General features: G+C 38.6%; 2 protein-coding genes across 2 annotated transcripts in view; both read right to left on the bottom strand.

The window, feature by feature from the left end:
- The window catches only part of LOC145784792 (uncharacterized), a 3,072-nt gene extending 636 nt beyond the window's left edge, over positions 1 to 2,436 (bottom strand). Inside the window, exons 1-3 of the mRNA XM_082596641.1 lie at positions 2,256 to 2,436; positions 917 to 1,111; positions 1 to 165 (exon numbers count right to left, since the gene is read on the bottom strand). The exon at positions 1 to 165 is cut by the window's left edge and continues 636 nt beyond it. Of these exons, the coding sequence (XP_082452767.1) occupies positions 98 to 165; positions 917 to 1,111; positions 2,256 to 2,391 (399 nt within the window). The 5' untranslated portion in view covers positions 2,392 to 2,436 and the 3' untranslated portion in view covers positions 1 to 97. The remainder of the gene's footprint in view (positions 166 to 916; positions 1,112 to 2,255) is intronic.
- A 64,362-nt stretch (positions 2,437 to 66,798) lies between these two features.
- On the bottom strand, positions 66,799 to 67,611 carry LOC145784648 (uncharacterized). Its single transcript, XM_082596516.1, has 2 exons — positions 67,525 to 67,611; positions 66,799 to 67,072 (listed from the first exon to the last, which is right to left on the bottom strand). The coding sequence occupies exons 1-2, from the start codon at positions 67,596 to 67,598 to the stop codon at positions 66,799 to 66,801; spliced, it is 348 nt and encodes a 115-aa protein (XP_082452642.1). The 5' UTR covers positions 67,599 to 67,611.
- Between the last annotated feature and the right edge of the window lie 4,478 nt (positions 67,612 to 72,089).

Genomic DNA, 72,089 nt, shown 5'->3' with positions numbered 1-72,089 from the left:
TACAGATTCTGCGATTTCTTTGGCGGATGCATACGTGTAGCTAAGTTTAAATGACGTAGAAATAATAAGGAACTACATTTAAAAAATATCAACAGGATCACTTGAATGGAGCGTCAACTAAGCCAAGGAGTGTCCCTTTCCGACCGATTGGAATCTTAGAAGTATCTGAAAATGTTAGTTAGAAATGGTTTTACGCCTTTAGAAATATGGAAATGTAAAATAGGCTACCGTATATATTTGTGAGTTTAGTTTGTTTTTATTTCTGATATACCACAACGAAAACAACATAGCCTACCTACCAAACATAGAATAGGTCTATAGAAAAATAAGCCTAGGCTATGTCAAAAAGATGATACAATAACCTACTGCTTTTTCTCAAGTTTTCTGGGACAATCGATGGCAGCCTGACAGGTATAGATAGACTCATTTCAACAAAAAGAAATAGTTTCATAGATGGATTAAACATATTCAGATAATTTATTATTTTGTTTGTGCCCAAATTAACATATTGATTTCAAGATTTGAACAGTTTCATGAAAGGATCAAGGAGATAGTTTATAGATTTTTATGTAACGTAGTTTTCCTAAATATTTGTACGTTTTTGCCATTATATGCGGCACTTTTTGAAAACATGGGGCAGCTGTCTCCCCTGCAAACTTAGCTCGCACCGCTATGACCTCAAATATTATTTATAGGCCAATTAGGCTACATGCCACAACCTGACACCCAAAGACAGACTTTGTTTGATAGATATACAAATGGAAAGAACTGTGCATAAATGCCTAAAGCATAAAAACGCTCCGTTATTTGAGGAACAATCGCAAAACAGCTATAGAGACCTACGCTTTAGTCCAACATTGAGAACCACGTTGAAAGCAAATTTTTTACACTGAAAGTTAAATCGTAGAAATCTTACAAGTTTTAGGCTTTTGCTCTTCAAACCAATATTTCACTCCCTGCTTGCTGTGTTGGTAGAATACAGATTTTTCCACTGGCTTCTTTGTGCTGATGTATTGTGTTTTCTTTTCTGGTTGCTTTGTCGGTTTTGGTGACACAGGTTTTTGTTTATTGACTTTTGTCTTTTTTTTCGAACTTTCCTCTTCTTTGTCTTCTGCAGAATATGTAAAAATGATCCGTTTGCTTTGTAGAAAAAAAAAACAAGAAAAACAAAACAAACTCGATCAATTTGCTGTGACTTGTATTGCAGGGCAGCCTGCTACATTAACGGACCCATGCGAGAGGATACGGTCACGCATCCTCCACAAACAAAAACAACCTGACAGAAATAAAAAAAATATAATTTTTATCCGCTTTTGTAACATTTTCTCTCTTACTTTTCTCACATTTTATTAATCAAACCGGCGGGATTAAGCACTCGTGTTTTCAGCATCAGATTGAAGGGATAGTCTTGGCCTTTATGTGCTCTTTCAAAACTAAGACAATATTATCCTACAATATTCCAGAGTAGACTAAATGCATTGCTTAGTCAACTAGTGAATTAACCTATTTCAGCGTTTAATAATGTTATGAGATAATGTGTGCCATTTGCTACAGGAGTAGGTGGAGATAAGTTACCTCAGTCTGATTTTCGAAGTTCTACTGGAAGACTATGCAACTTTGTACAAGATACTATAAAAACTTTTTTAACAATTAAATTATATTGAATTCCTTTCTAAAGTCGCAAAAAATGTATCTAACTTAACTTCAATTTTAAGCAAACCTTGTAACTCCAACCTTTACAGACATCTTGTTTTAAAATTATGAATGTGATCTTGTACAAAGTGCCTATTTTAAAATAAACTTAATGCGCTACAAAATGAACAGAAAGGAACTAAAATAGGAAGTTGTGAAAACTGTCTTGGGGCAAGTCCCCCAAAACCTCTTACCAAACTATTTTGTTATTCGGAGCTAAGTTTTTACATTGTCTACGTCTTTCTCTTAAAGTTAACTCCGATGTACCTCCACAGTTTTTGTACATCCACTTACTGGTCTGTTTTTTGTTTTCAATTTACAGTATGATCGCCTCAAAGACTAGCCTACATTATTCTTAGCTAAGCTTAATTTTCCGTGAATGTAGAACTTAAGCTACAATGTCAATATGTCGGAGTCAGTGCTTTGAGGAAAATTTTCTAAATAAAATACAACAGTTTCAAATAGGCTAGTGCAGGCGTAATCGGCTAAACATGGCAAAAACTTATTACTTACAATAAAGCACAATGGAATGTAGGTCTAGGTATAGGCTACACCTACACTACCTTGTTTGGTTTTGGTAGGTTCTTCATCACGTGGCCGACTGACTGTGTGGATCCTCTTCAAGCCAAGCCTGGCATGTTCAAGCAAGTTACTGTCCACGTCCCGAGGCGTTTCACTTTCAGCAGGAAAGGTCTTCATGTTTATTGAATTATTACAGTGGATTAATTTCAGTATGTTTTACTACACCCTATTAGGTTGATAAGTGAAGTAGGTAATTTGTATTTATAACGATATTATTATGACAACATACAATAATTAAGCTAAGTTGGTAGCCTATACCTACTATAAGTTGTAGGCTAAGCAGAACTTTTTGATCGAAACTGGAGTTTATTAGAAAATCTTAGTTGTTGAAGCCTTTGCGGCAGAGATAAATCTTTCTACCTCCTTAATTTGACGATGCTTCCACGGACGATAGATAAAGTAAGCTACTCTAAGACGAAGATGCTTAGAATATAGCCTGATGCCCGTGTATTGGCCATTGAGACGCAGTCACACCTGTCTCTTGGCAGTGATGATAAAAAAAAAAAAACCTAGTTTGGTCTATTTGGTCACCATTGCGCTTTTTATTAATGGTCCGTCCAATTAACATTTGTCAATTGTCATCATCATCATCATCAACCGATTTTGATTATACAGGCTTTGAATTAATCCTCATGTTGATGGTGTGGCCTGTCTGTCTGTCTGTCTGTCGCGGGCGAAGTCTTCCTTTCCACACCTCATGGTCCGTTGGGTTGGCAAAATCCATGTTCAGGACTAATAAGTCACGGTTAACAAGTTCTTCCCAAAAAAGTTTTGGTCTACCTTGACCCCGCTGTGCTGTAATGTTGACACACCTGACATGAGAGATCCAGTTAGTGCTGCCATCAACGTGCCCAAGTCATCTCATTCTGTTCAAGTAGAGGACTTCACCAACGTCTCTTATTTTAAGCATGGATTAAAAAGCTTCGAACTGGATGCTTTCAAGCTTGACCAGGCAGGTCCATCTTACCATCGCTCTGTCATTACATTGTAGGCGCTTGATGGTGCATGCTAGTGTTGCCCACGTTTTGGAGCCATAGAGCATGACACTTCCCACGCAGATTAAGTAAAGTTGACCTCTGATTGCAGTAAAAAGGTACTTGCTTGTAAGGATAGGGAAGAGTTCTCTGAACTTTTTCCAGGCTGACTTGATTATGACTGCAAGTTCACACCCCTCCAGAAGACATAGTATCTTCAACGTAGCAAAGTCAGCTCCCACGTCAAATGTACCACCTTTAACTTCAACCTCGCGTACTGGCCTACCGTCTATGTGTCTTGCTATGCCTTACAGAGTGGGCATACATGATGTGGGTCCGGTTTGAGTGGGCCTTTTATTTCACTACAATTCTTGTGGACCTACTGGGAGCAATTGGTACAGAAAATAGAGTATCTTCCGGTTTCACTTAGGCATGCCGAGCAAAGATTCTTTCCTGATCTTCTCAATGAGTTTATGTTGAGATCAGAAATCAGTACTTTGGTCTTTCTCATGTTTACTTTGAGGCTCTTTGCTTTCAATTCCCTTCTTCCAAGATGTGGTTCTGTCAACAAGTGTCTTTAATGAGGTGTCGATGATGGAGAGGTCGTCAGCGTACAACAGCTCCCAAGGGCAGCTCAGACAGGGCTTCCAGTACCATAATAAAGAGCAACGGACTCAATACAGAACCCTGATGTACACTCACTCCCACTCTGAAAATGTTACTGTATCTATCTCCGACACGCACACGGCTCCTAGCATTTAAGAACATGGATTGTACTATCCGTACTAGCCATTCCTCAACATTCAGCTTATGCATGGCCCACCAGATCACCTTCCTCGGCACTCGATCAAAAGCTTTTTGAATGTCTACAGAAACCATATACAGAGTTTCATTTACGGCAAGTGCTTTTTTTTAAGCTGATGGATGATGAAAATGGCATCAGTTGTACCTCGGTCTGGCACGAAGCCAAACTGCATTTCATTGAGGATACAAGCAGGTTATGATGCCTTAAAAATGGCACCTTTTATGGATATATCCTGGCTCTCTTCTGTTTAACATTTACAGTCTACACCTACGACCTGCCAAACACCAGAGATGGGCGTGATCTTGATCTTGAAGATCACTTTTTTTTTGGTGATCTTGATCTTGATCTAAGATAACTTTTTTGTGTGATCTTGATCTTGAAGAACAATAAGATCAAGATCACTTTAAAATTGAAGTTTACTTACTAGATAGAGGCATTTTTTTAACCCGCAAACCCGCAAACCTCTGAACTTTTTTGATAGCAGACAACAGTATCAAGGTTGCCGGATGGGTAAATGGTGCAATAAGCATTGACACAATACAGTGAAAGTTAAAACTACTTAGTAACACGAATAAAAACTCCCACATGAACCAGACAAAAATTTGGTAAAAAATGATGCAGTTCAAAGTTTATTTTTATTTATTTATAAATAAAAAGTATAAAACTAATTGCAAATTTTGCGACTTTTTCAGAACTACTGTAATTAACCTCGGCCTTGGGTGTGACGTTGCGATTCTACGCAAACTACGTCAACAATTGATAGGCCTAATAGCAACAGTCACTAGCTTATTACAATTCTTAAACCAGCGATCGAGTAGTTAAAAGTAAAAGTTAGCCATACCAACTATATACGTTTACCCAGGTTGCATAGCTTATAGTAATTATTTTTTGCAACATCATTGATCAAACACTTCAAGATTTAAACTTCATTTTTTTTCAAGCACACAAAAAGTGATCTTGAAAGTGATCTTGATCTTCAAGATCACGATCTTGATCTTTATTTTCAAGATCACATAGTTTGGTGATCTTGATCTTGATCTTGCCCATCTCTGCCAAGCATGATATCCAAAAATACGCTTGTGCTAATGATTTGGCCATTCTACATCTGTCGAATCATTGGGAAACATTAGAAGGGACCTTAAACCAGGACATGTCGACACTTTCGGCACACCTCTAAAGATGGAGATTGAAGCTCAGCGAAACCAAAACGGTAAAGACAGCTTTCCACTTAAACAACTGGGAAGCGAAGTGTGAGCTCAAGATCAACACCGATGGAAAAACCTTGCCTTTTTCCCTAAACTCTAAATATCTGTGGGTAGTCCTGGACAGGTCGTTCACTTACCGTCGACATTTGAAGTCACTATGAGGCCTAATGACGCCTTGCGTATCGTGACTGGATGCCTGCGACCAATGTAGGCCTATACACTATCAGACAATCTCTTTGTGCTTGCAGGCATCCAACCAGCTGAGTTTCGTCGCGGCGAAGCCATCCTGTCTTTCTCGCCACGCTACGAACCCCAACCACTTGCTCCACTCAAGTCTATACGAATCTGTAAGCGAGCGACCTCGGCGACTGAAATCGAGACACCCATTTGTACAAGCTACACAACTCTTGATGAAAACTGCGGAAGATTAATCCATCAGTGCGGCTACCTAGGCAAACCACAAATAGAGCTCGGAGTGGAAAAAGAACTCCTCAAGACTCCAAAGTTTTATCTCGGACACCGCCCCCGACACCCGATAATCCAGCACCCGACACCCACCCGGAATGCATTTGCCAAGGAAGATCTGGGTGCGGCTCAACCGTCTGCGCACTGGCATTAGACTATTCCGTTCCAACATGCTCAAATGGAGAATGGCTCCATCCGCAATCTGTGAGTGTGGCAAGAAGGAACAAACCGCATACCACACCATCTGCAACTGCGCCATTTACCATGCGCCAAATGGTGTGCGTGGTCTGCGTGAACTGGATGACGAATCTACTCAGTGGCTGCTCGACACCTGCCCAAACATCTGAACCGATTCGCCGCTATTGAGCAAGGGTGGTAAAAGGAAGAGCCCTTCGACCTCTGAATTGGCGAAGAAGGTTCACACGAAGAAGTAAAAGAAGAGCACCTTCCTAAGAAATAGCAATTTGCATAATTTCAATTTAATAAATTATGATTTGTAATTATCTCAGGATTTCATTTTTTAATTTTCAAAATCGTGTTGAATAACTTATCAGTGGCTGCTCTTTAAAGGAGGTATTTTAGCTTGTTTTGTTTAGTTTGAAGTCATTCCACTTTCTAAATCCTTTTTACTTCAGATTTGTTGGGCAAAAGAATTCCTATATGTAGAATAAATATATTTTTATTCAGCTGCCTCTGGCATTTCATTCCACTTTCGTAGTCTGATCTACTTTCACATCACATCTCAGCTAGGCATACCATCTATTTCTCCAGCAAATTTATTTTGCTACTGACAACCCTAGTTACGAAACTGACTTGGCATGGTCTGAGAGGTTTCATAACACTTCAAGGGTAGGTCTATTATTATGCTATAGCCATACAAATTTAGCCTAGGCTACATACAAAATTACAGAAGCACAAAACAATGTGGAGATTTTACTGCACGTTTGGAATGAAAAAGTCGTAGTAGGCTATAACTTAAAATCAAGTTTCAACCAAAGATTTAAAACCTTCGTAACAGCTTTTCCTTATTGCCTGACAATATAGCCATCTGTTTTTGGTGACAACAATAGCCCATCCCATTTCAGCCCTGTATCAACTTAACTAGGACAACTTTTGTTTGATTTTGTAGATACAAATGGTTTTGATTTCTTTTTGGCTATTCAGGCTGTTCATGTAGCTATTTGTTAAATAGAGCTCGACTAACCCAATCATTGTCTGCGATTTCAGCTATAACAATAATTCGTGTTTCAAGCTCGGTTGAAAACACTCGAGAGGTGCTTCAACAAAGAAAGCTTTCACGAGGGCCGAGCAATATAATGTGATTTCATTCATAGCTTGGAATTTGTTTTTGTTTTGTTCCAAGATGTGCAGAAACGACGTAACCGATTTAGACTTGAGATTGTTACCAAGACAATAGGTGGAGCAAAAAAGCATAAACTGGTCGACTAGAAATCAAGCAATCTTGATTTAATTCATGTTTTAAAGTTAAAATCTTCTTGTGATTATCATAGTTCTAGTTACAATTTAAAGAGATCGTTTTAAACGAATCTCGATGGGATAATAATAATAGCACGAATATTTATTAAACGTATATCGACTCAAAATGAAAAGTGGAAAAAGCTAATGGAAAAAGACGATCTGGTACTAAGACACTTCCTCAAATGGGCGATCTGCCTAGTATAGAAGCAATCACCAAGAAAACAAATTAATAGTTTTTTTCTCGACAGTTTAAACCTTAAAATCATTTGACCAGGCTATTCCTCACAACAGCATTTCAATAAAATTAATATTGCAGAATCGGTTTTTACCCATTTAGGCTCGTCAGTACAACAAGAGCGAAACGAAAAAATTACAATATAAAATGACATCAGTAGGCTACAGCTTGATTGAAACAAACGAAAAATTACATTTTAAAATAAATAAAACTCAATAGGCTAATTGTTTAAAACTTCTATTTTCTTTTTGTTTCTTCCTTGTTTTCTTTATTGTTTTGGTAAAATCAGTGGATGTGCCAAATACAAAAAATACAACTATCGAATATTAAATACAGTATCGAATATACCGACCACAGTTTATTTTAAACCTTATTAGAAGAAAGGATAGGCCTAGCTTTCGGTAGAAAGCGATTTTTTTGGACGCGGTAACTTGAACTTAGCCTATATAAAGTATGACGGGTAAACATCTGCCTGTTTTATTGAAATGCTGTTTTTTTCGTTGTGATAGTCAGAATTAAAAACAAACTGAACTGAACTAATGGAACCGAGACAAAAGAGACATAATAGGCCTAAGCAAAAATCGTTGTTTGCGAAAGATGATGTTGGGTTTCCGTGCAAAATATATGATTTCTTTCTTAATTTCATCTCTATTTTTTTGAGAGTAGTAACAGTCTCTATTGAAACCATTCTTTCCCATCGACGAATAAAGTGTGGTGACCTCTCAAGTAGCCTATACCACCCATTAGGGTTGGTTTGATCGTGCACGGACATTTTGCCGAAAGACATTTTGCCGAAACCCATTTTGCCGAAAGGACATTATGCCGAAGGACATTTTGCCGAATGGACAAATTGCCGAAAGGACTAATTGCTGAATGGACTAATTGACGAAAGGACTAATTGCCGAATGGACAAATTGCCGAAACGATTTGGAAAAAAATTACTTTGAAGTGACACAAGTCTCGTTACGTTGCAAGCAGTGCCTTTGAACTGGTAGCCTAATTATTTCGAAGTGACACCAAGTCGCAAGTCTCGTTACCATGCAAGCAGTGCCTTTGAACTGGTAGCCTAATTACTTCAAAGTGACACCAAGTCGCAAGTCTCGTTACCATGCAAGCAGTGCCTTTGCACTGGTATTTATTACTTTGAAGTGACACCAAGTCTCGTTACTATTCAAGCAGTGGCTTTGAAATAATAATTACTTTGCTACTGTTGTTTGCTCAAAAATTATTTTATATATAGTCTCCACAGTTTTTGGAAATCAGTAGCCTATTAGTTTGAAGTGACATCAAGTCACATCTATGAGTATTTAGTATATATGCAGTATCCACAGTTTTTGGACATCAGTATTAGACGTTAGATTATACCACTGCTTATTTCACCTGTTTTTTGAAATTCAATTGAAGCTTTTTATCAGTTTGTTTTGTGCTCAGTTTATGCCAATTATGGAATTCATTCAGAATATTAAAGGTAACCGCAGAATTCTTCATGAAGGTTTCGTATACGTTCTTGATAAACGCATAGATGACAACTCGTACTGGACAGGGTTGCATTCCTGGGGGGGGCTCGGGGGGGGCTCAGCCCCCCGAAATACGAAAAAGCTTGATGTAGGGGGGGCTCAGGGGGGGCTCGTTCAAGCTTCCATTTTTCAGCTTTTCTAGCTGAACAACAAGTTTTCGACTAAACAAGTAACACTTTAACAGCTTTCTCACAACAGAACTGCAAAAAAACCGAACATAAGTTGATAGCAATCGCCAATTATCACTTTTGTCAGAAACTCTCCAGACTGGGAATATCAACTTCGTAGTAGCTAATCGTCATGTCAAATGGACTGTTAATTCTCTACTTCAAATAAAAAAAGCTATTCAAGAAGGAAAGTATTCGTTTAATGAAGTTGTTAACTTGAGTCCCGGAAGTACAAAAAACTACTCCTTTAAAGGCACAACATTGGACCAGTTCAAAGCTCGACGTAGAGACTATACGGTACCCTTCTTTTGATCGTAATCGGTTTATTCAAGCTTTGGTTGACAACATTGGAAGCAGGATGGTGGACACCAACAATGAAAATTCTGTGAAGAGCTTGGAAATTATTGTACTAGAATTGTGGCCTGCTGCAGTCGAAGTTCCATGGCAAGAAGGGGAGCACAGATTACGAAAAATAGAGGAGAGATTTCATGTCATCACTCCTATTTCCGATTGTATGTTAACAATCCTTGTCATATACCAGATACGATAAAGTTGCTCAAGAACGTAATACTAAACATGATTGCTATAAGTTCTGCTGAAGCCAAACGTGGATTTTCACAAATGAACTTGGTCATCACACCGCTACGATCACGGCTGACCATACCACTTGTTTCAGCATTGTTGTTCATCAGCATCAATGGACCACCTCCTCATTTATGGAATGGCACTGCGGCAACTCAGAAGTGGTTGCAGACTCATCGGTCGGCTGTGGATATTCAAGTTAAGCATTCTAAGCTGCCCACATTGAATGAACTCCAATCTGTGCAAAAACTGTTTGCTGGCTAAAATCAAGGACTGTCGTGGTGCTTATAACTTAGCTCATAAAACCAAAGACCTGGCAGACAGGCTATTTGTTTTGTGTAATCTCGTTTGCACCAACTTGAAATATGCTTTTGCTGTAATTGGAGTTTTTTAAACTGTTCGTTAATAACTAAATGAGATTTTAGTGTAACTGTCACATTGGCAGCTTATTGGTTCTTATATAGCAAATCTGCAACCACAAGCGCTCATTTCAAGAATTGCATTTCCTTACTTTCCTATTGCAGGCGATGTTTTTGCAAGTGTGCTTAGGATTGGCTCATACAAATAAGTTTACAATTGAGTTAAAAGATTGGAATTAGCTCATGCAAATCGAGTTTCAAGTGTAGGCCTACGCCAGGGGTTCTCAAACTTTTTTTTGTTGCGACGCCTCTGGAAAAGTTTTCTGGACTTGCGACGCACCAGCAAATAAAAGTTAATGAGGAAACTTATTATTAAAGTTTTGTTTGTTGATACAACAACAAAAAGCAATGCATATTATTTAATGTGACGTGTGGGCTTGTTTGTTTTTACAAAGTTCATTAAATCTTGGGAGAATTTTTGAAATTGCCACCCGCATTTTTCTTTCAGTGTTTATTGGTGATCGAAATTTGCTTTTTATCACCGCCAAGGCAGAAAATCCTGCTTCACATAAATATGACGTGACAAATGGGATAATAATTCGTAGTGCTTTCTTCACCAAAGCTGGATAATCGCCATTCATTGAAATCCAGAAATTTGCCGGATATCCTGAATTAAACATCCTTTTCAGTAAATTGTCACAAGGAAGGTCAATGTAGGCTTCTTTTTCTTGTGCAGTAAAAGACAGTGGAGTAGGTTGGACGAAAGGATCACGAATCCATTCGTAGTTTGATAAATTTCTCGGGAAGTATTTTGCAAATTTCGACTCGAGCTTGGACAAATGTTGCCCAAATATGCTTCACAAATTTGAAGGCAGCGTCATACTTTTCTTTTCAAGCAAATTGAACAAGAAAGTGAAGTATCGAGAGCTTCCAGACAGGTTTGCTATATCTTCCTTCCACAATAGCAGCTTTTTAACGAATGCTGCAATTTTATCTGAAATGTCATTTTTATTCGGCCCTTGCATAGAAATGTTCAGTTTGGCGAAGATATCACACAAGTAGGCCTAAAGTAAGCCAATTTCAATAAAAAATTGTTCTGAATTATAAACACTCTGCAAGTGGATTATTTTCTTGCTGCAAAAAAGCCTGAAGTTCATCCACCAATTCGTAGAAGCTTTCAAAGAATTTTCTAAGCGAAAGCCACCTGGATGAAAATTAAAAGAGCAAACTCCGATGCGCTGCATTCATTTCTCCACAAAGTTTTTTGAAAACTCTTGACTTCAATGGGCGTGTTTTAATGAATTTAACAACTTTGCTGACAACTGAAACTGCTAATCAAAGGGTTAACCTCATCTTTATAAGATAAACTGAATTCAGCTACGAAACAAAACTCTTCTGCGACGCCCTTGGAAAATTGAAACGACGCACCAGGGCGTCGCGACGCACAGTTTGAGAACTACTGGCCTACGCAGTAAAAAAAAAAGCAAAGGAGATTGCAGTGTAGCAATCAAGCCAAATTTCAAACTTATAATTTTATATCGGATTCAACCACGTTTTCACGTTTTATTGCTTCTACCTTTTTCTGTACTTCAAACTATGTTTTAGCATGGGTTGTTTTTCGACATGATGTTCAGAAGTAAAAACATACTGAACAGTGTTTCCTTTTAAAAAAGGTAAACATTGTTGGCAAACCTACACCGATTACTTATACTGTACATACTTTGTCTATAACAACACAGCTAAGTGATAGAGCCCCCCCCAAAAAAAACTTTAGGAATGCACCCCTGGTACTGGAGATGTGAAAAACGCAAAGAGTGTTCAAGTAGGATGAAAACAGTTTGCGACGTTCTTCAAGGTCATTGTTCACCTCATTCTCACGCTCCTGATCCATCACGTACGGTTGTTGTGAAGACTATTTCAGCAATTCAACACCGCGCCGTTAATTCCGAAGAATCTACCAGCAACGTTATCCAGAACTGCACACAAGATTTTCCCCTGGCAGCATCTGGTAGTCTACCCAACGTCGATACATTAGCGAAAATGGTCAGAAGAAAACGCAAAGCCCCCGATGGTGACGACATTCCCGACGAGCTGCGCCGTACAACACGTGGAGAGGAGTTTCTGGCCCTTTTTGACGAGGAATTAGATTTCTACATTTTCGCAACCGAACGAAACCTGGAACGTTTAGCTGCCGAACACCACTGGTTTTGTGACGGAACATTTGACAGTGCTCCTAATGGCTACCGGCTTTACACCATCCACATGATCGCAGCCGGCACAAGAACAATACCGGTTGTGTACTGTCTTGCAAAGAACAAGAACAGAACTACGTACGACCGTATTTTTACCTACTTGAAGGATTGTCGAAATGACCTGGCTCCTGTTTCGGTGATGGTGGATTTTGAAATGGCCGCAATCCAATCGCTAAGGGCCGCTTTCCCGGCTGCTGAAGTTAAGGGTTGTCTGTTTCACTTCGTCCAATGCCTGTGGAGGAAGGTACAGGAACTTGGTCTTCAGCAGTGGTACAGAGAATCCCCAGACAACGCGCTTCTCATCAAAACGTTCCAATCGCTAGCATTCATTCCAACTGACCGTGTAACGGAGGCGTTCGACGAGCTACTGGCATCGCTTGACGACGACATTGATGACGTACTTCATGACTTTGTTGTATATTTTGAAACTACTTGGATTGGTATCTTGCAGCGTGGTCGTCGACGTCGTCCTGCCTTCGTTCCATCGCTTTGGAACATACACAATCGAGTTGTTGATGATCTTCCTCGTACTAACAATTCCATCGAAAGATGGCACCATGCTTTCGACCAACGAGTCTCCATCACACACCCCACGATACGTCGACTGACAGTAAAGTTGATAAAGGAACAATCGCACAACGAACTAATCCTGGAGCAGTTATCAGCTGGCGTTCAACTGGCACCACCAAATAAAAAATATAAGGTTGTGAACGATAGACTAAAACACATTGTGGAGAATATCGATACATATAACACTTCTGTCGGATACTTACACGCTGTCGCACATAATTTGTGAGTGAAGTCTGTTTGTGAATGACATTTATGTGTTATTAGGTTACGATAATACATATAATACATTTGTATGATTTCGGCAATTTGTCCATTCGGCATTTAGTCCTTTCGGCAATTAGTCCTTTCGGCAAAACGAGTTTCGGAAAAATGTCCATTCGGCAAAATGTCTTTCGGCAAAATGGGTTTCGGCAAAATGTCTTTCGGCAAAATGTCTTTCGGCAAAATGTCTTTCGGCAAAATGTCTTTCGGCAAAATGTCCGGGTACCGGTTTGATGGCACTTGCTATATCCCCAGTCGTCTTTGTACTGCTGTGCGCAGTCATCTGCAGGGCCTCTGAGAGAAATTTTCACTAGGGGTACGAAGAGTTACTCCGGGCCCCCCTCTCACTCCGGGCCCCCTTTGTCTTGAGAAAAACGATTGACTTTTGCTTAGGCGTACTACACATACAACATTTTACTGTTGATATATGTGTGCAATAATAGTAGCCTATCAGGCTGTAATAAAACTATTATTTTGTGTTGTGCATATCATGTGATCTGTCCCTCACCAGTTTGTGTATCCTGCATTGAATTCGTGGTACCAGGACATTTTGTCGAAAGACATTTTGTCCAAACCCATTTTGCCGAAAGACATTTTGCCGAAAGACATTTTGCCGAAACCCATTTTGCCGAAAGACATTTTGCCGAATGGACATTTTGCCGAAACTCATTTTGCCGAAAGGACTAATTGCCGAAAGGACTTAATGCCGATTGGACAAATTGCCGAAATTATACAAATGTAGGCTATTATATGTATTATCATAACCTAATAACACATAAATATCATTCACGAACAGATTTTACTCACAAATTATGTGTGACAGCGCGTAAATATCCGACAGAAGTGTTATATGTATTGATATTCTCCACAATGTGTTTTAGTCTATCGTTCACAACCTTATATTTTTTATTTGGTGGTGCCAGTTGAACGCCAGCTGATAACTGCTCCAGGATTAGTTCGTTGTGCGATTGTTCCTTTATCAACTTTACTGTCAGTCGACGTATCGTGGGGTGTGTGATGGAGACTCGTTGGTCGAAAGCATGGTGCCATCCTTCGATGGAATTGTTAGTACGAGGAAGATCATCAACAACTCGATCGTGCATATTCCAAAGCGATGGAACGAAGGCAAACAATAGTAGCAAAGTAATTCTATTTCAAAGGCACTGCTTGCATAGTAACGAGATTTTGTGTCACTTTAAAGTATTTTTTTTTTCCAAATTGTTTCGGCAATTTGTCCATTCGGCAATTAGTCCTTTCGGCAATTAGTCCATTCGGCAATTAGTCGTTTCGGCAATTTGTCCATTCGGCAAAATGTCCTTCGGCATAACGTCCTTTCGGCAAAATGTTTTTCGGCAAAATGGGTTTCGGCAAAATGTCTTTCGGCAAAATGTCCGTGCACGGAATTCGTGTGTCAGTTGTTGATGGTGCTGTTGAAAGGTGTCGCTTGTACCGTGCGCGGACATTTTGCCGAAAGACATTTTTGACGGCGTCAACCAAAAATTTTTGCGCGTAAACTATATCATCATCCATGATACAAAACTATATGCAAGTTTAGGGGTTTTGTGATTTACAAACTTCGGGATATCTGCAGGGATGGAGGCAGGCCCGGATTTAGGGGGGGGGGGGCAGAGGGGGCAGTTGCCCCGGCCCCCCCGACTTTTGAAGGGCCCCCTATGTGGAAAAAAATGTGATTTTTTTTCCTTTTGGCCTTTAAAGTTTCTGCAAAATGCTGTGCAGTACTGGACTGATGCTACTGTAGACGTAGAGACGGTTTTTGCACGGGGGCCCCCCGATCTAAAAGTGCCCCGAGCTCCCAATGAGCTAAATCCGGCCCTGGATGGAGGAACCACGTGGGCTTCGTGGGCCTGGGTCCACTTAATTTATTTTATGGGTAGGCCGGTGGCCCACCCACTTTTGAAAGCCAGATTTCTTTGAAAAGGTAGTGAAAACGACAAATTAGAGAGGGAGTTCCAAAAAAAGGTCTTTACTCATTTGATACACAGTAGCCTAGTTTGATTTTATCTTTGATAGCTCAATGATGAAATCCAATCTTCAAACTTTTTTGTTGAGTCCATTATTGATGTGCAGCACGTGTGGGTGTGGTTGCGTGTGACTGGTGGAGCAATCTATCAACCAATATAATTATTCTCTATGCTCTCTATGGTAAGAACAGTGATATCATTACATTATGCACGTACTGTATGATGCTGCATATTATTACTCTCAGGCAGTGTTGTACGTTGACACCGTCAATTTGACGGCGTCAAATGACGGCGTCAACTTTTTGTTGACGCTGAGGCTAGCGCCGTCAGTTTACTTTTTAGTTGACGGAAGTGATAGCGCCGTCAACTATTTTGCCGATTTTAAGCGTCAAGCGCTATGCGTCATTTTTCGTTTGCATGGAAAATCTCGTTTCACAATGAGAGTTAAATTTTGTTTGACGTTTTGACTTTCAGGCTGATAACAATGAACAATCTTTTTGTGTGTCAGCTGTTCGTCTATCCAATTGTACAGTTTCAAGTTTGTTTATCTTATCCTAGGTTAATCTGAGTCGAGAAAAGACAAAATCATCTTTTGCAGTTCGAGACAGTCTTAAACACCAAACTCGTTAGAAGTCGAATACTTCCGTTTTGTGAAACCCTGGCTAAAATAGCGCTAGAAATTAGCGCTGACGCCGTCAATTTCTTTAAGAGCTTACGCAGTACTTTACGCAGTAAAGTTTTTAGGCAATTCGCGCTGACGCTGACGCCGTCATTTTATTTCATTGACGCGTACAACACTGCTCTCAAGTGGTATTAACTGTGTGTGTACTGTTGTCTTTTTATTTGTGTGTAGTCTACATCGCCACATTTTGTGCAGCGCTATGAGCAATTCAACAATTTTGTAAAATTTTTGACCAAATCCGGCCCAAAAATGGAGAATTTGCCTGTTGGCACGAAAGGCAATTATGAAAACGCAATGTGTAAACCAGGGGTCGGCAACCTTTTTTTAACAACGGGCCAAACTTTACTTTTTTTAACAGCGGGCCAAACAAACAAGCCAAACTTTACATGGTGTTGGCGGGCCGTAACCTATTACTACCAGTTTTGATAGATTCAGAGGCATGATTTCAAGGCGTTGACGTAGCCTAATGCCTTCAGAATATCGGATAGTAATATCCTTGACGCAAGCGCGGATCTATGGGGGGCCCAAGGGGCCCGGCCCCCCCCGAAATTTTGTGAGAAATTGTTGAATGGTTTGATATGCTTCTAAACAGCTGATATTAGTCCCACAGCGGACTTACAACCCCCCCTTTGGCACGCGTGTGACATCACAATATTGAGAATGATGCTTTCAGTCTCTATGTAGTGTAGGCATATTTGTAATTTCGTGTTTTTTTTTTGTTAAAAGTTAAAACTCACTTGTTTTTGAAAGAAAACATGATAAGCTTACAAAAAAATTAGGGTGGCATTTTTTCTGAACATTTTTGGGGCATGAAATCCAAGATGGCGTCCAAAATGGGGCACAACAATAATTATGCAATATTTTTGCAAGTATATAGGCTACAATTACAAATAAAATATCTGAATATATGTTTTCTGAGACAGGAAATCTAATAGAATCATCAAATTTAGGTTACATATATGACATACATGTGCCAAATTTAAAAATGTTATTCAAAATACCCCCCGCGCACCCGAAACGTATGCTAACCTACCTACGTAATTTTACACCAAGAACTGTACAAACTTAAATGCATGCATTTTTCACAAAGAATATGCAACTAGAAAGCCAATGAACTGATCTAAATACAATGAAACTTGAATTAATGTACGATCCTTTAAGTCGTATTACACGCGAAAGATGTAAGAAGTCTTAGGCCTTCTAATTAAATGGCAGTTATCGATAACAACCGACATCTACGGAATTTATAATATTTATTGAATGTCAAAGAAAGCAATTCATCTTCAAATTGTCAGTCTTCAGTTATCACTGGTTGGATAGTTTTGTTTTTACAGCTGAGACCACAGCCACAGACTTCTGTACATGGAATATTGTTCTTGTGGCAGCTGCACCTTCCTTCGCATCCACGTTTACACCCGCACTTTATGAGTTGCAATACTGCTTTAGGAGCTGGTGGATTTAAACAACGATCTGGCGTGAAGTGACTTGAACCTGCATCAAACGTCCAACCAAATGCAGTTGGTGCTGGAAGGCAGGGGTGGGCTTTGCTAGCTTTTCTTCAAATCATGCAAAGATAATGAGCCCGGCGAATGTGCAAATCTAGTGAACCAGAAGTTGGTGGGAGGTTTTCTCCTTCGGCTGCACGATTGGAGAAGAGGAACCAACGGAGGTCATTCACTTTCGTGTAGATTTTGGATCGATACAAAATACAGACAAAGCGTTCCAACTGCGAGCATACATCAACAGGAAGATCAGTGTCATTCCCGAGCATTGCAAGTGCATCCAAGATCTTATCATCACAAGACATAAATGCCTTGAAGCATAAGTCTTTGGTTCTGCCAGCAAATCTCTCAGTCATATCGGAACCAGTCAGAGCATGAAAACCTAGAAGTGCAGAAGCACGCTTTGGTCCCAAGTTGTTGTATATGTTTCGCACACAAATGCCCCTCTTCAATCTGCCCTTTCCGGTAAGGAAAGTTGTAGACCCGGGTAAGTGTGGATACATGTAGATGAGTAACAACAAGACGTCTGTGTCTGGGGAACTGACAACCAGTTCTGTTTCATTGGGAACAGTTAGAGCGTGCAGGACAATCAAAGTGTCTGCCTCTTCTTGGCTGTGAGTCAGGAGCGAGTCTGGAATATTAACATTGCCCTTGGTTTGTGTTTCCGATGTCACCAGTAGTTTTTTCAGTCTGTTGTTGGAGCTCTTGCTGTGATGTACAACCTTTTCAGTTAAATACTCGGTCAGTTCTCCTTTGGTGCGGATATCTGAGAGAAAGTCCTTCAGGGAAATATTCTGGATTAGAGTGTTGTCTTTGACGTGGTAATATGTTGACTTTCCCTTGGTCCTATTTGTCCGCATCTGTTGCTTGAGTGATGTTTCGATGTACCGGTCAAACACCAATCTGATCTCATCATAGGGTGTACCCATGTTACAAATTATCTGAAGAAAGGCTTCGGCAAAGTCTTGGCATGTTTTCATTTGTTCCGTTTTGATAACTGCGTTTACCATAGCCATCCCATCAATGATGATCACTCGGTGAGTTGTCAGTTCATCTGGTGGGTCCACAGTGGTATATTCAACTGCTGTGTCTGTTATCTTTAAGGGTACTTGGAATGAATGGCTATCGGACAGCTGAGTAACAGTTACCTCATTCCTGTCAACTTGTAGCCGTTGTCTATTACTACCGGTATCCAGCTTCTCAAGATGACGGAGTATTGATGCCTTATCATATGCCAGCAGGAGGGATCCATCTGAAGCAAACAGTGATCGAGGCACCACACCAAACTCATACGTTCCGATGCATTCCTTGAGGTCCAGCTCCGGTCGACTTCTTGATATTACAATGAACCGCTGCAACAGTCCTCGCTCTTCTTTAATTTTGATTACCTTGTCTCCCATGCTGATTTTTGCAATTGCATTGGCACTTTTGAATGTAGACAGTTTCTTCCTGGTCATTTTGTCCCACACGGAAAGTTTTCCTTCTACAAGACGTTCAGTGACGAAACTTTCGAAAATCTGTTGCCCAATCTCATCACGCCGAAGGATGTCGTTGGTAGCAGTTTCATTCATAACTGCTTTGGTGAGCAAATTATAAATTTCATCTTCGTCAGAGGATTCAAATGGGTTTCCATGCTCGTGAAATACTACGCTGAGTTTAATAGCATTTTGCGTTATTCGGGAGAGTTTTCCTCCTGTAAGCTCATGGTGTTGCGTTCTCTTTGCCTTACTACCAGAGTAATACTTTTTCTCAAAGTCATGCTGCAAATTTGAGAGTTCGGGTGCAATGAGAAAGTATTTGTCCAGTGACTTTTGATTCTGTGTAATTCCGACTATACCTCCAATAACCTTGAGTTCACGATTTTCTTGTTCAATCCCATGGTCTGCACCTATTGATGTGAATCCAGCAACACCTTTGGTTACGCAGAAATTCCCTAACATGAATTCTGCCCAGATCTCTGGGTGCTCCTTTTCTGCTTGCTGCATTGTAGAAATGTAAAGTGGTAAAAGGCGTGCATAATTTAAATGATCATGGGCAAAGAAGTACTTTATGAGTGATTCCACACTCTGCATGTGCAGCGATATGTCTCGTTGTCTGGTGGCTCGAACAAATTGGAGGATAGTCTCGAACTGTTTCATATAGTTTCCTATGAAGCGCTGAATCTTGTTTGCAGTGTTTTGCGATTGTTTAATCTTTTGGAAGATGTCCCTGGCTTCGAACATCTCGATTGTTTTTGTAACGGCATCACTGAGCATGTGTCTGCTTTCTGAGTCTTTATTGATGTCTTGCTGATAAGCTGCTCCCAAAAGACTGGAAGTTTCTTTCAAGAAAGCTACTTCACTGGGCTGAAGTTGCAAGAACTTACGAAAGTACAAACTGTACAAAGCAAGCAAGGTAACTGTGTGAGCTTCCAGTGCTCGATACATATGTTTTCCGCTAAGAATTTGTGTTACAGTTGTAGGTGAATACAGTCCAGCTTCAACCCAAGCTTGGTCAATACCACTCCCTTCTATATATTTACCAACGGCAGCCAGTGCCCAGAAGACGATGTGCAGCTCTCCAGGTCGAAACAAAAACTGCTTTTGTATGTCCTCACGCTCCATCCATAACTTCATGGCCATGTCGTACAATTGAAGATCAAGAGTTATTACTGTGATAGACTCTGGTCCCATTGCATGAGTGGCGATAGCACGTGCTCTCATCAGACCTGTAAATAAGGTGTCATACTCTGTTGGTGGAAAGCGTATTAGTGGTGGTACAAGGGAAATGTTTGTCTTAGAACCAGATGGAGACAACATGGAGTTGAAGGCTCCCCATGTTCCTGGAGTAGAAGAGCTTGATTTTACTTGTACTTCACTTTCTTTGAAGTCCAAACAGCCTATAATCCATGCCATATCCTTCTCTTTGTTTGGCTCTGGGCTGGACCTGCAGGAATTCAGTGTGCAAAGACACTTTCTCTTTGTTGGTGTGGGTTTGTCACATGATAAAATTTCACAAGAAACAGCCTCTTCTAATGTTTGAGACCTTGTTGACCGATCGATAACAAGAGGTGTTGCTGGAAATTTGTCGGATGCAGTCTGATATACTGCAGTGACAGTACCGTGCAGAGTATTCATGCCAGAAGGTGTGGATTCGAGAAAATCTATGTTGTCCAGTGCAAACCAAACAAACGTATCGTTAGCTAGCCAAGGTGGTCGATAAATACCTCCCATGGATTTCATTTTTTCAAGAACAGCATTGGCGAGAGCTGCCTCTATTTCGAGTACCTTGTTGTACGGGATGGTAAGGTCTAATTTGTTTAACTTCTCCACAAGGGCCTTGGACCTGGTGTTTTTGTGCACATCCAGCCCTAAGCTGACGTTAAAGGGAGTTTCAATGCGCTGTTTGAAAGCGACATCATCATGTTTGGTTTCATAGATGACTTGCCGATCAGACTTATACTAGGGTTGGGCAAACAACATCACTTTTTTTACAAGGAGTGTTTTTTATGGCCATTTTTCACGCTGATCACGAATCCGTTGAAATTATTGACTTAGGATGATGTCTTAGGTTGGTAAAATGCAAAAATTCAAAATGGCCGCCAAATTCACGCATTTTTTACATAAAATTTGATAATTATGTCTTATTAGGTCATGTAATATGTCATTTTTTATGTTTTCAGGGTCACTGATATCGAATATAAGGTCAAAACAGTGATACATAATGGCTTTATACAGTTATAGCTAAAACTGTGTATTTTTTATTGAAAAATACTTACTTTTTAATTTCAGAACCATTTTTGAGTTGATTAATTTACTATATCCTTTGTTTTTGATGTTGTACGTTTTTCGTGTCGTTACAGATAATCAACAGTGATGTCTGAAACTAGTTATATACTTAATACACGAAGTGACTTTGTAAAAAAAACGTTGTATGGGATAGTTTACCATGAGGAACCTGAAATAAAGACGTTGAGTAAATTACCCGATGGAAGATACATCCTCGGTCGCATGTTAAATGTATGCAAAACAAAGAAAGGACAGAAACAACTGACACTAGTAGATAGCAGCAAAATAGTTGCAACTGAACTTTGCAAAGATTGGGTGGAAAAGAATGTATATCCAGAGCATGAAAGCGTAGTATCCAAAAAAATCAAACATGACTATGAACTTCTGAGAAATTTGTGCAAACAAGCTAACAATACAAGGTACAAGAAAACGGATGCGTGGATTAGTAAAGTAATGAGTTTTAATGAGAGAATGATTAAAAATGCATACAATGTTCGAACAAAAAACAGCGACTATCAAGCGAAATTAGAGAAGCAGTTTGGAGTAAAAATGACTCCAGAAGATGAAGAATTCTACTGTGATAACTGCTTTGGAAGTTATAAAGCTATTTGTCTATCTACTGTTTCAAGTTCCTGGCGAAAACAAAAGCACCGACAAAATACACGCCAATTATCAGCTGAGAAGAATAGAGAAGAAATGAAATCTTCTACAATGCGAGAAATGGAGGGTAGAAAGTTGCAGTATGAGGAATCATTGTCTCTGGCTGATGGCGATAATCAATCAATCATGATCAGCGGTGAGCAGAAACAAGATGTGGGTTTTTCAATGGATAATCTGAACTTTCGTACGTCTTCATCTTCTTCCATCACTACCCGTAGTAAGAATTCGTCCAGTTTACCTGATACTCTGGACAGTGTCAATGACTTCTACAGTGATCGTTTCCCAAAAGTCAAGGTCAGAGAAAGTCGCAATAAACTCAACGAAAAAATAGTGCGATGTACAGTGCAATGTTTCTCGGATTATAAAGTGAGTGCTGCGGATTTAGCCGGTATAATAGTACAAACTGCTAACTTGATATTTGATCAAAACTGGGAGTTGAGCACTGAAGGAAATGAAGAAGATGATGACGAATCGGATTCTGAAAGCCAAGAACTAATCTCTTCGCTTCCAAGCGGAAGCTCCGAAGCCGAGACACTTGCACAAAAACGACGAAAATGTACCAAAGATTTGACCTTCGTTTTCCCAAGTAGGAGAACTCTCAACAGATATTTGGAGGATGCCTCACATATGAATTTGGAGATGGTCGCTAATATACTTCTAGAGAAAGGAGACAGTGTTGTAACTCTCGGCCTCGATGACACTACTAAAGCGGCCGGCCATCGGTTGTATGATGTAAAGGCCGACCACATTACAATATCGGGACCCAGTCGAGACAGACGTACCATGACTACTGGTTACACAGAGAATCTAAGTCACGCAGGAGCAGATGGCGCTGCAGCATACGAGTACAAGCTTAAATGCTTGGCAGCATTGTCAAATTCAACCGTTGATGAAATCAAGGGTGCCATTGATTTTTGGATGTCCGACAGAGCAGGTGACTGTACCACGCTCTTGCAACATCTAGGTATTGAAGCGGAGAAGATGATAAAATGCTGTGCCCATGTAATTTTGGGAATTGACCATGCTTGCGATAAGGTTTTTCGTAATATAGAGCAAAAGATTGGTGTTCAGAAGTTGCTACACGTATCTGCTGGTGAGAAAGTATTCACATCTCCCAGCACCAGCGTCCATACTTTGGCACAGATAGCAATCGCCAAATTGTTGTAGCCTAGCCACGCTGCACATTCAATATCACTTTATAATGATTATAAAAATTGGATGGATGCTCAGGGGATTAAACACGACGGTTTCAAAGGCTTTACTGGAAATCGTTTTGGGCGTATCGCGGAAATAGCCAGGGAATACTTGAGTCGCCGTCAGTCAATATTAGATTTCTTCGACGCTATTGTTGATCCTAATGCCAACAAACTAGTACTCGCAGTTTCCACGTACATCCAAAACGATTGGTTCTTGTGTTGTGCTGAAGTTTACCGAATGCTTGGTGATGAGCTGATTATGCCTCTGATGGGACTGCTTGGTATTGATAAACGTGAAGATGAACGGGTAGTGAGAGAACTTGGGAAGGTGTCAGGTCGTTTTTCGATAAGAAAATACCAGAAATTAGAGCCAAGCAAGAGGAGTACATAAACGCGGAGAGGGGTCAAGTCCGATTGTATGGTGCTGTACTGAATGAAGTTCTAGATGCAATGGACAGACAGTTGTCCGAGATGAACTTTTTTGCAGGTCAAAGTAGTGACGACGTCAAATTGAAACATGCACCAGCACCATTGACAAATTTAGGATGCGAATCCGAATTCGCCAAACTTGATAACCGTATAACCTTCAGTGGTGGATCGACGACAGTGAGAACTCATTCAAGGAAGAATGTAGTTTCAACGGATAAATTTCTCATAGATTCGTCGTTTACAGATCTCAGTGAAGATGAGAAGTTGAAGAAGTGGAAATGGGCAAGGTGCTCAGAAGAAGTTACCCAGGCGAAAAAGCTTGAACTAGACTTTATTGTTAAGTTAAAAACAAGTCAACAACTTGCGCTTCTGAAGAAGCAAGAAGCGAAGAAGAAGAAAATGTCCAAAGTGCTACTGGTACTTGAAGAGTGTAAGAAGCATGGAGGTCCGGCGACTCCAAATACCCTTGACTCTCTTAATAGACTTAATGAATCCCAACTGCTCAAGGAAATTGGTTACCTTAGATCGACAGTGGCGCCCGATATACGCCAAAAGCGTAGAGTTAAATGTGCCGACGGTATAAAAACATTCACGTTTGAGAAGTTCAGTGTAGACGAACTGAAAACATCCATCAGAAATGCTATCAAGCCAGAAGACAATGTTTCTGTTGATGTCGATATCCTGATGAAAAACATCCTTTGAAATGCAAAGGACTCTTGTACAAACAAAGTTGTTGACATGCTGGTATCCAGATGTTGAAGTGAAAATTAAAGTAGCTTATGGAAATTTATATCGTAATTTTTTCCTTTGAAATTATGGTTCTGCTCACATTTTTGTGCAGATTTTATCGCAATATGTATCTGGAGCGATCCAGTTGACCTGTACGAGTTTAAAAACATGATTATCGATATCAGTGACCCTGAAAACAGAACAAATGACATTTTACATGACCTAGTAAGACATAATTATCAAATTTTAGCTGAAAAATGTGTAAATTTGGCGGCCATTTTGAATTTTTGCATTTTACCAACCTAAAACATCATCATAGATCAAAAACTTCAACGGATTCGTGATCAGCGTCAAAAATGGCCATAAAAAACACTCCTTTTAATGGGACAACAGAGAAAAAGTCTATGTGTGCCCAACCCTACTTATACGCACACACAAAATGCTGTGCCAGCACAGATGCACTTTGGTTAATAAATTCGGCCTTGCTGATTGTTTTAACCTGCTGTAAACCTTGGACAGCATGTTTGCAGAAGAGTTGGAGCAAAGCAGGCGTTTCATAATTACCAAAAGTTCCTTCGAATTTCCACGGCTTTGCGCTTGCAATGTCTCTTCTTATTACTTTAGCTGCTTTCAGAAGGATTTTCACATCTTCTCTTGTAGCAGTGGCTAACGCATCAGCTAGCAGGCTGTCCTTGGCTTTTGTAGAAAGTACTTGCTCGGGTTTGGTTTTGTCTGGAGGCCTGGAGAAGTGCACATCACTGATGTTGTCCAAAATCAGTTGCTTCAAGTATGGTTTGTATCGTGGGTTGTGGGGTAAAAGAAACCTATTGGCTTTTAGCAAACCAACATATGATCGTTCAATGTCGTTCATATTCAAAGCCGAACAGTTGGATGGGTCATTGATTTCGGTTTCTACCATGTCAAGCATCTCCAGGTCAGACACTAACTGTGCGAATTGAACATCCTGTTTTGGGGGTCTGCTATGTAATATTGGAAACATGGTGTCAGATGGATTCGACGCAAGCAACGAAGAATGAAATGAACTTTCAACGAGGAAACGTCGCTGATAATTTTAAAAAATGGAGGCAGATGATCGAGTTGACGTTTAGTGGGCCTCTATCTGCGAAGTCAAATGTCGAAAAATGCAGCTACTTGCTACTGTACATTGGACAGGAGGGCCGTGACATATATAACACATGGACACTGACAGAAGACGAAAAGAAAAATCCTAAATCAATTCTGGACAAATTTGAGCAGTTCTGCGAGCCTAGAAAGAACATTACCGTTGAACGTCACAAGTTATTCACTCGAAGTCAAGGACTGGATGAACCATTCAATTCGTTTGTTACCGATCTCCGTTTGATGGCGGGTCGTTGTGAGCTTGGCAATCTACGTGATAGCCTGATACGTGATAATGTGGTGAGAGGCGTACGGTCTGACGATGTACGCAAAAGATTGTTACAAGAACTGAATCCAACGCTGGAACGTTGCATCGAAATTGTGCAAGGCGAGGAGATTTCCCAACAACAAATCACTCACGTGCTCCCTGAATCCTCACACGTCAATTACGCGAAGTTCTCCAGCCATCGTCGTCACTTCAAGTTAGAAGATCGAAGACAACAAAGAAGTGGACCGAACTGTTCCAAATGCGGGTATAAGCAGGGGAAGAAATGTCCAGCAGAAGGAAAGAAATGCCACAACTGTGGACGGCCGAACCACTTTTCTTTCGTTTGCAGAAATCGACCAATTCATCAGCTAACAATCGAAGACAACAATGGTGAGTCATCATATTTTATTGGCTGCATAGACAAAAATGACTCCAACCCTGATGAAATGTTTGTAAATATCTTAATGGCTGACTACAATTTCAATGTGAAGTTTAAATTGGACTCTGGAGCTCAAGGTAACGTAATTCCAAAAAACGTGTATGAAAAGTTTTCTCACTTAAGTGAACTATCTCCTACCAACGCTACGCTAACTGCTTATGGAGGAACCATCATTCACCCACTTGGAAAAATATCCTTAAATTGCAAGTATAGAGACATCGTTCAAAACCACACATTTTACGTTGTAGATAGTCATTCACCGCCACTTTTTTGTCTAAAATCAAGTACTTCAATGGGTCTGATGAAAATTGTTTTACAAGTTGAACATCGCATGCCGAAAGTCGCTGATAGATATCAAGATTTGCTTAGAGAATATAACGATGTATTTGATGGCATTGGTTGTTTTCCTGAACCTTATAAAATCGTAATTGAGGAAAATGCCACTCCCGTTAGAATTCCACCTCGACGAATACCAATTGCCCTACAAGACAAAGTTAAAGCTGAATTAGATTCATTAGTTTCTCAAAAAATTGTTGAACCTGTGAACGAACACTCTGATTGGGTAAATTCTATTGCTATTACATGTAAAAAGAATGGCAAGTTGCGTTTATGCTTGGACCCGAGACCGTTAAACAAAGTTGTAAAGCGTCAGCACCACCAGTTACCTACGTTTGAAGACGTTGCTTGTAACATTTCTGGAGCTAAATATTTTTCAATTTTGGATGCCAGATCAGGCTACTGGCAAATACCTTTAGACGAAGAAAGTTCTAAACTTACAACATTTTCAACAAGCTTTGGAAATTACCGATTTTTACGACTACCGTTCGGTTTAAAGGTTTCACAAGATGTGTTTCAGAAGCGTATGGAAGAATCCCTGCAAGGAATTCCGAAGCAAGGCGTTATTATTGACGACATTTTGCTGTGGGCTGATACCGAAAAAGAAGCAGTCGAGAACTTGAAAACAACACTTGATCGATGCAGAAAAGTAGGTATAAAGCTAAACCTGGATAAATGCAAATTTGGTTTGTCCGAAGTATCTTACTATGGACATATTATTGGCGAAAATGGTATTAAACCAGACCCAAACAAAATCAATGCTATTACAAACATGAAGCCACCGAATTCAAAGAAAGAACTCCAAACTTTTTTGGGATTAATTAATTTTTTGAGAAAATTTGCACCACAGTTATCAGAGATTACAGCGCCATTGCGAAATCTCCTGAAGCAAGACACGTGGAGGTGGAATTCAGAAAACGACGAGCAGTATCAACACGTGAAAGACTACATCACAAGGCAACCAGGTACAGTCTTACAATACTTTGAACCGAAAAAACCTGTGTGTATTCAAGTTGATGCCTCTAAAGATGGACTTGGTGCAGTGCTATTGCAACACAAAGGACCAATCGCTTATGCATCCCGCGCGCTCACACCTACTGAACAAAACTACTCTCAAATCGAAAAAGAAATGTTAGCCATCGTTTATGGTTGTGTTAAATTCCACCAGTATGTTTATGGCCGACATTTTACCATTCATTCTGATCACAAGCCTCTACAGTCCATTTTCAAGAAACCACTTTCAAGTGCGCCACCAAGGCTACAACGCATGATGATCAAAATTCAGCCGTATGACCTCAACGTCGAATTTCGACCTGGAAAATCTATATCGGTTGCAGACACGTTGTCTAGAAATCACCCTGAAGACGTTGGTGAGCCCCAATTTGATACAGACAGCCAAGTTTTAATGATAGCAGAATCGTTTCCTGTTCAGACTGACTGTTTAGAAAACATTAGAAGTGCAACAAAAGATGACAGAACATCACAAATCTTAACAAAGTATCTATTGAACAATTGGCCCAAACATAAAAAGAGCCTTGATATCCATGCTTGTCCTTATTGGAAACTCAGATCCGAGTTATCTTTGCATAATGGTTTAATTTTGAGAGGTGAACGTATCGTTGTGCCATTTGCACTTCGTAAAGAAATGCTTGAAATGTTGCATGCTTGTCATTTAGGAATTGTGAAATGTACCCAAAAAGCTCGAGATCTGTTTTATTGGCCTGGTATGTCCTCTGATATTAATGATTTGATCTCTGTTTGTGACATTTGTAAACAATTGCAGTACAACAATCCCAAAGAGCCTTTAATTCCTCACGAACCACCCAGTAACCCATGGGAAATTGTTGGAGCAGATTTGTTTCACTGGAACAATGCGAACTATTTAATTGTCGTCGACTATTACAGTAGATTTTTTGAAACCGCTTTGTTAAATAGGACCACTAGTCAAAACGTAATTCATCACATGAAATCCTTCTTTTGCAGACATGGTATTCCAAAAACCCTCCGATCAGATAATGGCCCTCCATTTCACTCAAAAGAGTTTGCAAATTTTTGTGATAGTTGGAAAATTAATCATAAAACTTCCAGCCTATTATACCCACAGTCAAATGGGCTTGTAGAAAAGTTTGTTCAAACTGCTAAACGTTTATTAGACAAAGCCTTAAGCACCAACCGTGACCCTTATCTCAGTATTTTAGAATACAGGAACACATCCATTGGACCTGAAGGATCACCTGCTCAGTTGTTGATGGGGAGAAGATTGCGAGAACTAATACCAATGACAGAAGACCAATTACAGCCCGTCTCAGTTGACCCCGCTTTTGTGAAGAAACAATTTGTAAAACGTCGTACTCGCAACAAAAGGTATTATGATCGCTCAAGTAGACCCATGAGACCTCTTGTTAATGGCCAAAATGTTCGCCACAGAGTTGGAAAAAAATGGGAGCCAGCTGTCGTAACCGGTCGTCACAATTCACCGCGATCCTATAATGTGCGTGATTCTTATGGCAACACCTACCGGAGAAACCGGAGATATTTAATTAATGTGGAGCCGACATTCAAATTTAATCCTTTGGTTCCTGATGCACATGTATTTGATCAATCTAACGACGAGCCCAATGCGCCACGCCAAAATAATATGCCAGCACCGTATATGACCCGTTCTGGCCGGGTAGTAAAGCCTCCTGAGAGATATGGTGTCTGTGCAACCTAAGTAGTAGTGCACATAGTGTGATAGTATCGTGGTACGTTTAGATTTCGTGTTGTGCAACGTGCTATAAGTTGTTCTTACTGTTCATCCAAGTTTTTTGAAAGTAAATTGTGTAGTAGATGTGATTTCGTTATTTCATGTGTATCTGGCAGTGTACCACTCTTCATAAGTTCACTTTAATCTGTTTGTGTATTGTGAAATAGTTTTCTTTCTTCAGACAAAGGGGGATGTAATATTGGAAACGTGCCCTTAAACTTTTAATTTATTTGAGAACTTGCCCTTTAAGTTTGTACCTTGTGTTTCACATTTTGCCTTACGCGTTTTCCATGACCTCTTGATTGGCCGCTGATAAATACGCTTTCCTGACAGCGTTGCGGCATTCTCCAACTCGAGTTCAACTAGTTGTCAAAGTCAATCGTTAGTGCCGCAGCTATGTGGGCGTGTACATTGCCAATTTATGTTTGAGATTCAAATAAAGTTATCTGTTCGTCTTTGGGAGTTCGTCCGAAATAGTCAGACGTAAAGGCTAGCGCGAAACATTACATGCTAGATTTTTCTATGTCTCGTTTTGCATAGATTAAGCACCTAAGGTGGTACTTCATGTCCTCTGCAACTGCTGTAAGAAGATCAGATGAGCCTACAACATTGCTCAGTCTGACTTTCAAAAGTTCTCTATCTGTTTGTTGACCAATTGCTTTGAGCTGTGATCCCATGTTTTCAGAGGAGACATTGTGTAATGTTTCTGCTCTTTCTTCTTGACAAAGGACACACATCTCCTTATTAAAAGTCTGACTTCTGGTACATCGCTGTGATGTGGAAGTACTTGAAAATGCAGCGTCACCTTTTGGCGGTCGTCCTTTTCTCTTCTGTTTCACATCACTTACCGTACGTGTCGCTTGTTCTTTCTCATATCTGATCTTGGCTCGTTCAATGCATGTTTTATGTGTGAGATCCTTATAACATGTCTTGTGGTAAGAAATACCATACTGTAACAGTTCATTGGCAGACAAATCGTTCATGCGAGTCTTTAATGCAGAGAATTTGGTTTCTCCATATGAACATCGAAGATCAGTTGTTGTAATTAGTTTCTCTACTGAAGGCAAAGAAGGCCGAAGCACGTAGTTCGTATAATCTGTTTTCTTGCTGCTCAAATGACAAATAAAGCATTGTTCAAAATCCACCATTATCGACTTCTTGTTAGATGAAGACTCTCCCATTTTAATTAGGCTAGGTTTGTCCTGCAAAAGTAAATCAAAAACAGTAGCGTTGGCACTGGGGTCCAGGGGGTACTTTTGGTACGGGGCCCGGAACCTTTCCAAGGGGCCCGGGAATTTGAAGAAACCACCGCGCACTGTTAGATAGAGGTCTACTGCAGTGGTTCCCAACCCTATTTCAGCCCAGTTCACATGAAATAATAAGGCTAATTTGCAGTTAAGACCTTTTTTTTAGAGAGGACATTTTTTTTTAGAGAAGACCTTTTTTGGAGAGAACCTTTTTTCTGGCCGATTAAAATGAGCTGATTAACAGCTGATTAAAATGATTCAATAAGCTTGCTGTATGTGCGTCACAAAGTAACTTTGTTACAAAGTATTTACGTCATAAAGCACTTTTTATATTTTTTACTGTGAATGAATGGGGCCAAAATTTAATTTTGGCCATTTTGATAGGGGATTTCAGGTCATTAGAGTGCACAGAAAAAATGCCACCCTAATTTTTTTTCATCTTTATAGTATCATCTGACAAAATAAAGAAAGTTTTTGCTTTTAACAAAAAAAATACACGAAGCCTTTTTTCGTGACAAATGTGCCTACACTAATGTCTCTAAAACAAAGTTTGCCTAATTTTAAGCGAAACTGCATTAAAAGAGCGAGTTTTGCCAGTACCAAACATTCAAACATCTCAGCCAGGAATTAGCAACAAGAAAACATAGAGACTTAGCTTTATTACCGAAAAAATGCCGAAGAAAACATGATCTTATCCTTTTGCTATGCCACCGGACAGCACCATTTTACAGGAATATTTATACCCATTTTTTTGTTGAAAATGCTCTCAGAATGCACCAAATTCAAAGAAATTTTTCAAAATTTTCTGGGGGAGGCCCCCCAGGCCCCCCGCCGCTGGGTGTCGCCTCTGGCGAACACGCCGTCGGGCTTCGCCCGCCGGCCGTCAACCCCCAAATTCCTGGCTACGCCACTGATTGTTCATATCTGTTTTATCGTTTTATTACTTTTTAATTTATTTTCAAATTTTCTGGCTCCCCCAAAAAAACTCCTAGATCCGCGCCTGCCTTAACGGGAATCAGCTGAACAAATTCTTAACACATCAAAATCTTTGTTTACTGCACGCACAAATAATGCCAGCTCAGTTGTAGGCTTATCTGTTGTGTCTGTGCTCTCATCTATTGCCATTGCGAAGAACTGTAGATATACAATAACTTTTTGCTAGATGTTACGTTCTCTGATATGTCTTCTTTTCGTCGAGTTACGGCTCTTGTTGAAAGACTTAGGCCAATAAATTCTCCATCCCTATACGGTTTCTTGTCTTTTACTATTGATTGTGCTACCTTGTAGCTAGCAAAAGCATTTTCTGATTCATTGGTTTTCCTTTTCTTTGTAAGAGAGAAATTTGCTGTTTTAAAGCTATTTTTGAGTAGATTAACTTTACCGTTCCTTGTTTGACCCATTAACTTAGACAAAATAATATGTTTTGTATCATAATAGTCTGGTCAGTTATGCACGTTTTAGGGCTGTTTTGTGCAAATTTGGGTAGACATTTTTCATATGCATTTTCAAGTTCTTTAGACACATCAGACTCAAAATCCGTCTGGAGCCCGAAAATTTCGGGGGTGGAAGGTCCTCAAAATGCCGCTCCCGTTTGGGGGGTAGTGATGGCTAGAGCGCATGTAAAAAAATGTTTTTTTTTTTTAAATAGCATATGAGTACTTGTTTGGGGGTAATTTGGCCTGAAAAAACGTTTGGAAGCATCAGTTTTAAACCAAAGCAATCATTGAAGCAGATAATGGACAACGGTTGTCCAAACCACTAAAACCGTATAGATAAAATGACCGTTTTTGTGTAGGCTACGTGGCAATATGCGAAAGCGGGAGGCAAGTTTACAGTAACCTGGGCGGTGAAAGGGGTGCGAATTTAGTTTTGAATTGCATTTGCACCAGACAGATTAACTTTTGAGTTTTAAGAGTAGGATTGTTAAGCAGTCAGTCAGTCTTCGGGAAACATTGAGATTGGTCAGCCACAAAGAGAAATCCAACTATAGGCCTACTATTCCCTACAGGGAATAAAAAAATTGGATTCCTCTTTTGTTTCGTCTATTTCCAGCAGGGAATAGAAAAGTTTGACTTCCCTTTATTCAGTCAATAGACACACCATTGCAACAATTTTAATCTTTCTGAGTTACGGTACGGTACATCTTTTGTTTGTCTCATATAATATGACCTAATATTGGTACAAACCAGGCGGTGTTAGAATTATCCAATAGGCTATGAAAACTGATTAGTGTTAGAATAAACAAGCTATTTTTTTTGTGGTTGTGACTTGCTTCAAGTGTAATTGTACGACAGTTGTCAACGCTGTTTCACCATTTCAATCATTTCACCATCCTGATTACACTAATTTGTCAGAAGCAGCCAGAATATGACAAAATTTGTTTGCGTTATCCAGCTATTTGTAGGTTGATTGTAAAGAACACCAAAACTGTCACTCGTCCCTGTCGCACCCCTGCAACTCAGTCACAGCTCTCTCGTGGACACACAAAGGACAAGGCTGGTTTTATCAACTGCCGCCTTACGATCAAGCTGTACTCTATTATTAGGTCTAAAAACTTGATGCAAGCCTTGTTCCATCATGGGATAACCTTATCTTACTATAGCACTCTTCGCTTCATTGAAGAACTCTCAGTTACAGTAAAAGACCTTTACTGCAGATCAGGTGGAAGAGTATTGCCAACTGCCCTACGACATGGTGAATTTACTGTGGTAGTTGATGACAACATCGACCAAAACAGCTCCAGTTCTGCTGCAATTCATCACCTGCATGGAACATCCGTTTTAATCATGCAGTTTCACTTGCATAATGATCAAGGTGAACAGCGGGTCAGAAAAAAGTATGCAGACATGGCCACAGACGAGGTACACCAACTGAAGTCAAATAACACATGTTCGCTTGATACATTCCTCAATGTATCACTTGCAAATCTGCCTAAACATGCACAACGCCCCCAATACACTGTGCATGACTTTGAAGAATCATTTAAAGAGAACATCCAACTGGTACTCCAACAACAAAACAGTGAAGAAGATTACTGCTGAATGTGAAGGATGCTGTCAGCAATTACTACAATGCAAAGGGAAGAAGAAGATTACAGTACCGGTACTCCTCCTTCATGGGTTGCATACCATACAAGTAAAGCAAGAGATCAAACTGCAAACATCACAACAATCAATAGCATTCTTCCAATAATCGACCATGTGAGTCATAGCTGGGATTTGCAACTGCACATTATGAGTACTGCCAAAGAACGCAATGAAGAAACAGATACAGTGGTTATGTCCAAACCAAGACCATTACTTCTGCTTCCTAGGTGGATTGCATAATGCATATTGAACATACAGCTCTACTCTGTGTTGGACAGCTGCTGAAAGGCACTGGTCTTGATACGATTATCAACACGACTGCTTTTCATTCTGTCGGATTGGCCAATGCCATATGTCATGAAAACCACATTAAAAAAGCAAGATACGCTTTGCAAATGACAGCAGTATGCTTAAAAAAACTTTCAAACGATGCTTATGAACTATCAGAACATGAAGACGGACAACAATCATTCCAAGATTGGTTGTCTAAAAGTAATGAAAGTACAATGTTCAAGTATTGGTTCAACATTCTACAAATCATAAAAACAGTCCTACTGTACGTGAGATCTTTGCGAGAGACTAACCTTCCACTTTTCATGGGCACAATCGAAGAATTAATACCTCCATTTTTTGCATTGGATCACAATTATGCTAGGTGGTCGTCAGTCTTCATACAAAACTTAAAATAAATCGCAGTGTTACACATTCTATTTGTTTGAACACTTTATGGCTGGTCACGTTGTTGTAAATTCTGTGGGACAGCACTTCTTCAAAGTAGCGTTTGACCAGCTCCACAAGCATAACAACAAACAAGTGAAAGCATCCCAAGGAGGATATATCAATCTGGTCAACAAGGAAGATCTAGACTTTCTACGCAAGATCGAAATATCTCTTCCAGAGATGCTTCACTACCTGGAGAAAGTCGATGGTAAGAATAATACTATGACCAAGCAACACAAAGAATGTTAAGCGGCATTTATCGAGCAGTTTGTGCAGGACTGCAAAAAGATATACAAAAAGCTCCACATTAACCCATTCAACAGGCAACAACAGTTTACAAAGCTGAACTCGTCGGCCATTTTTCCAGTAGAGATTACTGTTGATTGTAAGAAAATCTTTGACTAGGGAAAGGCACAGTACAACAACTGCAAGAAGACACGTTTTGTTGAAGGGACAGATGATGTAATAAAAACACCAATCAGAAAGAACGCTTTGAAGTTGCCAAGCCCTGCTGGGAAAATTCAAATGGAATGCCCCAAAATGATGTTTAATCCTGCAATGATGAACAAGCTTCGTGATGCCTGTTGGAACAGGAAAGAACTTGCAATGGATGTTTTTTGCTTCGAATTTACAGGTTTGAAAGAAGGCCTTTTATATTTTTTATGTCTACTTTTTTTGTAGTTTTGTTTTATTGTTAGCCAGCAAATTAGTTGAAAGTATTTCGTAATATGCGCACAATTCTTAATGTCTGTATTTTTAGGGTTACCAGAGTGGCTAGCAACCAAAGATAGCTTACTACAACACAACCCAAAATCAAGGATCATTGATTGCTTGACAAGCAAGTCAGTCACTTATCCAGAAAAGGCAGATGAGCTTGTGGTTGATCTTTCTGTCATCATTCGAGCCAAAGCTGCTACCGTGGAAAAGAATTCTACATTTGAGGAATTTACAATAATGGTCTTAAATGAGACAGCCAACATGGGAGAAAAGCAGCACAGAATTGACTTGATTGCAGATCAATACCACGCCTTAAGCATAAAGAGCATTACAAGGAAACAACATGGGTCGGAAACTAACCCAGAACTTAAGTTTGAAAAAAAGGATCTCCTACCGCTTAACTTTTCTGGCTCATATCTCACAAACTCGTCAAACAAAACGAGATTGAATCAACTTATTGCTGACATCAGCAAAGAGCATCATTGGTCATAGCAAAAAGACTTTTGCATCACTAGCGGTCGGAATGGCCCATTTCGGTGAGTCCGATTCGGTGAGTCCGATCCCTATTCGGTGATTTTTTTTTTTTTTTTTTGTTAATTATTGGGTACCGTAGCCTAATTATCATTGCCGTTTTAGGATTAGGGGTTAGAGGTTAGGAACTCACCGAATCGGACTCACCGAATAGTAGCAGACCCACTAGCGGTAGTAGTGTTTGGGCAAATATTGGCAATTATGATACAAGCTATGGTGATAACCTTGCCTTAGAAGAGGCTGATAACAGGATTGTTTGCCACATTAAGGATATGTTGCGAAGTGGTTTGTCAACACTATGTGTACGGACTGTGGATACAAATGTAATTATCATCCTACTTGCTTTCATGAAGCAGTTTATTGATTGGAATGCCAACACCCAAATAACTGTGGACTTTGGCTCCGGAAAACACAGGCAGACCATCTCCATCAATGCTACGTACAATCATTTAGGAGAGGCTGTCTGCATGGGTATATTGTTTTTTCATGCATTTGCTGGAGGAGATACAACAAGCTCCTTTTACAAAATTTCTAAACGCAGCTAGTTTCATATGTGGAAGCAATATCCTAAAGTGCAACAACTCGCAAGAGTTTTCCATAGGTTCAGCTGGCTACCATCAGAAGCATGTCTGACTGAGAGCATGTCAGATATTGCTGATTTTGTTTCATTTGCATATGCAAAAAAAAAGGCCAACTTGAATCGACTTCTGTAAGAGGTGTTCGTCTCATCACCATCGAATGAATTAAGGGACCTTCCACCTACACATGATGCCCTGACTCTACATGTTCATTGCAGCGCGTATCAGGCAGGATGGATAATTATGGGGAAACACTACAAATCAGTCTGTTTGAACATTGGGGTTGGGTTAAATTGCAGAATGAGCTGAGCATTCAGTGGACAGCAGATGCAAGAGCACAACATTTGGAAAGACTGACGAAGACTCGCAAGTCCAAGATGGCTAAATGTGACACCTGTCAATGTGCAAAATTGGGGTTGCAATGCCTTAGTTTTGTACATGTAAGAGACAATGTGTACTGTGTAGTGTAGCATGCCATTGAAGAAACTCATTTCATTGAGTAAAACAAACAACAACTATATTATACACGGTACGGTAACCAACTAGCCATTTGCAAAATATTGTGCTTTTTGACGTTTTTTTTGAATTTTTCGCTGTTTTAATGTAAATAACTGGCTTTGTGATAATTTTAGATGAAAATAGGTGCTTTTAAACAATTTTTTGGGCCAAATTACCCCAAATTGACTACCCACATGCTATAATTTAAAACATTTTGACCTTTTCTTGTATGCGCTTCATTGTCTTGTAGCCCCAAAAGTGGGAGCAGCCGTTTGGGCACCTTCCACCCCCAAAATTTTCGGGCTCCAGACGGTTTTTACATCTACTGCACCTAAGCAACTCGAAAATATAGGTGAAAAATGTCTACCCAAGTTTGCACCGAAATGTGCATAACTGACCAGACTATAATGACGCTCTATGTTGAGTTCTTGGTTTCTACAAAGAGAAACGCTGCAAATCAAAGACGCAGGCCTACTAAAATGATTAATGAAAAGTACTTGTTCTTCCATTCGATTATACAGTAATAAACCACTGGCCTGGCTACATATTATTATAATTTGTAAAGGAGGGGCATGCCGGATGATTTTTCTTGGCCGGCCGTATAGGTTGCCGACTCCTGTTGTAAACAATTTAAAATATTAGGAATGCAACGATGTTATGGGGGGTCTGGGAGACTTCGCTCCCCAGAAGTTGGATTGACTTTGACTGCTGCGCCTCTGGGCCCACATACTTTTAAAATGGTTTCTCCATGCCTGGATGTCTGCATTTTAACTAGAAATTGAAACATCTAAAACTTTGTTAAACGCATCCGTGTTAATGTGAAGAATGAAACTAAGGTATTGATTTCAAGACCCAGGTCAAGTCAGGTTTAAGAGGAGCGATGAACAAATGTAAAGTATCTCGCAGGTGAGAGTCGTTCAGTTGCGATCTCAAGCGGTTCTTGTTCGTTCGTAATTGAGAACGTTTGTGCACACAAATCTGTTCAGCCAAGCAAGCTCAAGATTTTATTTGCAAATGTTTGCACTTCCAAAAATTAGTTTTTATTTAGCTGCTGATAAAAAAGCACAAAAGATGTTGTCAATTGTAGCACTGGGTGTTGCAGTGAAATTCAATCAGCTATACAATTGCAAATGAGCTTGAACCACATCAAAGTCCACGCTGAAGGGAAAAGCGAATAGAAATTCAAGAACATCGTTTTCAATTGAGACGAAATCTCAAAGTAGTCGTTAAATTCGTTGGCAAGGGATAGGCTACCAAGACTGGATATTTTGAAGTGCTGCCATTATTAGTTTAAAAAATTCAAAACTATTAGTTGAATTGACATGATTACTATGTGTAAGCGCGCCAACAAATAACACTTTGCAGGCCCGTAGCCAGACATTTTCAAGGGGGGTTCCTAAATCCAAAAATATGGACCTTTTGATAACATTTTCTTCTTTGCGTGTCCCCAAGCAAGCAATCAAAACATACGAAGTGGCAGTAAATAATACATAGGCCTACAAACAAAACAAACTTCAAATTGTCAACATTACAAAAACGAGATAAATAAATAAATAGGCTACAAACAATTTTTGCATTAACAATAGCATATCAGGGGCGCCGGAAGCGGGGAGCAGAGGGTGCGGATGCCCTTTTAAGGTCATGTAAGCTACTGCACGTTTTGCAATATAACAATTTCTGCTATTCGCTTTTAGCCTAAATTGTCTACGATATGCGAGGTTCTAAACCAGAGATCCGCAAATTGTGGGTTGCGACCCAAATTTGGATCGCAAGACCATCCACAGTGGGTCGCAAAAGGGTTTAAACTTACTATAAATATAACTTGTATGTCAAAAATAAATACAATTATATACCCTTTGAAGCACTGAGTTTCGTCTTTCCACCTAAAACATCGGGAAGCTGATCGTGAGCTCCATGTTCCGAACAATGGAAAACCTCTGTCCTTCTGCCCCGAACTAAAATATCTTAGGGTGACACTAAACAGATCGCTCACATACCACCACCATTTGGGGTCACTGCGCAAGAAACTCACATCCCGCGCTGGGCTACTCAAGCGCCTTGCTGGCTCCAGCTAGGGGGCGAGAGCTGACACTTTGCCTATAGCAGCCTTAGCCCTTGTCTATTCTTCATCAGAGTACTGTGCATCTGTTTGGTGCTGCAGTGCTCACTGACACATCGACACAGCCATAAACAGCGCCTTGCGCACAGTGACGGATGCCTGGGTCACACACCATTGGACAATCTCCCCATTCTCGCTGGCATCCAACACGTTGATCTTCGTCGTGAAGAAGCCACTCTGTCTCAGTCGACGGGCATTAGAGCCTAACCATCTTCTCTACCACAAGATCTCTGCTCTCCAAACGAGCACTCCCGTCGACTGAAATCAAGACACCCATTCGTGCCAGCCGCTCAACTTCTGATCAACGCAGCTGATGAACAAAACGTCTCTGCGGCTACTTGGGCAGACCATCTATTTAATTCAGAACGGAAGTCAAGTAGCCTATAGCCTATTAGTATTACTAGACTCCATTCGTTCATTTCCTACGCCGACACATGCTCCATAGGCTTGACACTACAAAGACAGGCATGGGTGCGCCTCAACAGTCTTCGTACGGGCGTCGGGCATTTCCGCTCAACCATGCACCAATGGTGAATGGCCTCTTCCTCCTCCTGTGAATGTGGTGACGAGGAACAGACCGCAGACCACATCATCAATGACTGCAGAACGGAGTGGAAGGTCTGCGCGTCTTGGATGATGAAACCAAAGACTGGCTGCTCTCTAGTAGCCTTCCAGTGTAGTCCTGGAACATCTTGAATCTGGGGTGGTAAAAGGATAGATTCTCGTCCTCAGAGGCTTACACGACGACGACCACACTTAGTAGGTCCAGTCACTTATTAAGCCCAATTTGGTCAATTCCTGAAAGTATAGGAGTGGTAGAAAATCCCTCCCCCGCCCAATAAGCCCAAAATGGTCCGGTCCCGATGTGGGCTTAATAAGCGGGGACGACCGTATTGAAATTGATATTAAATTGCAAAAGATTTTGCGCAAAATTATATGCTTCTGAAACGTTTGGGCCGCGAAGATTTCGTACGATTGTATTTTGGGTCACGCCAACAAGTATTTGCGGACCCCTGTTCTAAACAAGCAACAATATTTGTTTATTCAGAACTATCTGGCAGATTTCAGTTGATCATAGGTAGCTGATCCTGTGATCGTATGTACAGTTGTACACTACACCTTCTCCAAAATGTGGACCTGTTCTACTCAAGGGGGGGGTTCCCGGGAACCCCCCTGGCTACGGGCCTGCTTTGCACAAAAACAGGCGGTGCCGGCCATATAAAATGCATCGAGGGTGGTAGCCTAATTTGTTTGCAGGCCTGACTTTAAACATTCCCTGTTTAATATATTAGTTGAGTATTGTAAGGCGGAGCCTATATCTCATTTAAATGATCAAGACATCAAAATATTTCAACGGAAACGGAAATTTTTTTAATTGTATAAACCCGTGTGTTATATGGGCCTCAATACAAATGATGGCTGACCGTTGATGGAAAGGTATGGTAACCTCATAAGCAATAGTTTTGCAAATCATTTCCTTATAATTTATCTTGTATTGCATCTTGTCACGTGATGTCTCATTGCTGTGTTTGTTTGTCAAACTAAAAAAATGAAATGTCGTTAAAATTGAACAAGAAAATAGTTTCAACAATGAACAAATGGATAATATTATTTGTTGTGATAGCTGGACAATTTTTTGTAATGTTAACCATCACTGGTAAAAAAATTGTTAGAAGATTTAGAATCTTTTGGAGATTTTGGCTTAGGCCTATTCTTTAACACGTCAAGATCAGAAATAACAAGTAGCCTATCCAAGGCTATGTTAAAAAAGTTTTGTAAACCCATCAAAACCATCAAAAAGGTGCTGAATTGCCTGAAATATTTTGCTGTGTAGAAATATCTTTTGATCAGGATAGCTGCACCAAGCTAAGAAAATATTTTGTTGTGTTTTGACAAATGGTAACTTAGGCTATTACGTTCTAAAATAATTCTTAAACGAAATCATAAATCCTCAGAATGTGAAAAGCATCTAAAATTTGTAAAAAGAAAAATGAAAGTTTTTGCTTGTGTATTGTTCCTTTGCGTTGTGTTGTCCTGTCGTGGCAAAATCGATTTGGGGACTTGCAACTTGCTGTGCAATGATGATAGCTCTTCTACATCAACAAGCAGCTTTCCTCCAAGACTCCAAGGTCGTCCTGGCAAGCAAGGAGCTATTGGTTGAGTTGGTCCTCGGGGTCCAAAGAGTCAGAAAGGAGATCCTGGAAAAATGTGCAAATGTTTAGATGCCCAAGCTTTAAAAGGTAAGAATGCCTCACCTTGTAGTAGAGTTGTAGCTTACGCCCAACACTTTACATTACTTTTTGCATGTTGTTGCTTTAAATGGCTTATATAACCTGTTCAATGCTGCATTACTGTTCTGTTAAATGTTGTTTTTGTAGCCTATATTTCATAACTGTAATATTGTCAACGTATCTTTAAACTTTTAATTTTTGTGAGAACTTGCCCTGTTTGTACTTGATGTTTCGCATTTGCCTTACGCGTTTTCCATGACTTCTTATTGGCCGCTGTTATATGCGCTTTCTTGACAGCGCTGCCGCATTCCAACTCGAGCTGCAATACTAAGTCCAATCGTTGTAGTGCCGCAGCTATGTGGGCGTTGCTAGTTTATGTTGAAGTCTGAGTACATGTTGAAATTCAAACAAAGCTTTCTGTTTGCGTATGACATTCGTCAGAGGTAGTTAGGAGTCAAGGGTTTCGTGTAACAGTACAATAACTTGTAAATATTTTGTGTTGGATATTTTTGTCAAATGATAATGAAAGTGGCAATGGTTGTTAAGTATATGGGTCATTTTGTATGACTCAGCGGTTTTCAAACTGTGGGCCGCGACGCACTGATGCGTCGCTTAAAATCTTTATGGATGTCGCGTATATCAACTGATCATAATAAAATTGTTGTGTTAAACTCCCCGGTTGAACTTATCACTTCGAAACAATTAAAAAACCGAAACATACAGTAATTATTATTTATTTACGTCAGACAAAGCTGTCCACATCCAAAACAAAACGAAATAATACACAAACTGCAAATGCACAAAAGTCACAGAGACCACTTTGAATATACCTGCCTCTTTTTCTCATTAGAACTGCAGACTAGCGAAGGACACAGCTATAAAATGTGTGTTGCACAGTGCAGACCTGGAAGTTAGTTGCTTTACAGTAGCCCACGATAATGTGCTTTTTCTTGAACATTTGCTTACAGAAATACCACCTGCTAGGTGGTGCAAGAGCAGCATAATTTAAATAAAATTTAACATTTCACAGAAGACTTCACATCTCGCTAAGACTTCTCTGGCTAAACACAGTGCCAAATATACTTTCGTTTTTTTTCTGATTTATGCAAATTGAGATTTTCTGCTGTGACCGTAATTAACAAAATATCGATTAGACTTGCATTGCAAAACAAATGTTGGACTTTGTGTCTGATGCAAATAAATAATACCAATAAATAATACATTAGAAATCTTTTTTGTGTGGTAACGTTAAACATATATACATTTTGGCACTGAGCTAGTTCCACATTTTGCTATATTTTTAAATCCCCATAAACCAGCCCACTCAAATTGAATTTTTTGTTTCTATTTAGCTTTAATTGTTTGCTCACGTACAACTATGGTTCTGTTACGTTATAGAATATTTTGGGCTTGTAAATCTTTTCCAAAACCAGACTGTTGGGTGATATGACAAAACCAATAAAATTTCTGACTTCCTTTACTTTTGCGACCCCAAATTTAATTATACTTTCTGCAGAGACGATGTTTCCAAAGTCTTGTGTGCTCGCATCCGTTCTCTCAATGTAGGCAGCAACAGCGGCGTTTATTCTATAAAGGCTTTACTGATGTAGTTGGACTGGAAGTGTATTGTGATCTAAATACCGACAACGATGGTTGGTTGGTAAGTAGGTTAAACAATTAAACATTATTGTTGTCTTTTGGTGGTTAACATTATCCTCAAACGGTCATGTCACTGCTGGTAAATTGTCTCCACATATGTTTCCACTTCATTTATGTTTTTGCACTTATCCAGGTGATATCAATCTTTTTTCAATGTCGTTTTGCCGTTTTTTTCTAGATCATTTCACTTTGAGTTTATTTTGGCCCATCTGTTGTGCGTCGTGACAAATCCAGAAATCCAGTCAATGACTTATAGTCACGTCATGATAAATGCTTTCCATTGTAATCTGTTGACAAACTAAAATTAAGCCACATGCGTCATAGCATTTTTTCACAAATTGGGACTAGGTGAGCAAATTTTTAAAAAGGGCACTTTTATTTAATTATTTGGAACGTCAGTAGATCAGAGGCACAAAATTGCACAGAGAATAGCTCAAACTATGAAACCGTGTTCTGACAGTAATTTTGTGAAGCAGTGTCTTATCGATGTCGCAAAAGAAATGTGCTCTAAAATGAAGAGTGCGTTCGAGAAAATGGTGGACGATAGCGAGGCGTAGGCTATCGATGATCTTGCTTGTGATATTAGTGACACTCTCACTCTCAATAAGGATAAGGTGAAGAACTTTGTTTCATGGAGCTTTGCGATCGATGAAAGTAGGCTACGGACCAGAAGGACACAGCACAGTTGGCCATATTTGAAAAGGAGTGGACAAAGACTTGAACGAAACGGAAGAGCTTCTGTTATTACAGTCAATGAAGGGCACGACAACTTACTGGTGCTGACATTTTTACTGAATTGATGCTTTTGACAACTTCGAACTGGACTTGTCCAGCTTATGCGGAATCGCAACTGATGGTGCTCGATCCATGTCCGGAACTGGCATTGGATTCATAGGTCTCTTGAAGTCAACCTTGAGGAAGAGAAAAATCGATGATGACATAGCAATTTTTCATTGTATCATTCACCAGCAAAACCTGTGCGCAAAATCCTTGAAGTTCAAACACGTCTTAAGTCCGGTTGTTAAGGCAGTAATTTCACTCGAGCACAAGAGCTCAACCATCGTCAGTTTCAAAAGTTTCTGGATAATCTCAACACGACACATAAAGATCTACTTTACTTTTCCGAGGTGCGTTGGTTAAGCAAGGGCTGCATGTTGCAACGATTTTACGAACTGCGGAAAGAAGTCGTAAATTTTTTGATTTTACCGAAAACATCTCAACCAAGATGACTTTCCACATTTGAAAAAAACATGACTTCAAAAATGGCTCTTTTTGGCTAAACGTATTTGTGCGAACAGACTTTTTCTAAAATGGGCGTCATAAAATATCCCCATCGATCCGTTCTGACAGGCGAACACCTGGAAAATGGACTTCGAATTGCGAGCACTTCCATTAAAGTAAATTTGGAAAAAGTCGTCCGAAAAAAAAACCAGCTGCAAATTTCTCACTGAACTCGTAGTCGGTGTGACAATAAATTTGAATAGCAGTTTTCTTTAGAAATTTATGTGTCCTAACTTATTATTTCTGCAAGGAGATAACCTCTAATAATGCCATAAGATTAACATGAATAACAAAAAAACTACTTTTTGTGCCTGCAACTACTAGAAAACATATGTTAAATAAACGTGTGGCCGCGGTTTCACCCAGATATTTATATATGGCCCTCCTGTAATAAAGGTTGCACACCCCTGGGCTATAGCCTTCGCAAGTCGTAACCCGCTACAACCAGTAGAAGGCGTTATGAGTGCGTCGACTGGTAGCCACTTTAACAAGACGAAATTCTGCCACTGAAATTGATTAGAATGATACCGTACATTGAATGGAAGTTGTAGAAGCTCCGTTAAAACTTGTAATAGTGGACGATGCCAGCAGTGGCGTAGCCAAAGGGGGGGGGTGGCGGTTACAACCCCCCTTTGGCACGCGTGTGACGTCACGGTATTGAGAATAATGCTTTCAGTCTCTATGCTTGAGAATGATGCTTTCAGTCTAAAAAAAATTGCCTAATTTTAAACAAAACTGCATTAAAAGAGCGAGTTTTTCCAATACCAAACATTCAAACATCTCAGCCAGGAATTAGCAACAAGAAGACATAGAGACTTAGCTTTATTTCCGAAAAATGCCGAAGAAAACATGATCTCATCCTTTTGCTATGCCACCGGACAGCACCATTTTACAGTAATATTCATACCCACATTTTTGTTGAAAATGCTCTCAGAATGAACCAAATTCAAAGAAATTTTTCAAAATTTTCTGGGGGAAGCCCCCCAGACCCCCCGCTCCTGGGTCGTCAAAACCTCCACTTCCTTTCAAAATTCCTGGCTACGATACTGGACGATGGAACAATTTAGTTTAACTGGTGTTCACTTCATTGCAGGCTACGATTTGTGATCAGGGAAAACTTTGGGAAAAACCAGTGTTTTAACCTTAAAGTCTGAATTGCCGCGATAAAACGTCATCTACACATGAGCAATGCTTAGGCTACTACCAATTATCGTTTTTCAGCAATTTTGTTGTCGGAAGAGGAAGCGATTACACGTTGACGGTGGATACAGTGGCACAGCTGGTAAGAATACATATGTACGAAGCAATTGCTTGAATATCAATTCACATGATTTGAAAACACGCAATAGCTTATGCTCAAGTTCATTTCAGTATGGCTTCACATACAATAAGATATAGGCTACTGTATCACTCACAAAGCGCAGAAAATATCAAAAACAGCTGCATGGATTTCATAAACTTAAATGTTAAAAATATAATATCAGCACTTCTTATACTTAGGTCGGTCTTCATTTGAAATACTTTCTTTGTTTATATCAAACTAGTGTTTGTAATTTCTCTTGTCAGTTAGAAACTTTTAGTTAGTTTATTTGTACAATTCCACCATTTCAAAAAACATCACAAGCCTTGTGATCACATTTAAAAAAAGAAAGTAGCCTAGTCAAGCTTTCCATCCAACAGTTTAATGTTGATCGAGTCATATTGTTGAAATCTTGTTTCAGGTGACGCCATGCAACGTCAACAGGGAGCAAAGTTTTCTGCTAAAGATCGCGACCATGATAGTCAATCGCATGAAGACTGCGCAAATCTTTACAAAGGGGGCTGGTGGTATAGCGACTGCCACTGTGCCAATCCAAATGGTTTATATTTGGGAGGATCCCACGAATCGTTTGCTGACGGTATCAATTGGCGTCAATGGAGGGGTTATCATTACTCATATAAAAGAATAGAAATGAAAATGAGAAAAAAATAGAAACAAAAAGACTCTTGCTGCTTTTACTTGAACTGCACACAATGCGAAATAGGCTAACAAGTTGTCAGTAAATTATTTTGTGAAACAAATGGACAAACATTTAAATTTCATCAGATGAATTTATTCTGTAACAATAACAACAAATTAACAAACTTGATAAAAACTTTATTGATTTTGAATCACTTGTATTTATTGTGATCAATTATTACTGTTCCGGAAGCTCATTTGCCTTACGCTACGCGTTGATTCAGACTTGCTGGTCGGCTCTCGGCAAAAAAATTATTCTTGTGCTTACGCCTGGCTTGTGTTTTTGTTAGCACTTTGACCTGTAGGAAAGGCGACACTCTTTCGTTTTTTCGGTTCAGTGTTATGTTAGATCGCGTCCGGATGTCTGTGATTTAATTCTGAATTCTATTTAGTCATATGTAAAAATCTCATTTTTAATCCTATAGTTTGGTAGAAAAAAAAAAAGAAAAAAACAAGTTGGTGATGGTCTGCAGTTTGCCAGGACAGGGAGACTTAGACTACTGGATAAGCTCCCTGAACGCAGCAAGTGTCTTTCGACAGTCATGAGAGACGCTCCAATTACTTACTTTCCCACAACAACGTAATAGGCCTCCATAATGTTAAAAACGATTGTCTGTTGTTTTTCCAATTATTTCTCACTTTTTAATAAGACTCGTGAGATGGATGCTATAGCTAACATGACATTGAGCCAACAATGTGCGGTTGTGTATTCAGAATTGAATCAATTACGTAGTTTAAGGTTCAGTTACATTACAATTAAAATTATATTGTTCTAAAATTTTAAAATTACGATTATAATTAGGCTACGATTACCCTACTGTCGAATATAATTATTCACCTACACGTTGCAATTACAAAGAATGAACGTTTCAATCTCCGGGTGTGCGCTTAAGCAACGCTTTCTAAGGACTGCTCTTCATTCAGCGGCACCTAATGGATGGAATAATTCTCCGGCACCAACACTTCAACAATCGGAAACTTCACTATGTCAATCTCGGCAACCGGCCCTGCGTCAAAAGCCTCTACAAGTATCGAAACTACCAGGAATAACCTACCAAGGCTTTGTCAGTCCGAGGATAAAGATTCAAAACCAAGTAACCACCTAACCATCAATGATTTTTTATAATTGATTATATCAAAGAAGGTAGAATTGCATTCGATAAAGATTAAGTTGTGAAAATTATCTGTACCTAGTAGGGTGGGCCGTTTTTGACTTTTTTTCGAAATTCAAAAACGGCTAGTCATAAAAAGTGGCACATGCATGAAAAAATTACGTGTGCAAAATTTTGTCAGTTTGGGGGTGCACCTTCTGCCCCCGCAGGGGGGTCAGACTTTCAATTTTTTGAAAAAAAAGGGGAAATTTCACTTTCCGTTTTAACATAATTTTTTTTATAATTTTTCTACTGGCTAGTTATAAATTGTAAGTGGGATGTACCCAGAACTTTCCTATGTAAAGGCATGTTCAAAGCTTAAGGTTTACTGCCCCCGCATCGACGACCAAAATGCTGAACATTCACCAATTTGAGATGCTATTTTGTCTTTGCTCAATAAACCACCTTGTCTCAAAAGGGCGAGATGGTGTTAACGCTGTACGCTCATTTATGTTCTGTCCACTAACTTTGCAGGATGATACGAACTGACAAACTATAAGACGTAGTCTTGCTTAAACTAAAAGCAATAGTAGCCAACGTTTGATCAGTTGCAGCTATAAAACGCAACCTATAATTTACTTCAGAATAAAAGCAATATGATCTGCAGGTTCCGTAAATGGAATGTACTGTACAGTTCCACGTGAATTGTTATCATGATTTTGTTTACACAAATTTGTCATTTACAAACATTTACAAATGTTTTCAGGATGGGCATAAAACGCATTCCTCTATATTACTTTGTTGAGGATATTGGGGGTTTATTCAATATCTTCTGAGCAGAGTGTAGAATTTTAAAGAAATGTTTTTGGCCATTAGTGAAATTGCTTTCCTTCATAATGGCAAACCATACTGGAATATAAACATTCATAATATAGTCCACACGTTCCACCAATACAGCTGACGCGTTAGATGCAACATATAAACGTAGAATTCTATTGGCTGTGTTCAACCATCTTGAGTGGTTCATGATACCTGGACTCATTATGCGAAATGAATTGATATATCTCCAATTTTCACTGCTCTGTGCATGTGTAGAAGATATTTTTGGTCAGTCCTGAGGTCATTTTCATCACTTTCAATCTCTGGTGCAGGAACTGCTTTATATTTTACAACATCTAGTTGTGTGACACTGGCTAGCTGCTTTATAATGGGCCCAGTGAAGCTATCAGGTCTGCTAGTATTGCCATATCTTTTATAAGATGCCTAAGAGGCAGTTCATTACTATGGAGTAGGCATATTAACCATTGAAGTGGATTTTGGAAATGATCTTCCAGGAGCTTTATCACGACACCTTTTTGACCTGTGTTTATTGCGGTTCCATCGCATCCAATTGCCATTACATTATCGTAGCTAATTTTATTGGATCCAAGATATTCAAGAATCCCGGTAGCTATTGACACATTAGATCAGTTGGCTGCAGTAAAATGTCCAATGAAATGAGAACTTGGCTCCTCAAGTAAAGTAATGTGTTCTTCAACTGCGAAATGTTTTAGAAGTCGCCCAGCAATTTCATTTTGTTTGATGGTTTATTCTTTTCGGCCATCAAAATATATGCTTTGCAAATTTATGCACATGATAGGCCTACTTTCTATTTGAGTTGTAAACCTCATTTTTTTTCTCGCTCTTCTCACTTTGCTTTTATGTATGACTGATTGAGATTCGCTATCCGTTACAACTCCCGCATCTTGTAGAAATGATGAAGCAATAAGTGCTGCAAACCTATCTAAAATACCAGTACGATCGCATGATTCAGCAAATACTACTAAATTGGAAGTAACCTTGCTTTTTCTGGGGTTTTCCGTGGCAAAACTGGGTTGATAATCAAAATCTTCGTAGCGTTCTTCATTGGATGACAAAGTTTCTGAGCTTGAATAAGTTAAAGGTGTTTTAACCAAAGCGCTACTTGTGCCTGCTCCTGGGTCTTCACGTAAAGAACGGAATTGTTCTGATCTTGCGACTCTCCTCGGAAAACGTTTAAAATTAGATTTTGTGGCCGATTTATCATGTTTATCAATCACCATTATGCGAGTTGTTCTTTGATCAAGAAGGAACTGTTGTTCTGTAACAGGGACACGATTTTCCTGCGGGCAAGTAGGCTAAATTGCAGAAAATTGGAACACTTAGGCTACAACAACCGATTTCAAATATTTTTACTTTGCAGATTCTTTCATTTGGTCAAAATTTTACTGAAACTTAGGCCCACCTCTAGAATTTGACTTCAAAAGGTTATTCATTTTTTTTGGTAACTCTTTATCATAAATATGTACTGATGTTCGTACCTCATTCGTATCATCCTGCAAAGTTAATGGACAGAGCATAAATGAGCGTACAGTGTTTACACCATCTCGCCCTTTTGCGACAAGGTTGTTTATTGAGCAATGACAAATAGCATCTCAAATTGGTGAAAATTCAGCATTTTGGTCGTCGATGCGGGGGCAGTAAACCTTAAGCTTCGAACATGCCTTTACATAGGAAAGTTCTGGGTACATCCCACTTACAATTTATAACTAGCCAGTAGAAAAATTATAAAAAAATTATGTTAAAACGGAAAGTGAAATTTTCCCCTTTTTTCAAAAAATTGAAAGTTTGACCCCCCTGCGGGGGCAGAAGATGCGCCCCCAAACTGACAAAATTTTGCACACGTAATTTTTTCATGCATGTGCCACTTTTTATGACTAGCCGTTTTTGAATTTCGAAAAAAAGTCAAAAACGGCCCACCCTAGTACCTAGTACCCAGAAAATCATTTTATCTGGAACATATGTTCAACAGATCGATTCAGATCCGTACCAGATCTGATGAAGATATGTAAAAGTAAAGTGATTGTCTGGGTAAGTTTCTTTTTGCGGTATAGTTACCAGCTAAAAAAAAAGTCTTTCTGTAGCGAATGATGTTGAAATTAACCCTAAATGTAACTATAGCCTAAATGTGATTGTAAATTGGGCCACATGTTTTTGAGATTACAATTACATTACACAACAACAAAATTACAACTGTAAATAATCCAGCTTCGTTGTATAACGGGGATACTGTTTGCTTGAAGATTAGGAGTCAGTCCACACAATGGTGAAGTCTTTTTCAACATTGAACAGGGTGGCGCAAATTGTCGAATATTAGGAACGAAATGGATGTGCAGGCTTAAGGTGGCAAATAATGAAAGTCAAAAGAACAAACGTTATTCAATTTTTAACATTGAGCATCTACACAGCTCCAACACAATCTAAAAATGCATGAATAAAAGTAAACAATAAAACTGCAAATCATTTCCTTACTTTAATAAGTTACTTCAATACTTCCTGCAGGCCCACATACCACTACTCTTGTAACTCCACCCACCTTAAAATTTGTTTTGGTTTTGACAATTTTTGATCGCCCCACGCAATGTTTTAATTTCCCTAATATCGGGTTCGAAAATGTCTCCCACAAAATTGGCCAAAAGCATAAGCACTGTGTGACTCACTTATGCACGTTGTGAAGCCATAATAAGCGACTTGTGTTTAAACAGATACAATTGGTCGTTTTATCACCATGGCTGAAATACTTGATTGTGTATCTCAGCAATCAGCAATGCTGATTTAGCATTTGATTTTTCAAAAAAATTCTAGATATAAAAGAAGCTTTATAGTACAATCATTGGAATTTTCTTGCACTGCAAGTTCCACAAAGTTTAATACAAGTTATCTGCGCTTCTTACAGATTAAAAGCCAGTTAATTTAGACTAGTTACGGTAACCCTGCTGGGCGCTGGCCTAGTTTTATTTTTACTTGGTGTTTCCCTTCATCAATCTTCCCCATTCAGGGTACCAGTTTGATGGCTGGTCTGTCTATTCCATGCTAATGAGCTACTCCTGCGCCATTTGTTCGAAGCTCTTGATAGAGCAACTGCAGGCCCACCAGGATTCTCTGGACGTATTGGAAAGCGGTTAGTGACGTGTATCCAACAGCCAGTTACCTCATTTAAACCAGTAAGGCTCATCGAAAAACTATCCAACCTGGATCCCAAGGAGCTAAGCACAGATCAGCAATATTTAGGCTACTTGAAATTTGCAATAGTATATGAACACTATTGAATGTAACATTGGTCTGGCGATGCAAAACCTAGGATGCTTGAATCACTCACGATGGCTGAATAGTGACTACAGTTAATAGAACCCTTAGATTATATGTCAGCGATAACAATTCGTCTGAGAAACTGCAAGCATTAGTTATGTTCATTATACGTGTTTATGCTCCAATGTGGTTCGCAATAAAATCACACTAATCTTACAAAGATAGAGCTAGACACATTCACCAAATGATGACCAGATCACGATATCGTAGTTAGGAGCACAAGCAAATTATCGACCCAGTTATACACCTCAACTCATACTTTACTCATCCGGAAAATATAATTTTGGCTATGATAACTGACCATCGACCACATATTCGAGCACTAGGCCTGCGTAGAGTGATGAAAGCTAGAGCTGCAAAACCCAGCAAAAAAATACAAAAATTCGAAGTTCCAGCAAAGTTTAATTTTGATGCAGTGGAATACTTCGAATTGATTAACTGGACAGATCTTCCTATCTTCGAGCTTCCTGTAGTTAAAACAATGACGGATGCTGATCTCCGGCAATTCATCATGATAGATGTGACTCCCACTGTATTTTTTCCAAAATTTCCATGTCACACGCAGGATGCTGAAAGGCTCATGAAGCTAGTTACCGACGCATCTAAAGCAGTTTGTGGACCGAAATATCGAGACGGCTTCATTTGTGCCCGAATTGCTTCTCGTCAGTTAATGCCAACATTTGAGTCTAAACGTGACTTTACTCGCTTCAATTTGTAACTGTTTATTATATTGCTTGTAGTCTTTGTATGCATGAGCGCATAAATTAATAGGAAGTGACTTTGCAAGTGGGCCACCTGTCAATCCTGTCATATAAAGTTTAAGCTTGTGAGTCTATACTCGGCCATCTGATGGTGAATGTTAATAGGCCTTTACCTGTTGGAACCGCAGGTTGTCCATCCACCAAGTCACTTTAAAATTAATATACTGAAAAGAGGGTGAAGTCAAAACTCTAAAGTACACACATTTCCATTGTATTTGGTGGTGTATTCGAACCTTTTGCCATGTCTACATAGCGAGTTAAAATCGAAAAAAAAATTGCCATGCAGTTCTTGTATGTATGAGTGCCTAAACTTGTATTACGCGGGGGAGATAAAAGACGTGTTCAAACCTCTTCAATTTTTTATGTTGTGTTTTGGTGATATATTGGCAACTTTTGCCATATCTAGCTAATTAAAATTGAGAAAAAAGTTTTTTTTTCCATTTTTGATCCACCCTGCTAACCAACAATCAATAATTTTTTATAACTTAATTGATTATATCAAACATCAAAGAAGGTAGAATTGCATTTGATAAAGATTAATACAGCTTCGGTAGAGAGTTTGTCTTGTTGAACCGTAGGCATATAGCCTACGAAGCCGAGCTACGTTATCAAGTTTAACATATTAAAGATTATTATATTTACAAAAAACACAAAACTACGCAACAATTAAATATCGAACGTTTTCGACATCACAAGATATCCTCTTCAGGCTCTTAACAAGTTGAAAAATATGCTACATTTAAATGGATACCCATCATACTTTTTTGATAAAATATTAAAAGCTTTTTTGGATACGAAACCGAAAGATAAACCTGAAGAAGACGATTTTAGCAACTTTTTTGATGTACCATTCCTGGGAAAAGATTCGGTAAGATTTTCAAAAAACCTAGCTAAAATTGTCAAAAAGAAATTTGATTGTGACATTTACCCTGTATATAGAACGTTCAAAGTAGGCAGATATTTCCAGCTTAAGTCGCCTACGCTCTTTGCTCTATGTTCTAATGTCGTTTATAAATTTAGTTGTTTGCGTGATGCAAGCCTGACATACATCGGTATGTCAACAAGACGTTTATCGACTAGAGCTGGGGAACACCTCAATTTGAATTCTGTACAGAAAAGCGCAATTAAAGATCACATTTTCTCATGTACAGAATGTCAAAACAACGTTTCTATCAAGCAATTTGAGATCATGCCCAGAGGCAGGTCTGAGTATCAAACTAAGATCTTGGAAGCCTTGTACACAAAACGTAACAATCCACTTTTGAACAGACAATTGTATGCTTGCGGCTCGTTTTTCTTGCTCTCTGTATTTTAAAATTAGTTTTTTTCGCACCTTGCCTTTCTACCATATCATGTGATCTGTTTAACACCTTTTGATGCAGTTACCTTTGATTCTCGTGGAGCCTATCGTTGAGTTTGAGCTAGTCAGAAGTACTGTGCAGTTTTTGTCTTTTCCTTTTTATAGATTTAGTTAACCATTGTATTTTATTCAGATGTAGTTAAGTTGTATGTACATTATTCCTGAAGAGGACATCTTGTGATGTCGAAAACGTTCGATATTTAATTGTTGCGTAGTTTTGTGTTTTTTGTAAATATAATAATCTTTAATATGTTAAACTTGATAACGTTGCTCGGCTTCGTATGCCTATGATTCGATAAAGATTAAGTTGTGAAAATTATCTGTACCTATTAGGCCTACCCAGACAATCACTTTATCTGGAACATGTCTTTACCAGTTCTATCCAGATCCGTACCAGATCTATGAAGATATGTAAAAGATAAAGTGGTTGTCTGGGTAAGTTTCTTTTTGCGGTATTTTCTGAACAATTTCCTGAACAGCTGCATTGTTGTTGCTGTTGTTCATTTGTTACAGTTTACAATGTGTGTTTGTTCGGCGTCGTCATGATTCACTCAGGAGGCGGACCGAATGCTTACTACCAGTTTTAAATGTGGTCCCACATAAGGAGGGCCTGGGGGGCTTCGCCCCCCAGAAGCTGACAACAGTAGGCTACAACTGCTTTAGCCCCCCCCCCCCCCCAGAGAGAAAAATAGCTCCCGCGCCACTGAATTGGACCATATGTTATTGAAATTACATTACACAACAACAAAATTACAATTGTAATTAATCCAGCTTCGTTGCATAACAAGGATACTGTTTGCTTGAACTTTAGGACGCAATCCAAGCAATGGTGAAGACTTTTTCAACATTGAACACTCAGGGTGACGCAAATTGTCGAATATTAGGAACGAAATGGATGTGCAGGCTTAAGGTGGCAAATAATGAAAGTCAAAAGAACAAACGTTATTCAATTTTTAACGTTGAGCATCTACACAGCTCCAACACAATCTAAAAATGCATGAATAAAAGTAAACAATAAAACTGCAAATCATTTCCTTACTTTAATAAGTTACTTCAATACTTCCTGCAGACCCACATACCACTACTCTTGTAACACCACCCACCACATTATCCCGAGGCTTAAAGAAGCTCGTTCGGCTGCTGAGGTGGAGAGTGCAATATTGCAGCTAAAGGAAGTTGTATGCCGAATTTTCCTGTGCATGCTTTTTTAAAACAAACAATGAAAGTTTTATTATTTTATGACAAGCTGTTAGTTTAAAATTATAAAATTATGGGACTATTTTACACTCAAAAATTAATCTAAAAAACAATAATCTTAATAGCCTACATCATGGCCACCTAAAGATACGGCCTGATTTGTCACATTTTGCAGAAATTTCCAGGTTTTTCTAACTTTGGGCGAACGTTTAAATAAATTTTTCTAAAACTTAGATTTTTACGCTTTCTTTATTCTTTTCCCCAGATGACACAATAGGTTTTAACATCCTCACATGTTGAAAAACAAAGAAAATTTGATTTCGAAGATTTTAGTCAGACTGTTAATTTTCAATAACAGCAGTCTGATTTTGCGTTTTTCAACTTACTTTTTTTCATTTGCTACTGCTTCCCCAAGGCAACAAAAAAGTTTTATGTCATAAGGAAACTGCAAAAAGTAAAAACATCTCAAAAAATGTCAGTAAAGCACTAGCAGCAGCTGAAATCAAAATCTTCAAAATGTGACAAATCAGGCTGGCCACATACTCAGCGTTTGTGAAGTAGCAAGTAGGCTAATTCTGCTTGGTAATGTTTTTCAAGATTTTACCAAAGTAATAATAATAGGGGTGTTCGCGCAGACGTTCTCACCACTCGGCCACCCAGCCGACAAAGTGTTACAGGGGTGTCCAAACTTTTTTTCAAGAGAGCCAAATTTTGTAATGCAGAATTGCTAGAACGTCAAAAATCTCTGACGATCTTATTTTTCATAAAAAATAAATGTCTATATTTTATTATTTAAAGTGGTTATTTTTGTAACTTAGAACAAAACTATATGCAAGTTTAGGGGTTTTGTGATTTACAAACTACGGGTTATCTGCATTTTAACTAGAAATTGAAACATCTAGAAACTTTGTTAAACGCATCCGTGTTATTGTAAAAAATGAAACTTAGGTATTGATTTCAAGACCCAGGTCAAGTCAGGTTTAAGAGTAGCGATGAACAAGTGTAAAATATCACGCAGGTGAAAGTCGTTCAGTTGCGATCTCAAGCGGTTCTTGTTCGTTCGTAATTGGGAACGTTTGCTCACACAAATCTGTTAAGCCAAGCAAGCTTAAGATTTTATTTGGAAATGTTTGCACTTCCGAAAATTAGTTTTTATTCAGCTGCTGATAAAAAACACAAAAGATGTTGTTGTCGATTGTAGCACTCGGTGTCGCAGTGAAATTCAATCAGCTCCAATTGCAAATGAGCTTGAATCACATCAAGGTCCACCCTGAAAGGAGAATCGAATAGGAAGATATCCTTTTCAATTGAGACGAGATCTGAAAGTATAGTCGTTAAATTCGTTGGCAAGGGATACCAAAACTGCATATTTTGAAGTGCTGCCATTATTAGTTAAAAACAAGCTGGTAGTTGAATTAAAATGATTTATACGCGTAAGGTCGCCAGGCAAACATATACACATTGCACAAAAAGAGGCATTGCTGGCCATATAAAATGCATCACGGGTTGCAGCCTAATTGGTTTGCAGGCCTGACTTTAAACATCCCTTGTTTAATATATTAGTTGAATAAGTTATTGTAAGACGGAGTCTACATCTCATTTGAATGATCATTGATCAAGACATCAAACAGAAATCTTTTTAATTGTACTGCATAAACCCGTGTGTTATATAGGTCTCAATATATACAAATGTTGGCCGACCGTTGATGGAAAGGTATGGTGACCTCGTCAGCAACAGTTTTGCAAATCATTTCTTTATAATTTATCTTGCATTGCATCCTATCACGTGATGTCTCATTGCTTTATTAGATTCTCGGAAGGTGTTTACTTGTCAAACTAAAAAAATGAACTGTCGTTAAAATTGAACAAGAAAATAGTTTCAACGCTGCAACAAATGGATAATATACTTTTTTGTGGTAGCTGGACAATTATTTTGTGATATTGACCATCACTGGTAAAAAAATTTGTTAGCAAGTAGCCTATAGGCAAGGCCATGTTAAAGTTTTGTAAACTCTACAAAAAGGTGCTGAATCGCCTGAAATATTTTGCTGTGTAGAAATATCTCTTAATCAGGTGACTTTGGTAGTTGCATCAAGCTAACAAAAATTTTTTGTTGTGTTTTGACAATTGGTATTAAGTTCTAAAATAATTCCTAAACCAAATTATAAATTCTCAGAAGGTAAAAAACATTTAGAATTCGTGGAAAGAAAAATGAAATTTTTTGGTTGTGTATTGTTCCTTTGCGTTGTGTTGTCCTGTCGTGGCGACATCGATTTGGGGACTTGCAACTTGCAGTGCAATGGTGACAGCCCTTCAACATCAACAAGCTTTCCTCCAAGAATCCAAGGTCGTCCTGGCAAGCAAGGAGCTATTGGTGGAGTTGGTCCTCGGGGTCCAAAGGGTCAGAAAGGAAATCCCGCAAAAATGTGCGAATGTTTAGATGCCCAAACTTTAAAAGGTGAGAATGCCATACCTTGTATAGTATCGTTGTACACGCAACACTTAAATTACTTTTTGCATGTTGTTGCTTTAAATCGCTCACATAGCCTAACCTGTTCAATGCTGCATTACTATTCTGTAAAGTGTTGTTTTTGTAGCCTGAATTTCATAACTGTAAGATTGGAAACTTGCCTTTAAACTTATAATTTTTGTGAGAACTTGCCCTTTAAGTCTGTACCTGTATGACTTCTTGATTGGCAGCTATTAAATGCGCTTTTTTGACAGCGCTGCGGCATAATTCCAATAACCAGCTCAGTGGCCGAGTGGTTTCGCCTTTGCCTCTGGTGCTGGTAGATCTGAGATCGATTACAGGTCAGGTCAAACCGAGGTCTTTAAAAACGGTACCGATTGTTTTCTTTCTTGCACAACGCAGTGAAAATGAGTCGAGTAATAATGTAATGACACCCTAAACTTGATATAAAATTAAACATGAGCCCTGTCGCTAAAAGACGATTTTAGCTGTTGTAGAGCGACAATAAACAAAACTGTGTGGGCGTTTACGTTGCTAGTTTATATTGAAGTCTGAGTACATGTTGAGATTCAAACAAAGCTATATGTTTGCGTGTGACAGTTCGTCAGAGGTAGTTAGGAGTCAAGGCTTTCGTGTAACAGTACAATAACTTGTAAATATTTTGTGTTAAATATTTTTTGTCAGATGATAATGAAAGTCGCAATGCTTGTTAAGTATATGGGTCATTTTTTTATGACTAAGCGGTTTTCAAGCTGTGCACCACGACGCACTGATGCGTCGTTTAAAATTTCTATTGATGTCGCGTATTTAACAGATCATAATAAAATTGTTATGTTGAACTCATGACTTCGAAAAAATTAAAAAACCTTTAGATAGAGTAATTCATACTTTCTCTTTTTCTCATTATGTCTCCAGACCAATGAAGGGCAAAGCTATAAAATGTGTGCTGCAACGTGCAGACCTCGAAGTTAGTTGCTTTATAGTACGGTAGTGTGATTTTTCTTTGTTTGCAGTGTTACCAACGTCAGGGAGAGACTTTGCTTTCTTGTACTTTGCTTTTTTGTACCGAGTTTCGGGAGAGACTTTGCTTTCTTGTACCGAAGACAGGCAAGACACAACAGAGTTGAGCATTATAACAATATATTTTACATATTTACAAATAGTTTTAACCCTTAAACGTCAGATGTTAACCTGAGGCAACATACCTAATTTTATTCATCAACAAGCTGTAGAAACGACTTAACATGTATTTGCTTATTGTTACATCCAAGTAACATTCCTATCTATCCACTAGATCACATAAATTGGAAATATTCTATTTTTTTAAAGATTTATAAACAAAATTATTTTCCGTCAATGGCGTTTTAGCCAGCTCAGCTTGGCCAGAAAGAAGCCATCAAAGAAGTAACAGTTTTCTATGGTTTTTTCTGTACAGCATTTTTTTATGAATTTTGAAGGGACTAAAGTTGCAGAAAAACGTATTTATTTGAAAAAAAAACTAGTTTTTTTATCAGCAGGCGCAAAAATTGGTTTGTTAACTGAAGTCAACATTGGTCATTAGCTTGTTTTTATTTGTTTTCTTATTTTGCTTTTTTTTTATTATTTTGATTTTTATATTTATTTTGCACTGGTGAATCAATCAAGATAATTTTATAAAAGTTGACAACTGGCAACACTATCCCAGCAATCTTTGGAAATGAGGTCAATTTGGTGCAGATGAGTTTTTTGGCATTCTGATGGATAAAAATGAAGTTTTTGAGGAGGATGAAACTTGGAGGTGATCACTACAAATGCTAGTGACACAAAACAGTGTCAAGTCTTGTCAATAGTAGTTAAGATTTGTTGATTATATCTTGTATATTCAAAATTACTTGGTTTTGAATATGCAAAGCAATCAGTGCTCACTGCACAGCCTCTCAGGATATTACTGAAGCAAGAAATTTTTCATCCAATGAAATATACTTTTTTGAAAAAAGCTTGGTTTGTAAATTTAGTGCTGTAATCTACTCATAGTTAATTTATCGTCATGACCTACCGGTATTCATGTTACACAAGGATATGGACAATATGATGTCTGAATGGATGTTTTGGAAAAATCCACAACCATGACATGCACATTTACGGGTATGACAGGTGACTCCATAAGTTTGCCACAGTGCACACTTTATTGCTTAGTTTTGCACAAAAACCTATATACTTTCAGATTTACTGCAGTTTTGTACATATATTTGCTGTTGCAAATACTTGCTTAGACATGTTGAATTCTGCAATGTTTTATGGAAAACGTCGCTGTGTGCCGTTACCGATTCATAGTGATGAATCTTCCTCTTCCGAAGATAGTCAAGTTGATGAGGAGTATGCTCCTCCTTTGTCAGGTATGGTAACCTTATTTATGTCAGTAAAAATTTACTTGAATGTTAGTTTTCTAGCCTACTAGTTTGAGATTGTTTGACTAATCATAAAAATGCTAATACTGTATATATTTGTGTTTACATATCAGATGAGGATGAAGCTGAACAGTTCTCCTCTGAAGACACGGATGACTTCCAACAGCCAACTCCATTATTGACTCAAGCTTCAAATGCTGCAGGTACGACCCTGCATGAGCTGCCAGTGTAAAATACCAACACATTCTGTTTGAGTGTTGTAACTGTAAAGGGTTGATGCTCCCCTACATTATGTTCATTCTTTCCATGTATAAGCAGATAAGGTCTTCATTGGCCTGTGGTGCTGATAAGAGTGGTACCCGGTCAATTGATCGACAGACAATTGGTTGACAGTCATTTGGTCGACAGTCATTTGGTCGACAGACATTTGGTCGACAGGACAGTTGGTCGACAAGACATTTGGTCGACAGACATTTGGTCGACAGAACGATTCATTTTAGAGTTAGGGTTAACTAACTCTAACCCAAATGTCCTGTCGACCAAACGTCTTGTCGACCAAACGTCTTGTCGACCAAATGTCTTGTCGACCAAATGTCCTGTCGACCAAATGTCTGTTGACCAAACGTCCTGTCGACCAAATGACTGTCGACCAATCGACCGATAAGAGTATGGTGGCATGGTATATATATTTTATGTAATTGCTTTTTTCAATCTGAAATTATATTTTATCTTTCTAATTATATTTGTTACCGCAGATGAAATAATACACCTTTTTGTTTTGGTTTAGATGCTGCACCTCCAGACAACTTTTTCGGTAATGCTGCAGTCTACAAAGATAAAAGTCGTTACCGCTGGAGAAAAAATTCTTCATCCTTCATGCCATATGACTGGGAAAGCCCTCCTCAATCAGCTCCATTTCTTGAAAATCCAGTTGACTACTTTCGATACTATTTTGATAAACCCCTTTTAGAAATGATAGTTCATGAATCTAATCTTTACTCAGTACAAAAAAATCCAAACAAACCGCTACGGCTGACTGTGAAGGAACTGGAACAATTTTTAGGGATGGTAATGTACATGGCATGTGCACCTCTGCCCAGTACTCGACTGCACTGGAGCAAAGTGTATCGCAATGGAAATGTAGCTGATGTCATGTCACGTGGCAGGTGGGAGGAAATCAAACGGAACATCCACTTCAATAACAATGATCTGCAACCCTCCTGTGATGAACCAAACTTTGATCGGATGTTCAAAATTAGACCATTGATAGAACATCTGCAAAAAAAAGTCCAACGTACTCCTCAGAATGAGTATCTCTGTGTGGATGAACAAATCGTACCATACAAGGGAAAACACAACTGCAAACAATATATTCCTAAAAAGCCCAAAAAATGGGGATACAAGATCTTTGTGCTGACCGATAACAAAGGGATTGTCTACAACTTCGATATTTATTGTGGAAAAATATCTCCTGTGGTTGGTTTTCCAGACATAGGAGCAAGTGGCAACATAGTATTGCAAATGGCCTCCAATGTCCCACCAAACAAAAATTACAAGATGTTCTTTGACAATTGGTTTACTAGTGTGGGACTGATATGTGAACTGAACAATGTTGGAATTCAATCCTTGGGAACTGTTCGCCCAAATAGAGTTCCTAACATCAGCTTTCCAGCTGAAAGAGAAATGAAAAAAAAAGGAAGGGGAAAGTATGAAGAACGCTCCACACTCATCTGCGGTGCTCGTGTCAGAGCAGTCAAATATTTTGACAAGCGATGTGTGCACTTTTTGACGACTTACGCTCCTGTGCTACCAACTGTAGAGAAAATGAAGTATGACAACAAAGAAAAAAGAAAAGTCGCTATCCAAGTCCCTGCCATTGTGAACTTGTACAACAGCCACATGGGGGGTGTTGATAGATTGGATCATTTGATTGCACTTTACAGGAGCTGCATACGTTCAAGAAAGTTCTACCACAAAATTTTCTTCCATTTTGTGGATATGATGTGTGCCAGTGCTTGGTTGGAATACAGAGAAGATCACAAGGCAATTGGTAAGACAATGTGTCTTCTCGATTTCAAAACAATACTGGCAGAATCATTTTGCCAGGAAGGAGTGACAGTGTGCAAACGAAAAGGTCGACCTTCCGCCTCTGTTGAAGAACTTTTTCAGCAAAAGTTACGAAAGGGACCAGCAAAGCCTATTCCCAGTATCAGCGTTCGCACAGATCAAATTGGACATTTTCCCGAATATGCAGAGAGCAAAGGACGGTGTAAATTGCCAGGTTGCAAAGGCATAACAAAAGTCACTTGCATCAAATGCAAACTGAATCTTTGCTTCACATCTAGTAGCAACTGCTTCCTGAAATTTCATGTACAATAAAATTGCAGCAAAACTCTGTGAATTGTGGTGTCTGGAAGACCAATGTTGCTTCAGGTTAACAAACCCCCAAATCCCCCCCCATTATAATATAAACAATATCACACCCAATTTTCATCTATAAGGTTGTCTAGGTAGTGAGATTTCACAAAAAAAAAATTTTTTTTTAGTACTTGCAAAAATTGGGCAGTAAAGGGGTCAAACCGAGGTCTTTAAAAACGGTACCGATTGTTTTCTTTCTTGCACAACGCAGTGAAAATGAGTCGAGTAATAATGTAATGACACCCTAAACTTGATATAAAATTAAACATGAGCCCTGTCGCTAAAAGACGATTTTAGCTGTTGTAGAGCGACAATAAACAAAACTGTGTGGGCGTTTACGTTGCTAGTTTATATTGAAGTCTGAGTACATGTTGAGATTCAAACAAAGCTATATGTTTGCGTGTGACAGTTCGTCAGAGGTAGTTAGGAGTCAAGGCTTTCGTGTAACAGTACAATAACTTGTAAATATTTTGTGTTAAATATTTTTTGTCAGATGATAATGAAAGTCGCAATGCTTGTTAAGTATATGGGTCATTTTTTTATGACTAAGCGGTTTTCAAGCTGTGCACCACGACGCACTGATGCGTCGTTTAAAATTTCTATTGATGTCGCGTATTTAACAGATCATAATAAAATTGTTATGTTGAACTCATGACTTCGAAAAAATTAAAAAACCTTTAGATAGAGTAATTCATACTTTCTCTTTTTCTCATTATGTCTCCAGACCAATGAAGGGCAAAGCTATAAAATGTGTGCTGCAACGTGCAGACCTCGAAGTTAGTTGCTTTATAGTACGGTAGTGTGATTTTTCTTTGTTTGCAGTGTTACCAACGTCAGGGAGAGACTTTGCTTTCTTGTACTTTGCTTTTTTGTACCGAGTTTCGGGAGAGACTTTGCTTTCTTGTACCGAAGACAGGCAAGACACAACAGAGTTGAGCATTATAACAATATATTTTACATATTTACAAATAGTTTTAATAGTCGAACGTTTTCGACTTAACTTACGTTAAGTTAAGCCTAAAACGTTCGATTGTTAACTATTTGTAAATATGTAAAATATATTGTTATAATGCTCAACGCTGTTGTATTGTTGTGTCTTGCCTGTGTTACCAACATTTTTTTAAACGAATTAACACCTGCTAGGTGGTGCAAGAACAGCATAATTGAAAAAGAATTTAACATCTGACAGAAGACTTCACATCTCGCGAAGACTTCTCTGGCTAAACACTGTGCCAAATATACTTTTTTTCTGATTTATGTCGAGTGAGATTTTCTGTTGTGACCGTGATTAACAAAATATCAATTAGATTTGTATTGCAAAAGAATGTGAGTAGCAGTCTCGCAACTTCTCATATTTGATGAACTTTATCACAGCAAAGGAAGCTGACACATCACATTTTTTCAGTGTGTTCTTTAATTTTCTATTGTTTCAATAAATAACACTTGTTAAGTTGTTAATATTAGAATTTTACCACACCATTGTTGGTTCGTCAGAAGATCAAAAAATGCCTTTTGACTGCATCGCATGGAAAACAGTTTGAGAAGCACCTATTAGTGCAAAACAATAATACAGTAGTGAATACAATTGTTTCTGTTTTATATTAGAAATCTTTTTTGTGTGTTAACGTTAAACATATGTACATTTTGGTATATTTTTAAAATCTCAATAAACCAGCCCACTCAATTTGAATTTTATATGGCTATTTAGCTTTGATTGTTTGCTCACGTCACTGCTCTGTGATGTTTTAAAATAATTTTGAGCTTTTAAAATCTTCCAAAACCAGACTAAGTTGGGTAATATGACAAAACCAATCAACTTCTGACTTCCTTTACTTTTTCAATGCCAAATTTAATTATACTTTCTGCAGAGACGATGTTTCCAAAGTCTTGTGCTAGCATCCGTTCTCTCAATGTAGACAGCAACAGTGGTGTTTACTCGATACATCCTAAAGGCTTTACTGATCTAGTTGGACTGAAAGTGTATTGTGATCTAAATACCGACAACGATGGTTGGTTGGTAAGTAGGTTAAATATTATTGTTGCCTTTTTGTGGTTAACATTATCCTCAAACGGTCATGTCACTGCTGGTAAATTGCCTCCACATATGTTTCCACACCATTTAAGTTTTTGCTGTTATCCAGGTGATATCAATCTTTTTTCAATGTCATCTTGTCATTTTTTCTCGCTCTCGATCATTTTACTTAGCGGTTATTTTAGCCTATCTGTTGCGCGTCGTGGCAAATGCAGGCTCGGACTTATTGGCATACGTCATCATAAATGCTTTCCAGTGTAATCTGTTGACAAACTAAAAGACAATGTTTTGCTTGTTTGTAATCTACCTGTATTCCACAGTGATATAAAAAAACACAGCCCAATCGCAATTTTAAGTAAATGGAAATATTTCCTTCTGCGGACAAAATTTTGCACTTTCGTGCTTTTTAGGTATTTCAGAAACGAATCGATGGCTCAGAGAATTTTTTCAGAAATTTTGATGATTACGTCCGGGGGTTTGGAAGCTTAAGTGGAGAGTTCTGGTTGGGTGAGTTGAGCTGAACAATCACGTGCCGGCTTATCTATAATTTGAATTACGATAGGTAGATGATGATAAGCAAAATATTCTAGAAGTTACCTAACAAAAAGAATGAATTTTGTATTGGGATTCTAGCCTGTAATGTGGTCAACACTTTTTTCACGTGTGCGTGTTAAAAAAGTTCTGTGAAATAAACATGCCTGCACAAAAGTTTAGATGAAGATTGAGTAAAAGGTAGTCTACATACAGTATAACAACCTACAGGTTTGGCCTTTGAAAGCCAGTGGTTAATATTCAAAGTTTTTCAATATACTATAGCCTACCATAGGGCACAGCATGATTATTTACTTTTAACCTATTAATCATCTAAATTAGATGCTAAAAAACAACTTTTACTATTTTCCTGAATTACAATAACTTATTTGATGTCTATTGAGAACAGCATAAAACTCACAAAGTTATTAATGCATGTTCATTGTCTTTTTCAACAATGTCTCATTTGGGGCTCATAGTAAGGACTGAGTGAAAGTTGCTTATTAGGGAGACTGGGGTTAGTTGAAAAATCATCCTTTTACAGCTCTCGATAACTTTTTTAAATATTTACAGCCACCATATGATGTAGTTCATGAAAACACACGATCCATGCTATAGTTTCGATTTGTTATGTCAAGATAGGCCTATGTCTGTTTGACTGAAAATTTGTATTTTTTTACGTTCTAAGTAAACTTTTTGGCGTTTTGGGAAACACCTTATGCGTCGATGTTGTTAAAGATAGGCGGACAATCTTGGTGTGTGTCAGTTGTGGGTGTTCTACAACACTAAAACATATTTTTTTGAACCATGCTTGAATATTTTAGTGAAATTGTTTGTCATAGGCTATGCCAATGGGACTATAGTTGAAAAATGGTAGATGGAGTTAGTTAGAAAATGTTTTGATAATAGTATGACTACGTACTGTAGTATGATATGAGTGCCGTCGTGGTATGATAGTAAGTAGTATAGGCTCTAATATACATATAGCCTACTTGTTTGTAGCAGAAAACTGGTGAAATCTTAGTTTGAACAACTTGGAAAGTGTTGTACATACGATATCACAAGTTTTAACAATGAGTTTATTAAAAAAATGCATTTACGATGATTGGGTGAAGAATTTATTATATTTTGATTTTGAAGCAAGTAAACATAATTGCTTACAACCACGTCTAAATGTTTGGTGGTTCAGAAAATAGTATCCAATTAATTTGTGTGCAGTAAACTGATGTTTTTCAACTAACCCCACGCATGGGGTTATTTGGAATAATTATCAATTTTATGTTTGTTTGTCTTAAATTTGCATCAAAAGTTGAATTGACTCAATACTCGTTTTTGCTTGAATTATAGAGGACACCATAAATGATAGTTAAGCCGCTTCAAGTCAGGTTATGCACCGAATGTTTAAAATTTCACTTTGAAAAAAAACAAAAAAAAAACTTTCCAATTAGACCCATAGCCTCCTTATCGTCTATATCAGTGGTTATCAACCGGGGGTCCGCTGACCCCAAGGGGTCCGTGAAGCGATTTCAGAGGGTCCGTGAAAGTTTTCGAGTTTTCAGCATGATTGATAAATTACAAAATTTAAAAATTGTTTGTGCTTTGTTAATGTATTAGCCTACAGTGATTCTCAAACTGTAAGTCACAACGCACTGGTGCGTCGTTTGAAATTGCAAAGAACGTTGCACAAAGGTTTGATTTCTTAACTAAAAAATATCATATCAATGACTTAAACCTCTTAATAAGGCAATGTTGGCTATGTTCATTAATTCTTTTGAGACAGCAGATTGTTGATCAATGATTAACTTGAAAATGCAAATTTTAGTCAGCAGTCTATTACCACTCACAGTTTTGCAATAAATGCGATTATAACGAATTAATATTGATTACAAAAAAAAAAAAAAAAAGGGATAAATTCTTTGTAGGCTAACGGTCGCAAGTATTCTATTAACTTTTGATAAAATTTATAGAAAAACATCAAATGAGCATATAAATTACTGCTTTTTCATCCTGTGTGCCAACATGTAGCTCATAACTAGGGCCCGCAAAAGTCAATAAAGTCAAAATTTTCAATAAAGTCAAAATTTGTCAAATTGTGTTTTTTGGTAAACTTTTTTTGTTTCTTGAGAGTAATTTTTGTCAAAATCCTCGTGGAAGCATTGTAAATCAGAAACTGCGACACAACCCCGCAGAACCCAGACCAACATAAACAAGCTGAAAAAAATTTATTTTCAGTTATTTAGCTGATTACAGCTTGTACATCAAACAATTAGTACAAAAAAACACATTTGATTATTTTTAGGGGGATTTTTACCTTGTGACATATATGTCACAACGGGTATTTACAGTACATTTTGACTTTGTGACCCCAGCTAACAAATCAGCCATTTTTACATTGATTCAACGTCTGCAGACATGGAACCAATGCAAAAATGACAGATTTTGTTGTCTAGGAGATTTACGTAATATTGGGCAATAAAATACAATTTAGCAAAAAAAGAAAAACGAATATACGATTTTACACACATCTCAATTTTGAACAGTGAAACTGATTGAACAATCTTGTAAATTTAGCAATGCCTGCATAGATTTCAGGCATGAAAATCAACAAAACAATTTCTTCTACAAAACACAATCTTACATTACATTTAGGGCATAAAGTGTTTGTATTGTTTTGTTTTCACATAATTTACACTGTCCTCTCTTATCAACTTTTGTGGGCTAGTGCGAAATGTTCTTTTTTCTGACATTTGTGCATGGAAGGTTAGAAGTTATAAATTGCTGAAAATATACAAATGGAGATAAACAGTTCATCTCAGGAGTTTGGATTGTAGTGCCAGTAGAAGTAGTATTGGGTGGAACGAAATCTTTCTTTCTCCACTGATAGGATGCACTTGATCTGTAGGATGAGCTGCTGGCTGTTTGTGGAATCAAGTGGGACAGAGGTTGATCATCAATCATCATCACTAGAGTCACTTTGATCTTTACCAACAGTCTGCAATAGTTTTAAAAATAACTTGTTTTTCAATAAGATACCTGTAAAATCTATCATTTTTACACTGATGGAATGTCTGCAAACATTGAATCTATGTAAAAATGATGGATTTTACTGTCTGAGCATGTACACAAAGCAATGAAACACAGGCCCACATACACAAGCGACAACACCTTGCATGGATTGTATCAATAACGCTGCTATTTGATTATGTGAGGTGTTTGAGTATTTTTCACAGCAAACGTTTACTGATTTTTAAAAATAAAATTCATATTTTAGCACTAGCCCGGTTGATCAAAGAAGTTTGCAAGTTTTGTAGTAATTTGGCATTAGTGATGCATGGCCCGATGGTTGCCGACCCCTAATCTAAGTCCAACTCCAGGTGTCCAAAAATCTTGAAGTTTAAAAATAAGTACATTAAATTTTAAAGTGTATAAGTTGTAACTCAATACCTGAGAATCTTGACAACCGTCGTCATCGGAGTCACTATCTTCTGCAAATTCTTCAACCTCACTGTTATCTCCATTTATCATTTCCAATATAATACTCCATGATCACATGATTCTTAGAAGACATAATGTTGGCTATTGGAAATTGCAAATGCTTTCAGGATGTTCCTGTAAGAAAAAATGTTTCTTTTCAACTCATTTGGCCAATTATTTTCCAATGTATAGCCTAAATAAACAACTCAAAACTAGCCCTACAATCCATTTTTTGAACAAGAACCTATTTTGACTACTTATGTTCTAATTTACAGCATGTAGGCCTAGATTTAACAAAAAAAAAACTTTCTTATAGTCCATTTGTTAGCAATGTCATCATGCATAAATACTATATCTCATTTTCAGTACAAAATATACTATAAATACTAACTAAAATACTGTGTCTAAATTATCACATGCTTGTCTAGCCTACTATGTACTAACATTGTAATGCAAGAAAGCCAGAGTGACACCGGTGTAACAGTAAAACATTTGTTGATGAAAAAATGCTAAGAGAACACATATTTCAACAAAAATTAGATCAAACAAAACACTAATAGTTGTAGAACAGTAATATCAAACTAAAAACTGATAAACTTACCTTTACAGTATTAGATGGATAGCTAACTTTCACTACCCCAGAGCAGTGTTGCCAGAAATTTTTCAAAAAAAGAGCCCAAAAATGCGCCAAAGCAATCTAAAAGTAGCCCAATTTGACGTCGCAACGTCGACAGCCGAAGGCGCGAGTTTTCTAGGGGCGTCTGCGGGCATGCCCCCTAAGGGGCATGGCAAAAAGAACATCTTTGTTCACTGTAGCGGACGTCGAATTATCTGAACTTCTTCTGAATTATATAGCTGTAACTGTTAAAGCAACATCCCGAGTACAAGCATAGTAGGCTAGTGGGGATGATCTGAAAATGATACCTTAGTTTTCTGCTAGTATGAGTTTATTGCAAAGTAAAAACAAACTTCCTGATCGAAAACTTTGCAGCCAAATAATGCTTTGATAACAAACAGAATACAATGAACTGAATCGAAATCACTAAACTACAACCATAACTGAACTGACACTGTGACTTTCAAGAAAAGACTGAAATTAACACACCACCCTATGACTGAGCAAAAGCCAGACTGATTTTAGTTTAATGCTGTCACCAAACTTTTTTCTCTGAGGGCCGGATTGCTGCGAGATTAACAGCTGCGGGCCGGATGTAAATTGCGAAAAGATATACGACTATTTAAAATCTCCATTGACTTGAATTGAGCACAATAAATAACAAAGTCAGCGGTGGAATAGCAAAGTTGTGATGAAAATTGAAAGGTTGCTGGAATAGTTATCCCCTGCTGTGATACACTAGAGGGCATCGTTCTCTTGAAAAAACATTACATTTTTCCAAATTTGGCCTAGGCTGTTCCCATTTGTGGTGGCCTAACGATAAAAACAGAACACGTCACTCCTTTACAAAAAGATTGGTAACTTTTTTCCTTAACAGTTGTAGTGCAGCTGTAATTTCCGCAGCACGTGGCGGGCCAGATGAAATGAGTTCGCGGCCGGTTCTGGCCCGCAGGCCGTAGCTTGGTGACCCCTGTGCTAGACGGTTGATTTAAACAAAGGAAACTCAGTGTGATTAGAGTGCTTCAAACAATGCAGCATGCGGCAGATGTAGGCTACAGCGCTAAAAAAATGTAAGACTACGTAGATGTGGATCAAACTACCGATTGCAAGAGAACGCACAATTACTGTTAGTGTTTCAAATTACTAACAAACGCAGATTTCACAACGGCAATATGACGCAAGGACACTCAAGAAAAGCAGCAGGCGTAAGGTTACTTTTGGTCAGCACGTTACAGCAATGATAGCGTAACAATACATCAATTGTTACGACTTGTTATAATTTATCATTCCACATTTCACACCGATACCCACGAATAAATGCAAATAGTTCAGTTCAGTTGTTTTTTTATTTCTGACCATCATATCAAAACAATACACATCAACATAGCAAAGGTCAAGAAAAAGGTAGAAGCGACAAAACGCGAACGTTAAAACGTGCTTGTGATCGAAGTAAGTTATTGAGTTGAAAAAAATTTGGCACGGTCGCAACACCTTCAGAAAAATTTAAGATATAAAGGGAAAATAAAAAAATAAAAAATGTTACAAAACAAATAAACATATATAGGCTATAACTTTATTAGCCTACATAACTTTAGCTGATATATTGAAGATTTGTATGGACAGTTGCTATGAAGATCGGCCATGGTGCGTTATCAAGAGTGCTGATGGTCGTAAGGGGAACACGTCTTGATGCGTTTAGCTCATAGCAAAGAGCAAGGCAGGCAAAGAAAACCCCACAAAGAAATCCTACCACGGGCAAAGCCAATGCAAGCGCAACGCACCAGGCCTTGCACGACTCACAAAATAGATAGGCTATAACTTGACGACATGAAACAATGACAAAAAACAAATAAAACAAACTAGCAAAAAACAACATCATCATCTTGCGAAATTCAATTATACCTAGGGAAGTTATGTCTTAAAGATATCAAGCGTGCTTTGATAAAAGTTGCGTTGATAAAGCGATAATTTTAGACCCCTGTCAGCTAAACTCGCCACTTCCACACCGATCCAACGTTGGCCTGCGTTAAACAATACAAATAGAAAGCCAAAAAGCGCGGTCTCGCGCCAAATTAAAGTCTGAAAGTAGCCCAAAAAAGCGCAAGTCGCAAACCAACATTTTTTAGCGCCAAGCCCAACTAAAAGTAGCCCAATTGCAGATAAATCGCCCAATCTGACAACACTGCCCCAGAGCTGCAACTGGAAGCCTGGAAGTAGCTGTCTTTGTAAAAGCACTGAAGTCACATGACTGCAACCAGCCAATCAAAACTGGCTAGGAAATGTTACACTGATGTCACATTGGACATTAATGGAAGAATTGAACAAAAAAAAGGCGAAACTCAGAAATAATAGCCTATCAAAGGTTATGTTACATATATGTCACAGTGGGTTCTGCGGGGTTAAACCAACAGCAGGAAATATGTCACAAATGCCCACTTGGATCAGCAGTTGTTTTTATCGCAAATTGTCCATTGTTTATTCATTGGTACGTACAGGCCCGGATTTAGAGGTGGCAAAGGGTGCAGGTGCCCAGGGCCTTCCTTTTGAAGGGCCCCTCGACGTGGAAAAAATGTAATTTTGTGCTTTCTTTTTTCTTTTATCCTTTGAAGTTTTTTCAAAATGTTATGCAGTGCAGGATTAATGCTACTGTAGACGTAGAGGTGATTTTTCTCGCCGAAAAAATTTTTTGCACGGGGCCCTCCGATGTAAAAGTGTCCCGGACCCCCTATCCGCTAAATCCGGCCCTGGTTAAGTATTTAGATAACTTTTATAAAACACTTCCTTCACAAACGTGGTCTTTTCTAAGATCAGCTGTTTGGATTTTAGGAATAGCCTACTGACATTCTGTAATACAAAAATGCCTAAGCAAGATAAACCGTCTTCAACAAAAGTTAGACAGAATTGTAAAAATTTTCCTATCGCCAAAAAACATGACGCATTTTTGATAATCCATGAAACAACCTGACTTTTCAACTAAATATAATGTTAGGATCTAAAATCGACAAAATATTACGTTTGGGTAACTAGTATCAATTCAAGGAAGAACGGTGGCCTCTACAAACAAGCAATTTTGTTAGGTCAAAATAAAGTCAAAATTTAATAAAAATAAAGTCAAAAAAATTTTTTTTAGGTCAAAATAAAAATAGCCCTACTCATAACATAATTTCGTCAATCTCATCCATCGTCAAGTGCGTTGCGAATTCAGAAAATTCTTCTCATGTGTTGCTTCAAAACTTATGTAACACATGATTCCATAAGGAGACACGATAGACCAAAATTTCAAATATAAAGTTTTAGGGGTTCGCGACCGCTTCAAAGGCACCAAAAGGGATCCACCAAGAGAAAAAGGTTGAGAACCACTGATCTATATGCTTTGGTGTGGTGTATAAGCTACGTTAGCACAAACGTTGCTTCAGAAATCTTTACTATGTGGATGTAGGCTATATAGCCTATAAGAGATTAGAATAAAACACTATTAGGCTTAGAATGTTATTCAACATTATGTGAAAACATTGGAAATTTAAATTAGGTCATGTGTTTTGTCGCGTCTCTTAGCCTACAATAGGCTACTTGAATTTTTTTAAATTGCAGTAAGTTTAACACTTCAGTCCTCAACACTTCTTACACGTAGGCTAATGGTAGGCCTAATTAACTCAATCCCAAGTAAAAAGAACATTAATTGTTTTTTATTTTTGCTTTTTGCCCCTCCCCATAAAAAAACTGTGTTGCGGCTCTTACTCAGGGCCCGATTAACCATGAGGCACACGAGGCACAGGCCTCAGGCCCCCTGCTTTTGGGGGCCCCCAATTTTTGGTGTTAAATGTTGTAAATTGTACACAATATTTCTGTTATTTCACTTTTAATGTAGAATTTAATGCTATCATACACTGAGATGCCCACCGAGGCATAATATTATATG

Source organism: Aplidium turbinatum, chromosome 15 (genome assembly GCF_918807975.1).
Source record: "Aplidium turbinatum chromosome 15, kaAplTurb1.1, whole genome shotgun sequence".
Lineage (NCBI taxonomy): Eukaryota > Metazoa > Chordata > Ascidiacea > Aplousobranchia > Polyclinidae > Aplidium > Aplidium turbinatum.
Note: the sequence above shows the minus strand (reverse complement) of the source record. Positions and strands in the feature narration are given on the sequence as shown.

What these genes read in the sequence shown, in the direction of transcription:
- LOC145784648 (XM_082596516.1), bottom strand. Translation starts at nt 67,598, where the DNA reads ATGGAGATAACAGTGAGGTTGAAGAATTTGCAGAAGATAGTGACTCCG. An exon ending in ACGGTTGTCAAGATTCTCAG is followed by an intron (nt 67,073 to 67,524) that starts GTATTGAGTTAC and finishes AAACTATTGCAG; the next exon opens with ACTGTTGGTAAAGATCAAAG.